General features: G+C 45.0%; 2 long non-coding RNA genes across 10 annotated transcripts; one reads left to right on the forward strand and one right to left on the reverse strand.

Moving 5' to 3' along the window:
• Positions 1–13210: 13210 nt before the first annotated feature.
• On the reverse strand, positions 13211–39605 carry LOC128344800 (uncharacterized). 6 transcript variants are annotated; one of them, XR_008316059.1, is made up of 3 exons: positions 39375–39605; positions 28744–28880; positions 13211–13555 (listed from the first exon to the last, which is right to left on the reverse strand). It is a non-coding gene; the product is annotated as an uncharacterized LOC128344800 (long non-coding RNA). The 6 variants fall into 6 exon arrangements; XR_008316057.1 differs by lacking the exon at positions 39375–39605 and adding an exon at positions 38275–38478; XR_008316058.1 differs by lacking the exon at positions 39375–39605 and adding an exon at positions 37282–37898.
• LOC128344799 (uncharacterized) lies at positions 36943–51917 on the forward strand. 4 transcript variants are annotated; one of them, XR_008316053.1, is made up of 5 exons: positions 36943–37141; positions 38017–38222; positions 50302–50403; positions 50594–50736; positions 50939–51917. It is a non-coding gene; the product is annotated as an uncharacterized LOC128344799 (long non-coding RNA). The 4 variants fall into 4 exon arrangements; XR_008316055.1 differs by lacking the exons at positions 36943–37141; positions 38017–38222 and adding an exon at positions 39016–39775; XR_008316054.1 differs by lacking the exons at positions 36943–37141; positions 38017–38222 and adding an exon at positions 43756–44172.
• Positions 51918–56247: the final 4330 nt, after the last annotated feature.

The raw sequence follows: 56247 nt of genomic DNA on the forward strand, positions 1-56247 counted from the left end.
CAGATGGATAAAGAAAAGAAGATTCTGGATGGAATCCCTCAGATTGATATAGAAAGCACTTCACCACAATGAGTCTCTGTCATCCATCGACCTCAAAGAGGCATACCTGCATATTCCAATCCACCCCAACAGCCGATGCCTCCTCCGTTTCAAGCACACATTACCAGTATAAGGCCCTACCTTTCAGTCTCTCATCTGCACCTAGAATCTTCATGAAGATCCTGGCACCATTGGTGGCACACCTCCACCAATGCCCTTCAGGTCATTCACATTTTTGCTTACTGGACGAGATCCTGATCCAGTCTCTGTCCCTCAAGGGGGTGCGCACAGATCTACAAACAACCCTAACAGTACTGCAGGGACACAGCTTCCTTATAAATGAACAAAAGAGCCATCTAGTACCATCTCATCAGCTCCAGAACCTAGGAGTTCTAATAGACACCCACACAGACATTTCTATTTCTTCCACCAGATCGCCTCAAGTCACTGAGAGAAACAGCCCTGATGGTCCTGACTCACAAAAAAGTACCTCTACTGTACCTGGCTCTTCTCCTAGACCTCATGGTGGCATCTCTGGATTCTGTGCCATGGGCCAGATTTCACTTCCGGACATGTCAATGGTTCCTCCTGTGACACTACCTAGCAATTGCCCAACAAGTGGGTACAGCTTGCATTTCCAGTCCGCCTATCACTCACATGGTGGACGAGATCCAACAATCTAACAAGAGGAAAGCAATTTCTAGATCCCCCAAGGATCATTCTCACAACAGATGCAAGCGACCATGGATGGGGAGCCCACTACCAGTCTTCTACTGGCCCACGGCATATGGTCGCAGGAAGAGAAAAAACATAGTATAAATTGGTGAGAGCTGAGAGCCATAAGATTAGCTCTACTAGCTTTTCAACACATATAGGTTCACCAACACGTCCTAGTCATAGGAACATAGGAAGCTGCCATATACTGAGTCAGACCATTGGTTTATCAAGCTCAGTATTGTCTTCACAGACTGGCAGTGGCTTCTCCAAGGTTGCAGGCAGGAATCTCTCTCAGCCCTATTTTGGAGAAGCCAGGGAGGGAACTTGAAACCTTCTGCTCTTCCCAGAGCGGCTCCATCCTGTTGGAAGGAAAGGACTTTGCGCTGTCTCTTTGCCTCAGACAGTGGAGGACAGACTAGTAAGTCAGAGGGCTAGAAGGTCAAAGACATTTGGTCATCACTTCCTGCTGCTCTGATGCTATCCCTTTGAAATGTAGATTGCTAATCTTAGGGGATTCAACTTCCTTCCTCCTTCTCTCCTTCCTACCTGGCTGTTGACCTTGCAACATGGCAAGTCTCTTGCCCTGCACCATATGTGCAGAGAAGATGGTGAATCCATCTGCATCCATTTAGATAGATAGATTAGAGATCCTAAATCCTCACTTTCCTATCTAGAATGGAGTTCCTTAATAAATACCTTTTATATTGATTTGAAACTAGCAATTGGCTCCAAGTTACTTTACTCTTAGCACACATGCATGCATAACTAAATCCGCTGTGTTTGTGCCTCTGTGCACTCTGCTATATTGAAAAAGGGATTCTCTCACCACAGAGAATTTCCAACAGGTTATGGGCTCCAGCCAGTTATGGGAGCAGTATTTTGAGCTGCGTGTGCTGCAACTAGATAGTTAGGTTTGTTCCAGGAGATCCATTGAGATCTAGCGTGGACACTTTGAATTGCTAATCTACAGCAACTGCCTTTTGGAGCCGGTGAGCATGGCTGCATACCTGGAGGGAAAACTCAGGCTTACCATCCTGGAAGCGGATAATTACTTGGAATGGAAGACTCGACTGAGGATTGCACTGAAAGCAGAGGGACTCCACCAAGTTACTGAGGAAGACCCGCCGCCAGATGGAACCTCGGACGCTGAGAAAAAGGAGAAGGAACTCTGGCTAATTAAGGACCGAAAATCACAAGCGATGATTGCAGCTTCCGTGAGTAAAACTTTCCTTTATGCTATTTGTGATCTTGGAACCTCAAAGGAGATGCTAAACAAGCTAGATTCTATGCATATGAGGAAAGGATGGGCATACACGTTTAATTTACGCCGAAAAATGCAAGATCTCCAATATAAAGATGGGGACTGTTTCTCTACTTTTATTGGGACTTTGGAAGATTTCTTTTTTCAATTTAGACAAGCAGGAGAGGAATTTACAGAGAGTCAAAAGCTGGAGACTCTGTTCTTGAGCTTGCCTGCTTCCTATAGCACTATAATTGGGCAATTGGAAACCCACACCAATCTAAACTTTGAAAAGGCTGTAGAAACATTGTCTTCGGAGGCTAACCGAAGAAACCTTTTAAACTCACGCTATGAAAGTGAACTGGCTAGCAACTTTGCTCTTAAAGCAACAATTGATCATTCCAGACGTAACCCGAGATGGGGAGGGAATGCTGGAGGAAATGCTGCAAGAGGGAACCGCATGGGCACCTCACATTTGCGTACAAAGAGAGCCGATTACACCAGAGAAACTCAGCCCAGAGAGAGAGGTCACATGACCGCCAGTGCTGAAATGAGGTCAGCTGGAAACAAAGCCTTCAGGTGTTTCCTGTGTAACGAATTTGGCCACCGGGTGGCGCATTGTCCCAAGAATCAGACCAGGAGGTCTGGGAATATCAGTCAAACAAAGGAGAATGAAAATAGAGATTCCAAGTATACAGACAGACATTTCAACAAGAACTATAGTGTTAATTTAATGAAAAATAATGAAAAGCTGATTTTAGATTCTGGGTCATCTGTCCATATTTCTAAAAATCTAAGTTTCTATACTGAACTGTTTGATATTCCTGAAGAGACTGTTTATTTGGGCAATAATACTACAATTAAAGCAAAGAAAAAGGGCGAAGGAATTTTATATTGCAAATTGCCGGATGGATCTGTTAAACCATTTTTTCTGAGAGATGTTTTGTATATCCCTGAATTCTCAAGCTCCTTGATTTCAATATCCAAGCTAGAGCAACAAGGCTGTGAATTGTATATTAAAAATGGACAATGTGTTGTTACCCAGAATGGAGAAGTTTGCCTTGTGGGCTCGGAATTTCAAGGTCTTTATCATGTGGAAGAGCAATTTACAGACAGAGAAAGACCAGCCCAGTCCAGACCTGAGGCATACCAGCCTAATGTAATGAACCTAGCCAAGTTGTGTCAGCATGGAAACTGCTTACAATTATGGCACAGAAGACTAGGACACAGAAGTTTTGAATCAATTCAAAACATGAAGGAACAGGGATTAGCTAATGGCATTGATTTTGTACCATGTGACACTGTAACTAACTGTGTTTCTTGTCTCGAGTTCAAAGCAGTAAACAAGCCATTCCCAAAGCAGAGTGAAAGGAAGACGAAAGGACCCTTGGATCTGATCCACAGTGACATATCTGGACCACTACCAGCAACCATAGGTAATCATAAATATTTTCTAACTATAACAGATGATTTCTCAAGATACACGTGTGTTTATTTACTGAAGGAAAAATCAGAGATGCTGGAGAAATTAAAACAATATGTGGCGATGGCAAGCAACAAATTTGGCTCGAAGCCAAAGATCCTGCGCACAGACAATGGAGGAGAATACATGTCCAATGCTACACAGCAGTTCTTAAGAGAACATGGAATTGTGCATCAAACTACGGTGCCTTACTGCCCGCCCCAAAATGGAATCGCAGAAAGAATGAACAGAACTCTACTGGACATGGTAAGATGCATGCTTGCTGACGCACACCTCCCACAGAAATTCTGGGGAGAAGGCATCATGACTGCTACATACATACACAACAGAATGAACACAAAACCTATTGAAACAACACCTTATGAACTTTGGCATGGTCATAAGCCGTCCATGACGCATCTGCGTGTCTTTGGAAGCACGGCTTACTCATACATCCCAAAGGAAAAAAGGACTAAGTTAGGGCCTAGGGCCACAAAAGGGATTTTTGTAGGCTACGCAGCACAATCCAAAGCCTACAGAATTCTGGATCCTGACACCAACAGGATAACCATAAGCAGAGCAGTGTGTTTTGAAGAGGATGAAAGAGCTACACCTTCAGAGGGGGCCTACACTGAAGCAAGCAACCAGACCAAGCACCCTGATGACTGGATTATGCTTCCTGATCTCAGAGGAACTGAGGAGGAGGAGGAGACAGCAGATCCAGATCCAACCACACTTGACACAGAGACCCCCAGCGATCCACCAGACGCACCTGAGGTGATAGAAGAGACCACAGAGGGTGAGGTGAGGCGATCAACGCGCTCAAACAGAGGTGTTCCAGCTCCGAGGCTGTCCTACCTCGCAAGAACAGCGGAACAACCAGAACCTTCATCATGGGAGGAAATATCCCAGCTACCACAACCAGAAGCCCAGAAGTGGAAACAGGCTGCAATTGAAGAGCTTGAGGCTCTACAGAAAAACAAAACCTGGACTCTTACTAAGTTACCACAAGGAAGAAAAGTTATTGGCTGCAAATGGGTTTTCAAACTCAAACATGATGCTGATGGTGAGATTCAGCGCTACAAAGCCAGATTAGTAGCAAAAGGATATTCACAAAAATATGGAGAAGATTATGATGAAACCTTTGCACCAGTGGTTAAACATACCACAGTAAGGACTCTGTTAAGTATTGCTGCTAGCAAAGGAATGCATGTTGAGCACCTAGACGTGAAAACTGCATTCTTGCATGGTGAACTAGAAGAGGACATTTACATGCAACAACCACCAGGTTTCTTACAGGAAGGCAAAGAGGACTATGTATGCAAACTGCAAAAGAGCATTTATGGTTTAAAACAAGCTGCCAGAGCATGGAATATAAAACTGAATGATATGCTGCTTCAAGCAAACTTCAAAAGAAGTGAAGCTGATCCCTGCCTGTACACGAGATGCAGAGATGGGAAATGGACTTACATTTTGGCGTATGTTGATGATTTGATTTTTGCCTATGAAAACCCAGATGACAGCAAGGAAATAATGGATCATCTGAACAAAGAAGTGGAAGTCAAGCAACTTGGCAACATTGCACACTACTTGGGCATTCAAGTACAAAGAGAGAAAGATGGAAGTTTCCTGATCAACCAAGAACAGAAAATTAAAGACTTGATAAACTTGCTCAGACTGGAAAATGCAAATCCTACACCAACTCCAATGGAAGTGAACTACATAAAGCAAGAAGATCAAACTGAGCCACTATCTGACAACCATAGATATCGTGAAGCATTGGGTAAGCTTTTATACATTAGTACACTCACTAGGCCAGATATTAGTACAGCAGTTGGTTTACTTTGTAGAAAGACTGCATCACCAACAGTCAAGGACTGGAATGCAATGAAAAGACTTGTTAGGTACCTAAAGGGTACTGCACACTTTAAGCTCAAGCTGCCAGCTAATAGTGAACCAAAACTAGAAGCATACGTAGATGCAGACTGGGGTGGAGATATAACAGACAGGAAATCCACCAGTGGTCACATAATTTTCTATGGAGATGGAGCGATAAGCTGGTCAAGCAGAAAACAAGACATAGTAGCATCATCAACCACTGAAGCGGAATATGTATCAGCTGCACAGGGCTGTCACGAGATACAATGGCTGTGTCAACTACTGAAGGACCTAGGTACAGATGTACCACAGCCCATACCAGTGTATGAAGACAACCAAAGCTGCATTCAACTCTCCAAACAAGAAGATGTAAAGAGGAGTACCAGACATATTGATGTGAAGTACCATGTAGTGAGAAGTCTGCAGAAAGATGGACTAATCAAGTTGCTCTACTGCCCGACAAATGAAATGCTCGCAGACTTACTCACTAAGCCACTACCAAGACCCTGCTTTGAAAAGCTGAGAGAGAAAATGAATATTGTGAACTGAGTCACGAGACAACGAGAGGGGGTGTTGGAAGGAAAGGACTTTGCGCTGTCTCTTTGCCTCAGACAGTGGAGGACAGACTAGTAAGTCAGAGGGCTAGAAGGTCAAAGACATTTGGTCATCACTTCCTGCTGCTCTGATGCTATCCCTTTGAAATGTAGATTGCTAATCTTAGGGGATTCAACTTCCTTCCTCCTTCTCTCCTTCCTACCTGGCTGTTGACCTTGCAACATGGCAAGTCTCTTGCCCTGCACCATATGTGCAGAGAAGATGGTGAATCCATCTGCATCCATTTAGATAGATAGATTAGAGATCCTAAATCCTCACTTTCCTATCTAGAATGGAGTTCCTTAATAAATACCTTTTATATTGATTTGAAACTAGCAATTGGCTCCAAGTTACTTTACTCTTAGCACACATGCATGCATAACTAAATCCGCTGTGTTTGTGCCTCTGTGCACTCTGCTATATTGAAAAAGGGATTCTCTCACCACAGAGAATTTCCAACACATCCCCTGAGGGGAATATCTTACAGTGCTCACACATCAAGTCTCGCATTCAAATGCAACCACGGCAGACCCTGCTTAGCTAAGGGGACAAATCATGCTTGCTACCACAAGACCAGCTCTCCTTCTGTTGTCAAAACAGACAACACAACAGCAATGTTCTCTCTAATTTTTTCATCTGTGTGTGGAATGAATTTTGTTCTGGGCGGCAGTATCAAGGCAGTGTGTGAGCACCAGAGTGGGGCTTTCCTGATTCAACCTTAGCGGGATCTAAAATTAACTAAGCAGACATCAAAAAACCTATGAGCATGCACACATGTGCATGCCTTAGAGGGAACACTGCACGACAGCCAAGGCCCACATGAACAAACAAGGAGGGACCAAATCCATACAGGTGGAGGAAACACCACTCCTCTGTTGGACTGAGAACAACCTGAGTTCTATCACAACACATCACATCCAAGGGGATTTGAACATGATAGCCGATTGGCTCAGCCGGAAAGACTGGCTACCCAGGGAGTGGGAACTCAAACAGGCCGGCTTCCAGAACATCAAGAAGCGGTTTGGGATTCCACTGGTGGATCTGTTCACTACACCACACAATACAAAGACAACCAGATTCTTCTCCAGGTTCCCCTGCAATCAGGCGGAGAGAGTGGACGTACTCTTGAGCCCTTGGCCCCAAGGACTCCTGTATGCTGTTTCCACTTCTCACACGTGTTTTCCAGAAAATACGCTTTTACAGGGCGCAGGTGATTCTCATTGCTCCATTCTGGCCCAGGAGGCCATGGATCACCAAATTCCTCAATCGAGCAATAAAAAAAAACGTCGATGCTTCCAGTCTCCAAGAACCTTTTGTCTCAGAGCCCAGTACTGCATCATGACCCTGCCTGGTTAAATCTAGCCACATGGCTACTGAATGGGCCATGTTGAAGCAATATGGCTACTCCAGGGTCGTCCTCAATACCATGATACCAGTCGAGAATCAATGAACAGAATTTGCCAATATACATGCAGGGCATTTCTTCGCTGGTCCGCCAGGCACACAGTGCCTAGGGGGAAGGCGACCATGAAACACCTGTTACAGTTCCTCCAGGATGGCCTAGATAAAGGACTAAATAAATAGACAGACCAATGGTCTGACTCAGTATATGGCAGCTTCCTATGTTCCTATGATGCCCGGGAGCACCATGCAAAGTTAGGGATCAGGGGAGACAACAGTTGTCAGGTGCCTAATGACAAGAAGATGGATAGAGAGTAGCACACAAACCAGTGGCTGCTAGAAGCAACCAACCCCAGTCATGCTCAAATACATCTCTGTGTATTTCTATCTCTATCTCTGTGTAAGCTGCCATATATGCCCCCAAGACAGGAATTTGTACCCCCCTGCCTTTCACTCAGTTTTTCACCTGAATGATAGGTGTCACCTTACTAATTCAGGGGGAACTTCCAGATGGCGATTTGAGCACAAATTCCAAAGGGAGATTTAGTCAGAGGGATCCAATTCAATTTAATAAATTGTTTCTAAGGTTAAGGTGCAAAATGGTCACATATTACAGATAGAGGTGACACAATTAAACATATGTCACCTTTATTTCCCATTCAGATCTACCACCCTAGATCAAACTACCACCCTAGATCATACATAGAAGACACTTTAATAGTTCCCTGGTGCCTTTAATATTTATTTTAAGGGAAAGCAGTGCCAGAGGTTGGAAGCAGAAGAACAGGAGTGGTGGGACAAGAAACCACGTAATACTTTTACTGCCCACCATATTTCATCTCATCCCCATATCTTTTGCCCTGAGAGGAGAAAGAAGCTTGCAGACGGCCATTTTGAGTGAAATAATAGCAAGAGGGGAAGGGGTTAATCAGCTCTTCCCATGCTGTTTGACTGGCTCCCATGACTGCTTTTAACTAAAAAGTGAAAACATAACTATTGAGAGAGCCAACTGCCTTTTTAAAGAAAGCCTCCCTTGCTTTCTAAAGAGATTCTACCCATTCTCCCTTTCTGTCCCTGTGCCTGGAATTCCCCCTCCAAACTCTGTGCTGTCAAGTTGGTGTCAATACTCACCTTTTAATGGGGTTTTTGGCTCCATCCTTTTGCTTTCACCCCAAAATGAATTAAAGCATGTGTACTTGCATTTGCACAGATCTCTTTGCCTATTACCTGGCTCTCTCCCTTTTCTTCTTTTCCTTCTTTGCCTTTATTGCCCCCACACTATCAAAAACTAGTTGATAAGCTTCTTTCTTAGTGCAGTGATCTTCCCCCCCCCCTTATATTTTCCTGTAAAGCATCACTTTCCTTTATGGTACTATATTAATGAATCCAGACCTTGATTTTAATGTTGGTATTGAGTTCAATATTTCAAGATTCATGTTGAGCTGGCTTTTTAAAAAAAAAAGATTTTGTAATGTTTTATTATGATAATGTTGGAAGCTTCCTTGTGAATTTTTGGTAAAATAACATAAATATTGATCCTTAGTAATAATGGATAAGGTAATTACTGTTTGAAATCTCAAGGCATTTATTAGTTTTCTTTCACCACCCTTACATATTTGAAGAATACAGGTTTAAAGTTTGTAACCAACTCCTGTCTACACCAGCCAGTCGTCTGTTCAAGTGATCATCCCTTTTCTCCTTCTTTTGGTGTTCCTGGAATAGCAGGCCGTCTTGCCACAACCACATCTGGTCCTGCGTTTGGAGGTAAATTGAAGCCAGTGGAGCTGCAGTCTTACAAAATCAAATGTAAAATGGATATAGCAGCATGTATGTTTCTGTAGGAATCGGCAGCAGCGGGGGGGGGGGAGGCAAAGGGGCAGTGCTGCTGTGGAATAGTGGTGGTTCACCAATGGGGGTAACCTCTTAGGGTTCTTATTCCAACTTCAGTTTCAATGGGAGATATAAAAAGTGCCCAGATGATGTTAAAAGGTGTTGTGCAAGCTTTTAGTGCCACCTGCTGACAATGTCAAATATTGACATTGAAAATAGATAGGCTAACATCCTGCCAAATGGTGGAAAGGTGCAGCATGAGGGCTGCATGACCCTCAGACCCTACTTCTGGTCACAGACAGCACTTCCAGGAAGGGTCAGCTAAAATTGGCCCCTTATGTATAGTGTGATTCTGCATTAGTAAATGCTGTGGAAGCAGTTTGCACACTATGCCTCTGCACCAGGAGGTAGGATGCCAGCTAAAGTTTTTCTTCTTCACAGATTGTCAGCAGGTGGCATTAAAAACTTGTGCAACATCCTTTAATACTAATTCTAACTTTTACAGACTTCCAACTGTATCTGGTTGGGCAGATAATTCGATGCTACTCCTAGATCTTGACCCCTATTTTCAGTACTATTTTTTATGGTTTGTTACATTTTTATACTGCCTTTCTAGCACCCAAAGTGGTTTACAATATTAAAAGAAGCAAATTACAGAAGATTAATAAAACGTCTCAGGCTGTTGGTCTTTTCAGGAGTAGAGGACAAAATCTCCCTGGCCTGGGTGCCTCCTTTCTTGCCTTCCTCTCAGGGCACACTGGTCTTTCAGTACTCCTGGGAAGTAGGGGGTGGGGCTTCTTTATATTGAGAACACACAGCCAGGGATCTTGCATGTCTATCATTATATTCTCTTAAACAGAAGAAGGGACCTCTGGGGATAATTTCTCCCCATCTTTCTGCCTATTGACTTCCTTTTGCCTCAATAGTGTGTTTTTTTCTTTCTTAGATGTAACATCCAACATTTTAATTTCTGAAAATTCATTTTCTTATATTGCTGTAGCATTTTTTGATCTTTTTTTATATTCTTTAATCCCATTCTAATGTGCATGTGGCCTCTTTCCATCTCTCTTAACGTGTTTAATATTTCCACTCTGTTTTGGTTTGTTTCTCTTTCCCCCATAGGGATTTTTAATGCCTAAGGCATCCCTATAATCCCCATGTGGGGGATGGGGTTGATGCTAAGTAGAATCCTCATCCGTAGAACCTGGGCTCATGTGCTGGGCAGGTGTCATCCTTGTACTAAGGTGTCCACATTCCTCCCTCTCCTGTCTATAAAACTCAGCAACTGTTGTCAAAAGCTCATTACTTTCATGAGATCCAAATCCTGAGTGATAGTATTTACACACCATTCAATTTGATTGCTCACCTCCACCTACACTATTAACTCCTCATTCCTGGCTATTGATAAGCAGAGTGCTAGTTCATATACCTGTTTTTCCATTAGGTCATCTAACTCTATAAACATTTATATATCACTTTTCAACAAAAGTTCTCAAAGCAGTTTACATAGATATAAATAAATAAATGGCTCCCTATCTGCAAAGGGCTCACCATCTAGCATTTTTTTTGCTCCCCACCCTTTATTTAGCTCTTGCTGAAAATATGGGTTGGTTGCCTCAACTATTAGATCAATAAATGCCTCTGATTTGATTTCCTGCATAGCTCATCTCTCATCCAAAAACCAATCTAGAATTAGGCTTGGAAGGAATGGCTTTTCATCTCCATCCTCCTCCTCTTGTGAGGGAGGAAAAACTGGAGATTTTTGTCTGCCATTTCTTTTTCTTGGACATAACACTCATAGAGGGTGGGGAGATGACCACATTTCTATACCCATTTGGCAATAACTATTTCTCTTAATATAATCTAGAGCACTTATTTAGCTTAAGGTAAAGTCTGCCCTAGGGATGTGCAAATTGATTTGGGTACAAATTGATTTGGGTACAAATAGATTTGCACCCGAATCTGACAAAACAAATCACCCCTGTTATTTGGCTAGATTCGGGTACAAATTGAATCATGCCGGATTCAATTCGAATCAATTCGAGATTCAGATCCCTCTTATTAATTCCCCCAGGTCGCCAGCGTTCATTTTTATTTTTTTAAACTAAGCTCTAGCCCTTGTAGAAGTGGAGCAAAATGTGTGGTCACTATTTTTCAAGTGTTCAGATTCCTTGGTGTATAATAACTTTCCCTCAATGAATCCCTATGAGGATTCATTACACACCTTCATTTCTTCTATTCATTTTGACTGTCTTTTCGACAGTGCCAACTGTCAACTGCCATGTGCCAACTACACCCCACTCCTACTTGCAAGGCAGTGGGGTACTACTCAGTTTATGTTCTAGGATTTTTTTCAAGCCCTTTTGTGTCTAATAACCTTTTCTCATAATAAATCCTTATGAGGATTCATTACATAGCGAAGGGTCTAAACACCTCAAAAATTCCTAAAATATAAACTCAGTGGCTTGTGGGTTACGGTATAGTTGGAACATGGGATGCCACTAATTCCCACCACCACCTTCGAAGCAATGGGATCAACATGAACAGAAGAAATGAAGGTGTGTAATGAAGACACCAAAGAATCTAAACACTTCAAAAATACTTTAAAAATAAACTGAGTACCCCAGTGTGTGTGTGTGTGTGTGTGTGTGTGTGTGTGTGTGTGTGTGTGGGAGGGTGTAGTTGACACATGGCAGTTGACAGTTGGCACTATCCAATGATAGTCAAAATGAACAGAAGAAACAAAGGCGTATAATGAATCCTCATAGAGATTCATTATGAGGAAAAGTTATCTAAACTAAAAAGATTATCCAAATATCTAAACATTTCAGTGTTCCTAAAAATTAAAATAAGTAACCTACTGCCTTGCAGATGTGTGTGTGTGTGTGTGTGTGTGTGTGTGTGTGTGTGTGTGGTGTAGTTGGCACATGACAATTGACAGTTGGCACTGTCCAGTGACAGTCAAAATGAACAGAAGAAATGAAGATGTGCAATGAATCCTCATAGGGATTCATTATGAGGAAAACCTATTATAAACCAAAGAATACAAACATTTGAAAAATAATAATTGCACATTTTGCTCCATAACTCCACTTGTACAAGGGCTAGAGCTTAGCTTTTTTTTTTTTTTTAAGTGAAAGCTGGGGATCCTTTATAGGGTTAGATATGGCAACTTTGAATCCTCATTGTTTCCTATGGTGGAAATGTTCAAAATCAGTAAAAACTAAAAAAAAAATCATTAAAAATAAACCAAGGAGAGAGGAGAGCTGGTCTTGTGGTAGCTAAGCAGGGTCTGCCCTGGTTGCATCTGAATGGGAGACTTGATGTATGAGCACTGCAAGATATTCCCCTCAGGAGATGAAGCCGCTCTGGGAAGAGCAGAAGGTTTCAAGATCCATCCCTGGCGTCTCCAAGACAGGGCTGAGAGAGATTCCTGCCTGCAACCTTGGAGAAGCCGCTGCCAGTCTGTGAAGACAATACTGAGCTAGATAGACCAATGCTCTGACTCAGTATATGGCAGTTTCCTATGTTGCTATGTTCCAAGTGTCCTACTGCCTTGAAATTTGGGTGGTACGTGGCACCAATGGGGACTTACCCACAACCCTAATTTGGTACCCCTAGGACCTTGTTAAATGATCCAAATTGGTACAAATCCAAATCAAAGCAAAGCAAATACAAATCGAATCTGGGTGATTTGGAGGGGGCAGATTTGGATACAAAACAAATCGGGGTGAACTGTTTGGGGCACAAATCAAATCAAAAAATTGATTTGTGCACATCCCTAATCGGCCCCCCTCTTTCATAACAAACTTTCCCTGCAAATAATAGATTAAGCTAAGGACAGCAAAAAAGCTATAACTGCAATTAGCCAAGGGGATGGGAGCTGGCACTAATAAGGCAACCATCTTGGTTTACAACTTCCCTTTGACAGAGGGAGAGTTAAAGAGGTCAAGCATAGCAGCAGCTATGCGCAATTCATCACTCTTCACCCTTCAAGCAGAAGCTAACTCTAGCATCAAAAAGCAGCAAATAAACACTTGTTGGCAGATTCGAAAGAATAGCTGGCTAAAATTCTTGTTTTATTTGAGGCATAATTAAAATGTATCAATATTTCAGGAAAATGTTTATAAATCAGCAAAAAACCAGTTCTGTGATACGATGCCCTCAGTGGATCCTTGCTGTTCATTTCAGTCTTCTTGGCAGAGAAGCATTTGTTCCACCTTCCTCCAGGGCCCTCCAGAGACAAACTGGCTCTCAGTGTTGGTTGACTGTCTGCTTCAACAAGGTGCAGCTTGGACCTCCAGGCACTTCCATGTGCACCTCCAAGTGCACACTTAGTGACACATTTGGCACTACACCAAGGCACTGTCTTGGCTAGCCTCGCTCTTATATACCTGGAAGCAAAACAGAAGCAGGCTCAGGCTGGATGGAATAAGGGAGGAGAGGCAGAGAAAAGTACAGTTTTTAAAATTATTATTTATTAACATATTTTTATACTGCCCAAAACTTACGTCTCTGGGTGTTTCACAACAAAATAAAAACAGAAAGTAAATCATTAGTTAAAACAAAAATGAAAAGTTTATAACATTACAACAATTTAAAATTTTTAAAAGAATATTTTAAACAGCATTAAAACCATTAAAACAATGTTAATTAAAAGCCTGGGTGAACAGATGTGTCTTTAAAGACTTTTAAAAAGCTGTCAGAGATGGGGAGGCTCTCATTTCACTAGGGAGCACATTCCAAAACTTCAGGGCAGCAACGGAGAAGACCTGTCCCTGAGTAGCTGCCAGATAAGCCGGTGGCAACTGCAGGCGGACATCTCCAGATGATTTCAGTGGCCGGTGGGGTTCAGGACGAAGAAGACGTTCTCTTAAATACCCAGGGCCCAAGCTGTTTAGGGCATTATAGGCTATAAACAGTACCTTGTATTTTGCCCGGAAACATATTGGCAGCCAGTGTAGCTCCTTCAATACAGGAGTTATATGGTCCCTCCGAGATGACCCAGAGACCAGCCTGACTGCCGCATTCTGGACCAACTGTAGTTTCGGGCTACATACAAGGGCAGCCCCACATAGAGCGCATTGCAGTAATCCAGTCTGGAGGTTACCAGCAGATGTACCACTGTTTTGAGGTCGTTCACCTCAAGAAACGGACACAGCTGGCATATCAGCTGATAGAAGTTCCCTCCACACAAGTACAGCACCAGAAGCACTTCACCCCAGCCCCCCACTAACATCCTTTCATGCCACCTTGACATGGTTGCTGGCGTGATGTGCAGCATTATGGTTCCATAGCACTGCACTCTGGGGCTGTTGTGGCCTCGGAACACAAACTCAACACCATTAAAAGGGAGCATTTGTGCCAGCAGTCCTGACATGGTTTCCCCCATTTGCAACAATGGGGTGAACGGCGGAAGCACTGCTAGCACAACCATCTGTTCTTAACAGGGTCAGGGCTGTGTTCAGTCTGCAGCAGCCCTGGGGCACAGCATTACAGAGCCATAATGCTGGGCATTATGTGGCCACTGTTATACCTCTCCCCAAAATTTGCACCAAGTCTTTATTCTTTTTTAGATGCTGTAGCTGCTTCTCCTCCTTCTCCAGGAGAGGCATCACGAGATAAAGTTATGGTTGAGACTGTTCGGAAGTACTTCCCTGAAACCTGGCTTTGGAACATAGTATTCGTTGGGTGAGTTGCTGTTGACTGTGCCTCTTTTCTAGGAGTCTGTGGCCACAGATCCTGCAGAGAGCAATGAGTGCTTAACTGGTCAGCATGCCAATTTGTTGTATATATGTTCCCTTCTCTGCTGTTGGATGAGTAGATCTCATGTGAGGTGTGAGATGTCTTTCTCAGGTGCTCCACAGGCAGGGCTATGCTAATTAGCTAGTAGCTTTTAAGAGCCTGGAAAGGAAAAGCCCACCCAGTTCTTTCAATCCTTTGTCCGGCTCCAGAGACAACCTTTCTATTTGCCAATCGAAGGCCGTGGTTTTTTCTCAATTTTTCTTGCAGCCTTGCCAATCCTTATTTCGGCTTTTTTAGCCTTGCAGCCGTGGCAGTCCTTATTCTTGACTGCTTTCATTAATGCCCTTTTAAAAAATATCTCCTGATCCCTTTTTCTGCTCGCCCAGTATTTCTTTACTCTTTCCCTCCCTGCTTCCATCTACTACTCCATCTACTACTTAGTTTTTTTGTTAGTGATGCAATGTCTGGGGCCAGGAATGTTCTGGTCCCCAAGGGAAAGAAGTCCTTGGCTTTCCTGCCTCAAAAGCCACCTAGCATGCTGAGCATCATTAGGTCCTCATCATCACAAATCGGCTCTGATATGGGCAGTCCCAAACAGGGATTTTCAGGCCTCCCGCCTTTGGACCATGAGGACTGATGCAGAAATGAGTGTCTAGCTGCCTCCTTTGATGCCATTTCCGTCCCACCCTCCCCCCACAACCAGTTATTGCAAACTCCACACTCACGCTAGCATACCAGGCATTCAGGCCTACTGCTGGCAATTTTACCATCATCTAGTAAAATGTGGCACAGCAGAGCCAGTTCCTGTTCAATAACGGGGATGGGGATTTATTCTATTGTTTACTGTACCCAAAAAGATGGCTCCCTCAGAGCTGTACTTTACCTCAAATTTCTGAACAAATTTGTCAAACACAGAAAGTTCAGAATCGAGACTCTGCAGTCAATCTCAGCATCCCTTCATCATCTAGACTACATGGCATGAATAGACCTCACAGGGCCTATTTGCATGTCCCCATTCACTTAGACAGTCACCTTTTTCTCCATTTTACTTATGCTGACAATTATTATCAGTACAAAGCTCTACTATTTGGGCTATCAGCAGCCCCCAAAGTATTAACAAAAATCATGGCACCCTGATATCACATCTCAGGCTCCAGGGCATCAGAATATTTACATACCTGGACAATCTGCCAATCAGATCACCAAATCTAGCATATACCTGCAAATATGTAAAAATAACTGCAAGCACTAGCACATGGTTTTATAGTCAGTGAGCTACCTGGGTACCTTTTCCTCCTACCTTACTTCTACTTCCTCCTACCTAATTGTTTGCACCCACACAACTGACAATTGGGGGCACACACAACTCCCAAACATGGTAGAACATAGTTTTCACTTGTGTGAATGACTTCACAGTCAGAGGGAGGCTTATTATCCCTCAAGAACGTATTCAGAATATCGCAAACATCATTCCGTCGATCTTGGCAAAACAGCAAGGTGCTTCTTCTAATTTTAGCATGTCTTCTGGTGCTCCTGCCACACCAGAAAGTCCAGAAGTGCCAGATGAAATTTCAGGCTCCCCCAGAGGGCTTCTGCTCCTTCACATGGTGGACATTCCCAGGACAACTATCCCAAGGAAAACAATTTATAGATCCATCCAAAATAATTGTGACAATGAATGCCAGCCTTTTAGGGTGGGGAGCCCAATGTTTCCAATGTTCAACACAGAGGAAATGGAGCAGAAGCACAGTGTTAATTGGCTAGAACAGAGGGCTATCCCCCCTGACTCTGATAGCCTTCCAACATTTAATAATGCACAGACATGTCCTTGTCCATACTGACAACATCGCATGCACACACACATGCACACACACATCACATGCACACACACGCGCATGCACACACACACACACACACACACACACACAATGATGGACATACTGATCTGCTAAGCCTTCTTCCCTTTGGGAGGTAGGCTTAAAACATCCTAAAATAAAAATAACTTCATGGATGGCGTGGGAGTAGAATTACAGTATAGTAAAAGGGCAGTCATGAGTTGAACTGTCACTTTGCTACACTACCATAGCCCCAGATGGAGGCAAGGTGAATATGCCTGCCATTTGTCTGGGGCCTCCATACTTGATTTTTCAGATGTAAAGAACCACCTAATGGTGTGCGCGTGCACACGCACACACACACACACACACAGGTGGGGGCCTCCAAAAGAGCCTTTAGGTCCAGGCTCCAAAATTACCTAGGTGCTCCATAGGCGGGTTTGCTGCTGCCACCACGCCAAGATTGCACAGGCATCTGAATAGCTTCACTATTTGCAAGGCTGGCTGGTTCCTCCATTCCTCTCTCTAAAGCTTTAGCATGACTTGCAAGCATGTAGGGCCCTTAAGTCAAACCCCACAAGGCATTAGAAAAATCGGTACACCGAAGAAACTAGAAATCCTGCACCTGGCAGACAAAATGTTTATTTTAATTGGTCATTTAGTTTGTGGGGAAAGGGAGATGTAAGTAGTCCAAATACAAGCATCTTACTTTGCTGGGGACTGACAACAAAATGATCCCTGCTGCAGGAAGCACATAAGCTGTTTCATGTCTACACTGTCTCCACCTTGATAAGGGCAATAAAATAGGACCTTGACTCCTGTTTGTAGCAGATTGGAATTAAGATACAAACCACCACTGAACTCTAAGAGGATATAATTAATGGAAACATTAAAAAGAAAGGGCAGCATTAGGCAACTTTGCCTTACATCTCTGGTAGATGTTGCCCCTGTGGCTGTGGCCATAATGTTAAATAAAATGTGTCATCGAGTCGGTTTTGACTCTTGGCGACCATAGGGCCCTGTGGCTGTCTTTGGTCATATAGGAGGGGTTATATATTTGGTCATATAGGAGGAGTTTACCATTGCCATCTCCAGCACAGTAAGAGATGATGCCTTTCAGCATCTTAATATTATTATTATTATTATTATTAATTCAATTTCTATATCTTCCTATATCACTGCTGCCTAATATAGGTATACCAGCGGGGATTTGAACCGGCAACCTCTTGCTTGATAGTCAAGCATTTCCCCACTGAGCCATTAGGTGGATGGCCATAATGTACTTCAGTGTAAAGCAGTATACTTGTTAGCAGGCACAACACACTTTATTTTGTAACAATAGGGAATCTAGCAGGTGCAGAAGCAACACCAGGATGTTTTTTTTCAAAACTACCAAGGCTGATTCCTTCGTTTCATGTATTTGAAAATTGCATCGTTCCTGTGCTTTCTTGTTCACAGCTTCGTGACAGTAATGTTGTGATGAAGGTGGAAACCAAAGAAAACCATGTCCTCTGCTATCTGAATGATGTGAGTTCTGCTAGGATCTGTCTCTTCTTTCGTGTGATATACTGAGTTACAAGGCTCCTAATTCCTTTGGGCTTTTCATTTCTAGCTTTCGTACAAGGAAATCAGTTTCAGTTTCATAGCTGTGCAAGATCTTTCCATTTCAAACCTCAGACCAGCTTCCATACGTGTCTATGACTACTACGAAACAGGTAGGTCCTAGAGGCCTCACACACTGTGGAACTTTGTTCTTCATATGAAGTTCTTCATGCACTACATAACTAGCTGACCAAATTCACTGCCATGTCATGGTGATTGCCACTAGCTTAGATAACTTCTTTTAAAATGGTTAGATACATTCATGGAGGCTGGAACTATCGACAACGAGCTATTAGTCATGAAGTCAGCTAAATGGGAGGTCTGTGTTCAGAGACTGTGTGCCTATTGTGAGGACAAACAACATGGGATGCCTGTTGTGAGGCATTTTCCTCAAGGCCCTGGTTAGAAACAGAGTGCTGGCCCAGGTGGGCCTTTGGTCTGATCTAGCAGGGCTCATTGTATTATTCTCATTATTCCATGGAAATCTACTGGAGTTAATTAAAAGTCTGATAAGCTGGGGAATAAATATTCCAACTTGGCTGAAGTCACTTTCACACTAGCATTTTAGACTGGAATTCCCAACCCATTCACTTTTTAGACATAATCCATGTCAGGGGTTTCCACACTTGGGTCCCAAAATATTGACTACCACTCCTATCATCCACAAAGGCCATTGTGGCTGGGAATGATGGGAGCTGTAGTCCAACATCGCTTGGAAACACCTGATCCAGAGGATGTCATTGCCAGCCAGGGTTTTTTCCAACATTCCAACATTTTCAGTGTTGTCCTCCTGCCTTTTCAGACCAGATGTATGGCATTGTTTTTGCAATGAAATGCAATTTCAACACCATCCTGTCCTTTATGGACTGGCAAGATGCTATTGAGGCTTTTCAGGACTATTGTGCCTATAATTTATAGCAATAGCAATAGCACTTACATTTATATACCGCTTTATAGCCGGAGCTCTCTAAGCGGTTTACAATGATTTAGCATATTGCCCCCAACATTCTGGGTACTCATTTTACCGACCTCGGAAGGATGGAAGGCTGAGTCAAACTTGAGCCCCTGGTCAGGATCGAACTTGTAACCTTCTGGTTACAAGGCGGCAGTTTTTACCACTGCGCCACCAGGGGCTCATTGTATATATGTTATAGCTGCCTTCTGCAGCATCTGCCCCTTTCATTATTTCACAGCAGGTTTCTGATGAATAATCTACTCATTGCTTATTAGTCAGTTGCTATTCCTTGCTATGGCGGGGGTGGGGAGTGAGCTTTGATTGTTAATTACCTTTCTTTCTCATCTATTTATTACAAAATAGTTACAATAGAAGATTTAGGCCTATGTGAGATAGAATTCAGGCATATGTGGTGAATAACATTCATGGTGCTCTCTCTTCCCCAGATGAGAACAGTCTTGCTGAATATAAGTTCCCTTGCAATGCAGGTGGCCCCTGAGCCTTCTGGGTATTCTTGGAAAGGTAAGTTGGATGACAGAAATACCCTACTGGGAAATGAGGAGTCTGGCTAATATTTCCCCAGGTAGAAAGTGGGTGGGAAAACAGAGGGCAGCTGCATAAAGGGCTAAAGGGAACTGGCAGCATGAAAATCAGGTACTAGAGTTTTTACACAAGATTGATTTTATTCATCTAGCACTCAATCAAGAGCAGGGTTTTTTCTCCTACTACAGGAGCTTTTACACACATGGCTGTTAGTTTGCATCTCTTCCAGAACGGAGGGTGTGAGTCCACATATCAGCTGGATTTACCCTGAAGTCACTGCAGGCTATCAGGGACCAGTTCAGATACAACTCTGTTTCCCCCGCAATTATGGCTGTGCATTCTGGCTTAGCCTGAATTCTGTCCGGGTTTTTTAAAAAAACCTGTAATTATGGCATATTTTTGGGGGGGGGGATGAAGTTTCTGGTATGTCCTGATGCTTCTTTGTGATGTGTGGAGGGACCATTGCTAATAATTCAGCTTTTTTCAAAACTCACACTTTCATGATTTTTAAAAAAATCTTTGCTGAGTGGATTTCCAGAATGCCAAGTGTCAGCAGAGGGCACTGTTTGGCAATTTGTCTCACCGATCTTCTGCTACAAGAGTTTGACAGAATCTTTGCCCCCACAAACAGCCTGCTCTTTTCATGGCTCTGTCTCTGAAGCTGACTGGGACAACCAGCAGGCAGCGGAGACCAATCTCCTCACAGAGAAAAAGGCAGGAAAAGGGTTAGTGGGAGCTTGATTTTGGAGGTCTGGCAAGTGTGACAACACTGAGATGAATCACCTTAGCTAATGAATTATGTCCCGGATTGATGGAAAGAAGTCAGGCTGGAAGCACTTAAAAGGGATCAGGACAGGTCAGGTGAAATTCTTAATAGATTTAAATAGGTCATGTTTGAACAGATACCTGGGCTTTTCTGAGGCTGGGCCCAGCTACCGTTCCTTCTCAGGCCCAAGGCCCATCTAGTCCAGCATCCTGTTTCTCACAGTGGCCCACCAGATGCTGCTGGAAGCTACAGGCAGGAGTTGAGGGCATGCCCTCTCTCCTGCCATTACTCCCCTGCAACTGGTTCTCAGAGCCATCCTGCCTTTGAGACTGAAGGTGGCCCACAGCCCTCCGACTAGTAGCCATTGATGGACCTCTCCTCCATGAAGTTATCCAAACCCCTCTTAGAGCCATTCAGGTTGTTGGCTGACACCACATCCTGTGCCAGAGACTTCCACAAGTGGATCACGCGTTATGTGAAAAAGTACTTCCATTTGTTGGTCCTAGACCTCCTGGCAATCAATTTCATGGAGTGACCCCTGCTTCTAGTGTCGTGTGAGAGGGAAAAGAATTTCTCTCTCTCCAATTTCTCCAAACCATGCATGATTTTATAGACCTCTATCAGGTCTCCCAGCAGTCGTCTTTTTTCTAAACTAAGGTGCTCTAGGCCCCTGATCATCTTGGTTGCCCTCTTCTGCACCTTTTCCAGTTCAACAATGTCCTTATTAAGATGTGGTGACCAGAATTGTACGCAGTAGTCCAAGTGTGGCCACACCATAGATTTGTATAAGGGCATTATAATATTAGCCGTTATATTTTCTAATGATCCTTTCTGATGATCCCTAGCATGGAATTTGCCTTTTTCACAGCTGCCGCACATTAAGTCGACACTTTCAACAAGCTGTCCACCACGACCCCAAGATCCCTCTCCTGGTCAGTCACTGACAGCTCGGATCCCATCAGCATATACTTGAATTTGGAGTTTTTTGTCCCAATGTGCATCACTTTATACTTGCTAACATTGAACTGCATTTGCCATTTTGTCGCCCACTCCCCCAGTTTGGAGAGATCCTTTTGGAGCTGCTCACAATCCGTTTTGGATTTCACTACCCAGAAGAGTTTGGTATCATCTGCAAATTTGGCCACCTCGCTACTTACCCCTGCTTCTAGATAATTTATGAATAAATTAAAAAGCACCGGTCCCAGTACAGATCCCTGGGGGACCCCACTTCTTCCTTCCCTCCATTGTGAAAACTCTCCATTTATACCTACCCTCTGTTTCCTGTGTTTCAGCCAGTTAGCAATCCACACATGTACTTGTCCCCTTATCCCATGACTGCTAAGTTTCCTCAGGAGTCTTTGATGAGAAACTTTGTCAAAAGCTTTTTGGAAGTCCAGGTATACAATGTCAACTGGATCACCTTGATCCACACACTCATTGACACCCTCAAAGAAGTCCAAAAGGTTGGTGAGGCAAGATTTACCTTTGCGGAAGCCATGCTGGCTCAGTCCCAGCACGGCCTGTTCTTCTAGGTGCTTTGCAAGTTTATCCTTGAGGATGCTTTCCATCAATTTGCCTGGAACGGACGTTAGGCTAACTGGCCTGTAATTTCCCGGATCGCCCCTGGGTCCCTTTTTGAAAATCGGTGTTACATTTGCTACTCTCCAGTCCTCTGGTACAGAGCCCGATTTCAGGGATAAGTTGAAAATTTTAGCAAGGAGGTCAGCAATTTCACGTTTGAGTTCTTTGAGGACTCTTGGATGGATACCATCCGGCCCTGGTGATTTGTTAGTTTTCAGTTTTTCCAGACAGTTTAGCACATCATCTCTTGTCACTTCTATCTGATTCAGCTCTCTAGCCTCCATCCCTAAAAAGCCTGGTTCAGGAACAGGTATATGCTCAGTATCCTCTGCCGTGAAGATGGACGCAAAGAACTCATTTAGCTTCTCTGCAACCTCCATATCCTCCTTAATAATCCCTTTCACTCCCTCATTGTCTAATGGCCCAACCGCCTCCCTGGCAGGTTTCCTGCTTCTGATGTACTTAAAGAAGTTTTTGTTATTCCCTTTGATACTTTTGGCTAAATGTTCCTCAAACTCTCTTTTTGCCTCCCTTATTGTCACCTTGCATTTCTTTTGCCAGAGTTTGTGTTCCTTTCTGTTCTCTTCATTTGGACAGGCCTTCCAATTTTGGAAGGAAGTCTTCTTCCCTTTTATGGCTTCTTTGATGGTACCCGTGAGCCATGCTGGCATCCTCCTGGACTTAGTGGTATCTTTCCTCCTTTTGGGTATACAATCTAACTGGGCTTCTACTATTGTGGTTTTGAGTAAACTCCATGTACTCTGGAGCGAAGTGACTCTCCTGGTTTTCCCTTTCAGCTTTCTTTTCACCATACTCCTCATTTTGGAGAAGCTTCCTCTTCTGAAATTCAAAATGTCCGTGTTAGACATCCTTGGTGATTCTCTCCCCGCATGTATGCTGAATTTGATGGCACTATGGTCACTGTTCCCTAAAGGGTCGATGACACTGATGTCACGCACCAGGTCCTGGGTGTCACTCAGAATTAGGTCCAAGGTCGCCTTCTCTCTGGTTGGTTTCATGACTAACTGTTCTAGGGCACAGTCATTTAGTGTATCTAGAAATTTGACCTCTTTGTCCTGATCTGACTGTGAATTGACCCAGTCTATGTGTGGGTAATTGAAGTCACCCATAATTACAGCCCTGCCTCTCCTTGATGCCTCCCTGATTTCCTCCTGCAACTCCCAGTCACTGTCGGCGTTTTGATCTGGAGGGCGATAGCACATCCCCAGTAGCATGTTCCCTTTCCGGCCTTGTATAGTCACCCACGGGGTTTCTGTGGAGGACTCCAGTCCACCTAGGATTTCAAGCTTGTTAGATTCGATCCCTTCTTTAACATACAGTGCTACCCCTCCTGCAAAGCGCCCCTCCCTGTCCTTTCTGTAGAGTTTATACCCAGGGATAACTGTGTCCCACTGGTTCTCACTGTTCCACCATGTTTCTGTTATGCCCACTATATCTATTTCTGCATTAGCAACCAAGCACTCCAGCTCACCCATCTTGGCTCGGAGGCTTCTGGAATTGGCATATAAGCACCTATACGCTGAATCTCTCCCCTGAATTATGCTATTGTTATGACTCTTTGACCTGCTGGCACATGCTCCCATCTGCTCTTTATGCGGTTCTGCACTGTCCCCTTCTGTTTTATCTGAATTCTTTGCACCCTCGCACTTTAAAGGATGGCTTTGCCAAATGGGATACTGCCCTGCTCCCATTGGCTGTTCCCCAGGTGTCATTTTAAAAACTGCTCTGCAATTTTTTTGATTTTAAGCGCCATTTGGCTTTTGATTTTGATTTTAAGAGCCTCCCTCCCTTTCCCCACCCCCCCTCCCTCTCTCACCTGCCTTCCTGCACCCTTTGAAGAATGCAAAATGTGGGCTTCTTGTGATGTTCCTTCATGCTTTCCACACCTCTGATTCCACTTTCCTCATGAGCGGAAAGTTCTCCAGCGCAAATGTCCCAGGCACAGGATTCGGGCATTCCATTGAGACTTGTGCATAAGAACCTTTGACTGGATTGAACCTTTGAAATGGTATCCTGCACTCCAGGCCTCTACTACTTGGGAGCAGATCCCACTGCCTGCAATCCCAAGAAAGATGCAGTCGATTGGAGTGCTCTTGTGATGCTCCCATTTGGTTTAATGGAGCTTGAGGTGGAGAACTTCTCAGGAGATTGCACCCGAGGTCTAATATCTCTCTTTTTCCAAGAGGAAAGGAGGGAGGAAAATTGGTATTCCTTGCAAAGAGAATAGAAATCCTTCTCTGGGAGCCTGCTGCAATCAAGCCCTGTTGCACAGAGGTCTTACACTATATTGGAGTAACTTCCCCTAGACATGCTATGCTGAGAGCATCTCAGCCCTGAATCTGTGTCTTAGATGCCTAAATATTATTAGAGAAGGAAGATTGTCTGCTAGCACAAGAATTGTGTGAGAGAGGAAAATATAAAAAGTTATTACTTCAAGCACAGGGCATGATTCAACAAAATCTGGGCACTTTTCAACTGGAGACATTTCAGCCTTAGTCCTCCCCTAGAAACTAATGCATCTTATGAATGCTGGATCATGCCCCCGCAGGGCTGGGGCGGGTTGTGTACTTTCCCATTCCTAACGTTGGGGGTGTTGGGAATTGTAGTTCAGCAACATCACAGGCCAAAGTGGGAGGGGAGTCCACATTCAAAAGAGAGAATTAAGCAATAGTATCACAAAGGCTAATGGAGCCACGGGCAGAAACCCAGAGAGTACAGAAATCAACAGAATGAATGGGTGAAAAATGGGGATCAAGGGAATCACACCCCCTTGCCCAGAGTAGTCGTTCTTGCATCACAGAACACAACTAAATCAGCAGCATGTCAATTTCAGTTTCAAAACAGCAGGCACTCCAGCAGTACTCAGTAAAGCCATAATGTGATCTAGTGAACAAGCCAGGGCTCATGAATGCTTAGCTGAGAGGTTCAATCTTGGTTAAGCAAGGGACAAGCAAAATTCCCAGTATTGGACTTTACCCCAGTAGTTTCCCTCTAGCTCACAACCTAGTGAGGAGAGCTGGTCTTGTGGTAGCAAGCATGAGTTGTCCCCTTAGCTAAGCAGGGTTAGTACCATTTGCTGCAAAAAGGACAGCTTGTAATTCAAGTTTGGAATCAGTGTTTTGAACCAGCATGTAAATGGCTTCAGTTCTAGGAAACAGAACATTAAACCACAAGACATTCTTGCCATTTCCCAGGAAGCAGAGAGAATTCCTACAGTTCTTAGAGTCAAGAAAACTCTTGGAGCAAATGACTTCTTGTTCGCATTTATAAGGGCTTATTATGTTGTCAAGTAGGCAAAAGAGGAATGTTCTGATGTGCAACAGAGAAGAGAAAATGAGGCAGGATAGCGAGAAATGCCTGAGCTGGAAGCATTTCCTGGGCAAAGCCTACCCGATCAAAGCTAAGCACATCTCAGACCTTTGCCCCAATATAGTCTCCTCCAATCCAAGGGCATAACTATAATTTAACAAGGGGGGACAAGTGTCCCTGGGCCCCTGAAGGAGGGGGGGGGGTCTTCCAGCTGAATGACTTCTTGCTCTATGCTTTCCCTTTCCTGCTTCTCTGAAAAAAAAGGCAGGGAAGATGAGCAGGATGGGGGGCACCTTCACTCTTTGTCCCAGGGGCTCTCCAACCTTGCTACTCCTCTGCCTCCAGTAGGACTACTTTGTATAAGTTGTTTGGTACTCAGATATAAATCCCAGAGTATAAAATAAATACTCATCATTACATCAGGCATAACGAGTGTGCATGTAAAAAATAAATAAAAATGGCAGCTTTCCCCTGTACAATAATGGACCCAGGAGAGGATTGCACACTGTGTTCAGAGTTATTCAGACAAGTACCCAGTTGGGAATAGAGCAAGATAGAGAAATCACAATGGGCATAAGCCCCATTATTAAGAGAGACATGTGCCCTTCAGAACTGAACCAGGACATACTTCATACTCCGATATTGGCTTTCACTTTAATATCTATAGCTAAAACATCTATATATGGTACTTTGAATGAAGAAAGTCCAATAAGGGGCTCAATATCAGTTTATTCTAAATGAATTGCTTCATAATAAAATAATAATTGATTTTGCTTGTTTCCCTAGGTCAAAGTTATATGCTGACAAGATATTCTCCAAGTTACTGCTGCAACAAATCCAAAAAGCATTGTGGAGGATGGGAGCAGGTGGCGAAAGAAGCCTGTTAATTAAACACTTCATGTCTTTGGAAAACATCCCTGGAAAACCACCATGCACTTATGTGCTATTTGTCCATATCTGTTGACATCACTGAGAGTTTTCCTACTTCGTGCAATAAGTTATGGTGGCACATGCTGTGACAGTTCTTTGCAATAAAATCTTGTCCTTCTTAGAGTTGTTGCCTTGTCCGTTTAACACAAGCTCTGCTACTGTTGGCCCAGTGAGCAAGAATCCAGACTTGGTTTACATTGTCTGAATGATGTACCCTAACAAACCTAAGAGCTGGTGTAGCATCATGGCTAAGAAATTGAGCTGTGACTCAGTCCCCAGTTTGAATCTTGTCTTCGTCATGAACTCTTTGGATGGCCTTAGGCAAGCCTCAGTCTCTCAGCTACAGTCCACCACAAGCAATATGGAGATAATGATACTGACCTATCTCACAGGATTGTTGTAAGGATTATAAAATAGTAACTGTGGAACATTTTGAACACTCAATGTTAGTAATATTTAGCCATATTGATTTGTATGCTCCAGTGGATTAATTCAAAAAGTAGACCTGTAAAAGAATATTCTCTGATACATTTGGGTAGAATAATTATCTGAAATATTCTCTCCTACACTAAATAATGCAGGGCAGGAGAATAGTATTTTACAAGTCTATCCAAAAACCACCCTCTGCATGCAAAATGTTACAGCAGAACTAACCCTATGCATAATTACATTTATTTTCCATCTTTTAATCCATACTCCCCACCCCCACCAGAAATTATGGATTTTGCTTTATATTCCTGGAAAGTTCAGGATTATTTATTACTAGGCCAGAGTGAATAGACAGCAAAGAGGAGAAGTTCTGCTAAGAACTAATCTGCCTACTTTCCTTTCACTGTAATCCTTAATGGATAAATACCATCTTCACATGTTAGCCCACTTCTGCCTGAAACATTCGCCCATCCTCCATCTAGAATTGGGGTGGATGACATCATCACAAATTATACCATTGAGATGTCCCTTTGTGTCCATACAACTGTACCGAATTTGGTGCAAATCGGTCCAAGTACTGTGGTATTGACAGGGGGACACACACACACAGACAGCTGGGTAATCTCAAACGTGGTGTAGTGGTTAGAGTGCTGGACTAGGACCAGGGAGACCCGAGTTCAAATCCCCATTCAGCCATAAAACTAGCTGAGTGACTCTGAGCCAGTCACTTCTCTCTCAGCCTAACCTACTTCACAGGGTTATTGTGAAAGAGAAACTCAAGTATGTAGTACACCGCTCTGGGATCCTTGGAGGAAGAGCGGGATATAAATGTAATAATAATAATATTTTTTCCCTTAAGGAAAGTAGGCTAAAAATGCAGAATTCTTGGATTCTGGTGTGGAGACAATTTAGGGTTTTGTTGCTGGGTTTTTTTGCTTAGGAACAAATGCCTGGCTAGGAAACTAACTTTCTCTGCTGCTGGAGTCCAAGGGCGTCTCACGTGTGAGTTATGTGATCTCATGTGACTCCAAAGGCAGGACTAAGCCAATTAGGAAAGCTTTTAAAACTGGGAGGAGCAAACCCTCCTTTTGAGTCCTGTAAGGCTCCAGGCAGCCTCTTTTCAACTCTCTTTGTTTCCTCTAGCTTGCCTCTCCATATCTCATTCTTCTCTCCCTCCCCGCCTCCCTTTCCCTTCTGCTTCACCTCTTTCCTCCTGCTGCATGGAAAGGGCTGGCAGGGTACTCCATGTCCAGGTATCGAGGGGGAGGCTTCGCTCTGGCTGCTCCATGGCCTGTGGAACAGCCACGAGCCTGCCCAGCAGGCAGAGCTCATCAGCATGCTCCCTGACCGGTCACAGCTCTCCGGAATGTGCTGCCACCGCCAATCAGCTGTTTGGCAGCATTCCAGAGCTTCAACTGCAGCAAGCGGCCATTTCCAAGGGCAGGGAAGCGGGCCAAGCATCAACTCTGTCGCCACTTCCCACCAGCTCTCCCTGCCCGTCACTAGCCCCAGCAGTGTCCCCGCTACCCCTGTACTCCCATTGAGGCCTCAAGGGGCGCGCGGAGGCCAAGCAGGCCAGAAGGCCCAAAAGCAGTCTACGCTGCCCAGGACCAGGGCATCCTCAGAAGAAGCAGGGGCGGGACTGGCCCTCCCATAGCAGATGGCACCACCACCACCACCCCCGCATTATGATGACAAGGAACTCAGCTGAAGCACCATCTTAGGACTTGGTGAGCTCAGCCCAAGCTGGGTCTCTTGCTTCTATTGCCCCTCCTGCCCTGGACCCCTCAGGGCAGGACCAAGTCTGACCGAGACTGCATCCACGGACCACAACCTGATGCAACTGCCAGGAGATATGCCACCTACCTGGGGGTCATGGTTTGAGGGCTTGTTAGCTAAATCCTTTGAGAGATATGATTATTTGAAATCCAAAAGGCAAAAATGGTCCAGGCGGGTCTCCCCATCCTCCAGCCCAGTTTCCTCTGCTTCTGAGGCACCAGCCCCTAAAAAAAAACAAAGAAAAAGAAAAAGCATGTTAAAAGGTCCAGAAAGGGCAGTTCTAAATCTAAACAGAGGGAATGCAATATTCACTCATCATTACTCTCTGCGTATGACTTCCCCAGTCCTAGAGCGCTAACTCCTAACTGAACTGGAGATTTGCACACTGCTTTTTCACAGGAGCACCAGGGTGATGCTTTACCTACCATTCCCCTAGACAAGGACCCTTCTTCACCAGTCAACACTCTGGGTGGTGGGGACCCAGAACTACCAAGATCTGAAGGTGAATGGTCTGAAGGATAGGAACCTGAGACTTCAGAGGCACCCCTCAGACTTTTTCAGGCAATAGATTTGGCACCCCTCATGTCCAGAACGGTGCACACCCTAGGGATTAACCCACCTACCTCCCAGTAGACCCAGCCCACCAACAAAAGTGCTCTGGTGTTACCAGGGTCAAAGCCTTCTAACGTGTCTCTTCGACTCCCGAAACAATTGGTGGAAGCAGTAAAATGGTCCTTTATCTACCTTATCTAAGAGGGCCATTGCGGTGGCTAACAAACTCTATTCCTTCCAGCAAGAAGAGAGTGCGATCTTCAATATGCCCCCTACAGACACACTGGCTGTACAACTAGTTTCCGGCTCAATCCTGACCAGGGACGGGAAATCTGCCCTGAAGGACCCCACTGATAAATGCATTGAGGGGGCCTTCAAACGTGCTCACGAGTCAATGGCCTTATCCATGACAGCCTCGGCGGCTGCTTCCATGATGTCAAGAGCATCTCTAATCTGGCTGGATGATTTAATTCAGATCCACCTACAGATCTGGCCAGATTGTGCCAAATGCTCTTAAAGTTGCATAAGCCGCAAACCTTTATTTCGAACACTACTCTGGAAGGCCTACGTTTTGTGCCTCGGGCAGCTACTTCCTCAGTGGTGGGCCGCCACAATTTGTGGCTGAAGTACTGGCAGGTGACGGACTCTGGGGAAAATGGTATCGCGACCAGTAGTTCGGGCGGATTTCTCTGCCAAGAACTGCACTAACTCTTTGGAGTAATAGGCTTGTTATCAATCAGGAAGATTGATCAAAGAGGAAAAATGGAGCTGTCACCTGAGAGCAGACTGGTGTAAACATACAAGGAAATCGAAACAGAAATAAATCATGAAATGCCTGACGAACTCAGGAGAGACTTTCCATGAGTTTCCCACCCGAAGAGAAGAGAGCAATAACATCTGCTTTATTAGCAACTGCCTTCCCCAATTTTAATTTCTGTAATTTTCTTTTGCTGTTTTCTCTCTGTTCTCACCCTCCAAACTTCAAGATCATCAAGGTACTCTTCTTCTTCTTCTTCTTCTTTTGAGCTGAGGATTCATGCTACGTCTATCAAAGAAATCACCGACCAGAACAGCATAGAAGACTCAGCTTCCAGTTAACTATAGCACTTGCTATTAAAGATTTACAACTCTTAAGGATTTACAACTTAGGCAACCTTTGAGTTATCTAACACTTTGAAATGGGATGGATTTTCTACCGTAGTTAAACAAGAGGACGAATAATCAAAACACAGGCTCAAGGTTTGTTCATAACTAATCTGTTAATCTTTAATTTTGCTAGACACTTCTGAAAGGATCTACGTATCTCAAAAAGAAGTTTAACGATGCTTTTCTTCTTCTCCCTTTTTTCCCTTTTGATACCACCCTTTACATATTCTTTTTAAAATATTTATATATGAATTGGCAATGGAGTAATGAGACAATGCTTAATATTTTAATACGTTTTTCTGGTTTGGCAATGTTTTGTTTCCCCCCCTCTTTTTTTGGATGACTATCATTTACGGATTTCTTATGGATTATTCAAGCCTTTAATTGTTATTTTCAAACTATCTGAGGATTGCAATGTCAAATTCCAATTGAAACTGGACTTTGGCAATTTGGTGATGATCAACACTTTATTACATTTTACCAGATTAATAATGATTAACATTTTATTACAATCTAAGGATGCTTTTTTGGATGACTATCATTAATGGAATATTGAAACCTTTAACTGTCTTACCAGGCTATTTGAGGATTCTGATGTTAAACTTTATTAAAGTTATTAACCGAATGGAACAAGACTGCGGTCTCAGGTTTCAGTCATTGACTTTACGTTGCTTAAGGATTTACAGCTTAAATAATTTTGGAGTAATGAACACCATCTAATACTATATGACCGGTATAGAAGGCTATTATTGAAGTCAGACTGGGTTTATTTTCTTTCCCTTTTTGCATTGCATGGGTAAAGAAGACTCTTTCTTGGCTGTGAGAGTTTTGGCTTCCTATCTCTCATGCAGAACATCTGCAGGTTACCCTCATCCCCATCTTGTCATCCCCCTGTCTTGGAGTTCAAACTATCCATTATTTGCCTCTGGGAAGAAGAGGAACCTTTAATATGTTAATCATCAGATATTAATGGATTTTTGGTCTTTAGACCTGCTTATTAATTTAGAACTATAGTTTTAGAAATTTAAAGCATTTTTCATTATCTTGGGATTGAAGACTTGTGTATGGTTAAATCTTTATAAAATGTGTTAACCTCCTAGAAAGGTCATGAAGACTCTGCCTGGATAATTGACAATATTTACAGCTTTCAAGTACGATTGTGGATTTATAACCCAAGCAATCTTCGAGTAAGGACCATTGTAATCAGTCTCAGGACAGCATGATTTAAAGCTTTGAACTGGTTCACGAGACTGTGTTGAACAATTAGTGAAGAGCGTCACCTATCCATGAGAACTTTTTCTCTTATCTTGAAACAGAACACCTGGTTCCAGTTTGTTTTTGTAAAGGACTTGAGAAAGCTGAAAAGTTCCCAACGCAGCATATTCTAATTTGCCAGAGGACAGTGGGGGTTATTTTAACTGTTTCTTCTCTCCCCAGGAAAAACAGTTTGTGTTATTTTAACTGTCAGATAATAACGGACATGCGTTAATCTGGACTTTAGTGCCTGATATTAGATGAGGAACTATACTGTTAGGTAAATTCCTGTATTAACTCTTGCATTCCCTGTAAACATTACTTGGTAACTCATTATTCGGGAATTCTACATTACCAAAGTATAGTCAAGCTCAAGTATTCCCTTGTCTATTCTGCTTGGTACTACTGCTAAGAGGGAATTCAGTTTGGGCCTACTTTTAACTTGAAGGAAACTCCTTTGTGAAATTGTTTTTTGAAGATCACACATACTGAACATTATTATTCCCTGTGATATTGTTTGGTGGTAAACAAAGTAGGGAATTTAGCAAGCTTGTTTTAAAAAGTAGGGATTAACATGTCTGTCAAAATGATGTCCTATAACCAATTTTTTCTTTCAGTTATGGGAGAGCTTAATAAGATCTCCTCACAAATAGATAGTATGACTGCGAAGTTATCTTTTCAACAGGAGGGATTTCAGACCAATTCAGAGGCTAGATCTCAGATGACAATGCAATCTGAACAATATAAGGCTTCCCAGGATAGTTGCATTGATAAACAAACGCCAAGTGTTACTCTATCAGATCTTGGAAATGACTATATGATGGGACTTAGGGGAAAGATTACATATTCAGTCTTCGATACAGCTAAATGTTTCACAATCTCATTCAAGTACAGATGGGTTTTACTTGCCTGGCATTATCCTTTCTCTGAAGTTAAAAAGATTTGGATACATATGTTCTTAGATTCAAAATAAGTCTTAACTGCATTATTTTCTCTCTTTTCAGTTTTTACTGGATTATTAACTGGACTGGTTTATTGACAAGTCTTTGATAACTTTATGTTATGGCTTCTTCTTGTTCCTGCATTTTACTATTTTCATTTTAGTTTAATAGCATTACCAATTGGCCTGGGTCACTGATGATAAGAGGCTTCCTCCCACTCCCTAGTCCAGTATAGATTATTACAATGTTTTAGTTTACTAGTTTTCCTTTGTCTAGTAGGAAATAAGTTTCTATTTACTAATTTGAACATCTTTGTTATTTTTCCGCTTTGGTATTATCTATTTCCAATTAACCTGATAGCCTTCCAAACAAAGCTTTTGCCATATTTTTGGTAGTCCTTTAATTCCTTTCCTTTCCTTTTAAAATCAAATTGTTTAGAGAAAAATTGTATTTAATTACAGATTACTTCACTCTGCCATTTTCTTTCATTATTATTATTACTATCATTATTTTCCTTTTCCTTTTCTTAGTTTGCCTTGATGTAATTATTCAATATTTTGTGAGAGATAATACGCTAAATACCTGAATGATATAAAAACCAATGAGATTCAGGTTTAATTTGAAGCTCATAACTGATAGAGTTGCCACTTTTTTGTCACTATACTTTTTTCCTTGGAATTTGGATGCATGGCCAGACTAGACAACTTTGATGATAAGAATGAACTTTACTTGTGGATAATAAGTTTGCTAAACAAGTATGCAAAACTGTTTTTATTAGTGGCTATTGTAAGTTTGGAGATGTATCTTACTCTTCTGATCTTATATTAATTTCATTTTCCCCCCTCACTTTTGTATCTTTATATCTTTAAAACCAATAAAATTTATTTTTTTAAAAAATGAAGTACTGGCAGGTGGATAGCGCCTCCAAGTCCAACCTGGCCACCGTTCCTTATGATGGCGGAAAAATGTTTGGCAACGAGGCATTGAATGACATCTTATCTTAGTAGAATCAAAAGATAAAAAGAAATCCATGCCTTCCTCCTCAAAGAAACAGGGCCGTCCTCTAGGAAGATGAGTCTTTCACTTCCTTCACCCCTTTTGCTCATCCTTTGGAGGCTGAGACAGGGGCTTCAAGTCTTAGTGCCCCATCTGGGGTAGGCCAAGGGCAACCAGACAGGGTTTTGGGAGCAGAACTTCCTTCAACGTTCAAGCCAAGCAGTCCAAGCAACAGGCATGACAGGACATGAGAGGTGCCCCTCGGTGGTTGTCTCTCCTCGCACTGGCACGTCTGGGAGACCACCACCTCAGTTCAGTGGGTGCTCTCCAGCATAAGGGAGGGCTACTCCATGGAGTTAACCAGCTGTCTGCCTCACAGATTCCTCCCCACCCCAACCTTTTGCTGTCCACACAAGCATCAAGGCCTGCAGGAGGCAATTCAACATCTTCTGGCAATAGGGGCCATAGAATCCATCCCATCCCAACAGCGTGGCAAGGGGTTTACTCTATAATATTCACTGTACCAAAAAAGGATGGCTCTCTACGAGCAGTGTTGGACCTGAAGCAAGTGGTTTGGTACAGTGAATATTATATTCACTGTACCAAAAAAAGATGGCTCTCTACAAGCAGTGTTGGACCTGAAACATCTAAACTGGTTTATACGGAAGCGCACGTTCCGTATGGAATCCCTGAGATCCATTGCAAAGGCACTCCCTCACCTCGATCTCCTCGTGTCCATCGACCTCAAGGAGGCCTACTTGCACATGCCTATTCACCAAGTCAGTCACCATCTTCTCCGCTTCCTCTACTCGGGACGCCATTACCAATACAAAGCACTCCCCTTTGGCCTCTCATCAGATCCATGCATATTTACGAAGATCCTGGCGCCCATGATTGCACACCTATGACTCCAGGGCATGATAATTTCTAGGTACTTGGACAATCTTCTGGTCCGGTCTACGACATCTCAGATGGCCCAGAGGGACCTACGGCTCACCCTCAATGACCATGGGTTCCTGATCAACACAGCAAAAAGCCAGTTACAGCCAGCCTATCAAATCCTGCATCTCGGAGTTCTCAAAGACACTCAACGTGACAAACTTTTCCTTCCTCTGGAACGCAGGCACACCCTGGAGGTAGAGGTCCACAAGATCCTGAGTTCAAGATTCCCCAACTTGCTGTCCCTATCCAGACTACTGGGTCTGATGGTGGCATGTCTAGAGTCAGTCCCATGGCACATTTTCACCTGAGGCCCCTACAGTGGTTCCTTCTCCCGTTCCATGCAGACATTTCAGTGAAATCCAACAGGCAGGTTCACCTGACACAGCAGGAAAAACAAAAAAGGAACCGTGCATGATGGTGGGAAGATGCTGTATTAATAATCATAGAGTAAATAAGTAACAGTAACCATTGTCTTGCAAGTTGTATCTACACATACATATGTCAAAGATATTACATATCAGTAAATTGAACAAAAATCATTGTTAAAGATGAATACAAATTCAATTCACAGACATTCATGTATTTGAAAAAAACAGCATAAGTATGTGAAAAAAGTGTTTTTCTTTTCTGTATTGAGAATAGTCTTGCAATGGTGGTAAAAGTCCTTGAATAAGAAACAGTAACAATTGTCTTGCAAGTTGTATCTGCACATGCATATGTAAAAAATATTGCATCTCAGTAAATTCAAGAACAAAAAATTTCTTTTCTGTATTGAGAATAAAGTCTTGCAATGGTGAAAAAAGTCCTTATAGGCTACACAGCATCAACTGGTTGGAACTCATAGCCATCCACTTGGCCCCACTGGACTTCCACGCCATCATCCATCACCACCATGTGCTCATCTGCATCGAAAATACCACAGCAAAGGTGCACATAAATTGCCAGAGCAGGACCAGATCCAGATCCCTGCAAGGAGAAACAGTCCTGCACATCACATACAGGGTGATCTGAACACAGTGGTGGACTGGCGGAGTCACTTGGCTCTGCTCCCAAGGGAGTGACGTCTAAAATGGGAAACCTCCCAGCAGCTCATGCAACGCTTCAGACTTCCGGTGGTGGACCTCTTTGCAACCCCGAGCAATGCCCAGGTCCCTCACTTCTTCACGAGGTTCCCCTGCCACTAGGCAGAATCGGTGGACGCACTCTCATTCCCGTGACAGGAAGGCCTTCTTTATGCATTTCCTCCAACTCCGCTCCTAGCAAGGGTACTCTGCAGGGTCAAGATCCTGAGAGTGCAAATGCTTCTGGTAGCTCCGTTCTGCCTGAGGAGACCGTGGTTTGCAGAACTCGCCAACCTGGCCTCAGAACCGCCCCTCATCCTGCCTGTCACACCAGACTTTCTTCAACAAGGCCCGGTCTGGCACCCGGATCCAGGCTGGTTAAGGCTAACCACCTGGAAACTGAAAGGCGCATCAGATGACCATCCACCAACAGGATTTACCAACATACCTGGAGGGCTTTCCTGAGATGGTTAGCGTGTCACAAGGTGCCCTGGGGATCCACTACCATGACACACCTGTTGCAGTTTTTGCAAGATGGGATAGACTATTGGTGAATACCTTAAAACTGACTTCCCTCCCCCTGTGTGGTGGACGGCACACTGTAACGGCACACTGACCTGCCAACTTTATTTCCTCTATTCCCCACCACCAATAGCCACTCCACAGTCAGTGGACACACAACCCTCTCCCATCCCTAGACAAACCAAGTCACATCTGAAACACCTAGGATACAAAAACATCAGAAGCCAAAGAATATCACCAGGCCCTTGCCCTCGTTGCCCCCCAAAGTGACTCCCCCAAAAGGGTGACTCCCTTTGGTGTTGCTCCTTCGGTGGTGACCCTGCCGCCACAGGGCAGCAGCCCTTTTATATGCCCAGAAAGATGGCTAATCTGGGCAGCTGACCTTCAGGAACTGCTGACTCACCCCCTCTGGCCCCAGTCCCACACAGACTCACCTGCAGGGCAACTGCCACAGCCCCACACGTTAGGGGGCACTAGGGCTGGCAAGCTGACAACAGCTTGTCCTTCAAGCTGGCCTTCCTCGTGGCCATTACATCAGTCCGCAGTGTCCAAACTTAGGACCCTCTCCATACAGAAGAACCTTTGCGTTTTTTCAGAGGACTCTGTTAAACCCATTCCAGACCCCATTTTTGCCCTAAGGTAGCCTCTCCTTTCCATGTATCTCAGGACGTTATCTTACTTTCTTTTTGCCCAAAACTGGTTCACCCAGCGGAGAAGGCCTGGCATAAGCTTGATGTCCTCAGGTGCCTTAAAGTATATATCAAGCGGACTAAACACATTAAGACTTTGGACTCTCTTTTGTGTCTTTTTTGCCCCAATCCATTGGGCAACCTGTCACGCCTGCCACCATAGCTAGGTGGTTAAAGGTGTATATAACCTTGGAGTATGAAGCACAAGATTTCAGGGCACCCACTAAAATATTGGCCAATTCCACAAGAACTGCAGTGGCCTCAGCAGAACGAACGCTCCTGTCCAGGACATTTGTAGAGCAGCCACCAGGCTGGCGCCTTCCACTTTTACTAAGCATTATAGACTTGACGCCTTTGCCTCTGCCCAGGTGGTGTTTGGAAGGTGAGTCCTTCAACAGATTCTCCCTGCAGAGTAGGCGCAAGGTACCCCCCCCCCCCGGTTGGTTCTAAGGCTGTGGTATGTCCCCACACGTGAGACCACCTTGGACTCCAGCAGCAGAGAACGGAACATTGGTTACTCACCATGAAGGCTCTTTCTTGCTGCGGAGTCCAAGGACGTCTCGACCCACCCTTCTACCTGCACCTACTGTCCAGGGACCTGGGGGTTCTAGGCATGTTTTTTTCCCCTTGGGGGGCTCTCTGCATATTTTTCTTTTAAGGACTACAGTCCGCAGTGTACTACTGGGAGAGGTATCCTGTAGTCACTTCCTTCTCCTGTTAGCTGGAGGATCATGGTAGTATGTTGATTAGGTTGTTTAACTCTTTTTTTTTTTTTGTCCTAGTTATTTACCAGTACCTAAGAAGGTACGTATTGCTTCTTGGCCTAAAAGAACTAAGGAGGGTTTGCTCCTCCCAGTTTTAAAAGCTTTCCTAATTGGCTTAGTCCTGCCTTTGGAGTCACGTGGGATCACATAACCCACACGTGAGACTCCCTTGGACTCCACAGCAAGAAGGAGCTTTCACAGTAAGTAAGCAATGCTCCACTCTCTTTCACCATTGCAAGAACATGACAGAGAAGATGGGAAGATATTAAACTGGTATATTTTGTTGTTTCTAAGTGGTAGCTGATTTATTGCTCTTCTGTGAGGTCTATTTGAACTAACCAATATTTCAAAATTAGTTATTTGAGGCTTGGTGCAGCACTGCCAAGTTCACAATCCAGTTCTTGGAAAGAAGGGACGTTTGGGTCCTTCTGCCTTGCCTTATATTTAGTGCTGATCTGAAATTTACACTAATGATGGCCATTTTCCCCACCAGAAGCTGCTTAATAGGTCCTTTTGTGGACCACTGAATCAGTTCAAAAGTCCGGCGGTTTGGCACACGTGTGTCGGGCACTTCCAGTTTGATGCTGACCAGGGCAGCAAGGAGGACCGCTGCCACCCTGCACCAGCTATTTTAAAGACAGCACCGGCAGGAAAAACACGGTGGTGGGGAGGGGGAAGCACCCTCCCCGATCCTTAAAGGTAACACACACACACGCCATACTGGCCATCTACCAGTTCGTGAACATCCCACCTGCTTATCATGGCATAGCATAATTCCTGGAGCATTCTGGAGGAACATCATTATGGAGGCTGGTTTGAGCTAGCCACTGAGGAGAGCACCACCACCACTGCTGCTGTTGGTGCTTCCTGCAAAGAGAGGCAGTGGGGTGGAAAGGATGTTGCCACCAACCAACATTAAGATAGCTCTGAAATGTGCAAAGAATTTCACACACATGGTCACACATTTGCCCAAAACACACCCTCATTTCCACCACCTGGGAATGGGGTAAAGGAAATGAGGGTCTGTTCAGATTATCCCTAATAAAGAAGCATTTCAAAAGAATCAACAAGCCTGCACTAGAAGGTCAGCTGATCTGCAGAGCATTCTTGCTGCTGAAAGCAATTGCCACTAGCTAGTCTGTCAAATAGCATTTCCCACTTGAATCCAGAGGTCTCCCTGCATCAGTAGAAAGTACTTCCACTCGCAATGATGTGTGTGCTTAATTTGAGAATCACTTCTCTGGATAGTCTCCTGATCCTCTAGAGGTCATTTACAGGAAGTACAGGGGCCTAACAAGTTGGGGCAGGAAAGTAACATTTCTTCCCCAAGGTTAGCAGCAGTGCCTTCTGCGGGCATGGGAGAGTCTTGGGATCCAAAGACTTGTCCAAGGACATCCAGAGAACATCCAGACCAAGTACATCTTCAATGCCCAAACATATCCTACTCTCAACTGCCTTCACATTTACATTCCACATGCATTTTATCAGGGTCTGTACCACACATATTTCTGAAAGTTTACATACACTGAGAAGTTATTTTCCTTGGAAGTTCCAGACCTTCAATACAAAAAATAGGGTAAACACCACTGTGTTGAGCCTAGTGGGAGCACAAATGCATCACAAGCGGCACCATCTTAGCAGAGGCATTCCCTCTGGTGTGGGCGAGTGAAGCAGAACACATAATCTAAGATGGCACCTACCACTCTCAATTTTTCTTGTATTAAAAAGTTGGTTGAAAAAAACATTCTGCTGCCAAGCGTATCAGAAAAAAATCTTTCAAATTGCTTAATCTATCCTGTTAATTGTCAACACACAGCAGACCTAAAGAACACACACAAGGTAATATGTCACCTTAATATTTTCCATTGTGCATAAGCTGGAGAGCTTTCCTCACAAAACACCTTAATTTAAGCAGCACCCTCACAGTATGCCCATTACAAAATAATGAGCAAGGAAAAGCAAGGCCTTAGATCAAGCCACGTTTCAGGAATTTATCTTTTTAATTATTATTCAAAGGAAGGTTGTGATGGTTAGTGGCAGCACCAGAGCTGTCAATCATCTTCTGAAGCCCAAGGAGCCCCTTTCCAGGTGGGATTCCAGAGGGAGGGGCTTTAGAATGGAGCAGAGTGGCAGTTAAACTGTCTAAGTAGTAGCTCAGAGGGTTAGAAAGGGCTTGAAAGCGCCAGAGTTAGAGAGGGCTTAGAGAAGCCAGGAGATAGGGACGGACAGAGCTAGATCTCTAGAGAGACAGGGTCTGTTCTGGGACTGGTGGGTTCCAGGGAGGACCGAACTGGGTAGGACAGGATCGGTGTCTTGAAGAAATAGACAATCCAAATGTGGCTACCTCAGTCAAACCGTTTAAACCAGGGTTTCTTAACCTTGGGCCCCCAGATTTTGTTGTACTACAACTCCCATCTTCCTCAGCCACAAAGGCCATGTCTGGGGATGATGGGAGTTGTGGGGGCCCAAGGGTAAGAAATCCTGGTTTAAACTCTATACCCATATGTATAGAGTGCCTACTAGTGGGTGAAGTCTGTGTTGTCATTAAACTTTACATCAAATACAAATCATTATATACACTGTAGCCAAATCTTGATCTTGTTATAGAAACCACTAAAGCCCTGTTTGACAGAGAGAAACCTTTAAGCCGCTTGTACATAAATAAACTTGACTTTGTTTTATTTTCAAGTCCACTCAGTGTCCAGTGAGTTATACTTTCTGCCCAGGCAGCCCTCAGCTATACAGGTGACATGCTTACCACACGTTTCTGCTGAAAAGGTGGACAAAATGAATAGCCCCAGCAATGCATGTTTGTTCTGTTAAGTTCTGCTGGGTGTGCTCTTTCACTACAATAGGTGATTAGGTCTGAAATACCTGTGTGGGGCAAAATGTGATGGGCACATCCAAGCTTAACTCGTGTTTTTATGAAACCTTGGGAGTGACTAGGAATTAACAAGCTAGCTTCCTGTGCCCTAGTCAGCCATTTGTTACCACAGGTTTGTTAGCAGAGGAGATGAGCTGTCACCCCTTAGCACTCCTTCCTGTTGGGGCGATAGTATTTGGCTAGTTCTTGAGAAGAATAGCTCTTAGTTAACTCATGTCTACTGCGACTTCCCCACCTGAAAGCAATCAAGGGGGCGAGCACAGGGACAGTCCTCCTGCAGTCTCAGGCTAACCTTGATCTAGAGCCACCTTTTCCCAGGCCATGTGCCAAGTGACATACCCCATGATTTAGCTCATGTGAACTGAATGGTGAACTCACGATCCCATGAGGTCTGAAAGGCAACAATGGAAACACAAGCCTGCAGCTCCAAACCAGGTGTAGGGGTGCTCCTGGCTCTCTCCTTAACACTACTAATGGGTTGTCAGACGCAAATCTAAGCAAGAAGAGCTTGGTGATGGCAGAAGCAGCTTGATAAAGGGAAGAAGAGAGAAGAACAGCAGCCTCAGTCAGATTGGTCCACAAAGTTATAAAATTATTAACCTCTCTAGTTTGGGGAACAGACCCTCTCACTAGCAGTGCCCAGAGTGACAGGCAGGGGACAGCTCCACACAAAGGGATGTTCTCATGAAGCTCAGGAAAATTGTGTCCACAATGGGGGTGGGTGCAATGGAAGAAAAGAGCATATCTCTCTCTCTCTCTGCAGCTATTGTTATCAAAGAAGTAGATTTTGCTTCCTCTCCACCCCCACCCCTCCAAATATAGGCTTTAGATGAAACCTCTTGACTATAATTGTGGGCTATTAATTGAAAGACGATTAAGGGATATTAATTATTGTACACAACAAATTCCACGCAATGAAGCCAAAAATCAAGCAAGATCAAAAGCGTGTCAATACAATAATATCGAACTTCTTCTGGAATGTTTCGAATCTTACAACCCTGAACTTAACCATGCTTACTCAACGTAAGCCCTATTGATTTCAAAGGGATTTACTTCAAGCAGCTATGTTTAGGATTGCTGCTTTAATCTTACTTCTGCCATCCAGTGGCAGCTGGTGGCTCCTGCAACTGGGTGGGCGACAGGCAGGGCAGATGGTGGCCAGAGCTAGCGTGGGTGGTGCAGGGAAGGAGCCAGCATGAGAGGTGCAGAAGCTGAGCCAATTTACCCTTGCCCAGCACCACATAATAAAAGCATGAAATTTTAAAACATTAAAGGTGCCTTTTTTGCTTATTTTATCCCTCCTTCTAGCAATCCTGCCATCCAAATACAAAGCAAGGAGGATCCTGTTTAGGAAAGGGGACTATTTATGCTAGCTACCACAAGTCCAGCTCTCCTCCCTTAACAACAAACATAGAACCATTCGCCCCACCATTCTCCCCACCATTCGCCCCAAAAACAGCATGCACCACATCAGTATTGCATTATCAAGTAATCTATATGCAATCCTTCCCATTCAAGTACTACTGTGCCAGGACTGTTCAACTCAAATGTCCTAGTGGGCCGGAACCATCCACAACTTGGTGTGCAGGGCCCAAGGTCAATTTTTAGCACATTATATTAGGAGACCTTTATATTATGGACCAGGAGGAGGACGACTAGCTGCTCTACCAAGCTAGCATCTAGGTGTGAAGGATGGGTGTCACCACATCCCTGGCCATGGAGAATACCCTGGTATGGCTTCAAACCAGTGTACAGTGAGGGAAATAAGTATTTGATCCCCTGCTGATTTTGTCCGTTTGCCCTCTGACACAGAAATGACCAGGCTATAATTGGAATGGTAGGTTTATTGTAGCTGTGAGAGACAGAATAACAACAAACCAACCCTCAAAAGCCCAGTGCCCAAAAGTCAGCGATGGATTTGCATTGTAGTGAGGGAAATAAGTATTCGATGCCTTCACAAAAGATGTCTTAGTACTTGGTGGCAAAACCCTTGTTGGCAATCACAGAGGTCAGACGTTTCTTGTAGTTGGCCACCAGGTTTGCACACAACCCAGGAGGGATGTTGTCCCACTCCTCTTTGCAGATCCTCTCCAAGTCAGAAAGGTTTCAAGGCTGATGTTTGGCAACCCGAACCTTCAGCTCCCTCCACAGATTTTCTATGGGATTAAGGTCTGGAGACTGGCTGGGCCACTCCAGGACCTTCATGTGCTTCTTCTTGAGCCACTCCTTTGTTGCCTTGGCTGTGTGTTTTGGGTCATTGTCATACTGGAATACCCATCCACGACCCATTCTCAATGCCCTGGCTGAGGGAAGGAGGTGCTCACCCAAGATCTGACGGTACATGGTCCCGTCCATCGTCCCTTCGATGCGGTGAAGGTGTCCTGTCCCCTTAGCAGAAAAACACCCCCAAAGCATAATGTGTCCACCTCCATGTTTGATGGTGGGGAAGGTGTTCTTGGGCTCATAGGCAGCATTCCTCCTCCTCCACACACGGCGAGTTGAGTTGATGCCAAAGAGCTCGATTTTGGTCTCATCTGACCACAACACTTTCACCCAGTTCTCCTCTGGATCATTCAGATGTGCATTGGCAAACTGCAGACGGGCCTGTACATGTGCTGCCTTGAGCAGGGGGACCTTGCGGGCACTGCAAGATTTCAGTCCTTCACGGCGTAGTGTGTTACCAATTGTTTTCTTGGTGACTATGGTTCCACCTGCCCTGAGATCATTGACAAGTTCCCCCCGTGTAGTTCTAGGCTGATTTGTCACTGTTCTCATGATCATTGCAACTCCACAAGGTGAGATCTTGCATGGAGCCCCAGACCGAGGGAGATTGACAGTTATTTTGTGTTTCTTCCATTTGCGAGTTATCGTGCCAACTGTAGTCACCTTCTCACCAAGCTGCTTGGCGATAGTCTTGTAGCCCAGTCCAGCCTTGTGCAGGTCTACAACCTTGTCCCTGACATCCTTCGACAGCTCTTTGGTCTTGGGCATGGTGGTGAGTTTGGAAGCTGAGTGATTGCTTGCTTCTATGGACAGGTGTCTTTTATACAGGTACTGTAACAAGCTGGGATTAGGAGCACTCCCTTACAGAGGGTGTTCCTCATCTCAGCTCGTTACCTGCATATAGTGAAAAGACACCTGGGAGCCTGAAATTTTGCTGATTGATAGGGGATCGAATACTTATTTCCCTCACTACAATGCAAATCCATCGCTGACTTTTGGGCACTGGGCTTTTGAGGGTTTGTTTGTTGTTATTCTGTCTCTCACAGCTACAATAAACCTACCATTCCAATTATAGCCTGGTCATTTCTGTGTCAGAGGGCAAACGGACAAAATCAGCAGGGGATCAAATACTTATTTCCCTCACTGTACAAACCTGTATAGTATACTTGGACTTCTAAAAAGCTTTCAACCAAGTTCTCCACCAAAGGTTCTTGAGTAAACTTTGCGGTAGTGGGATAAGGGGACAGGTTCAATTGTGGATTGTTAACTGGTTGAAGGACAGAAAACAGAGGGTAGGAATAAATGGACAGTTTTCACAATGGAGGGAAGTAAGAAGTGGTGTGCTTCAGGGTTCTGTACTGGGGCCACTGCTCTTTAACTTGTTCATAAATGATCTAGAGTTGGGGTAAGCAGCAAAGTGGCCAAATTGGCAGATGATATATTTGCAAGTATCATCTGCAAAATATCACTTGCAGATGATATTTAGAGTTCTGAAAAATGAAACAGATTGTGAGGAACTCCAAAAAGATCTCTCCAAACTAGGTTAGTGCACAACAAAATGGCAAATGTGGTTCAATGTAAGTGATACATATTGGGGCAAAAAAAATCCAACTTTACATATACTCTGATGGGGTTTGAGCTGTCAGTGATTGATAAGGAGAGATCTTGGGGTCGTGGTGGACAGCTCATTGAAGGTCTTGACTTAGTCCATGGCAGCTGTGAAAAGGGCAAATTCCATGACAGGGATCATTAGGAAGGGGATTTAAAATAAAAATGCTAATATTTATTAGCTGTGAGCTAATAATCTATTAGCATTTATAAAAGCTAATATTTATTAGCGCACACCACCCAGAGACACAGGTTTGGGGTGGTATATAAATATGTTAAATTAATAAATAAATATTGCCCTTTTACAAATCTATGGTGCGGTCTCATTTGGAGTCCTGCATACAGTTCTGGTCATCAGATCTTAAGGAGGACATTGTAGAATTGGGGAAAGATGCAGAAGAGGGCAACCAAGATAACCAGGGGCCTGGAGCACCTTCCTTATGAGTCAAGGCTACAGCATCTGGGGCTTTTTAAACTGGAAAAGAGGCGACTATGGGGAGACATGATAGAGGTGTATAAAATTATGCAAGGAGTAGAGAGAGTGGACAGAGATAATTCTTTCTCCCTCTCTCACAACCCTAAAACCAGACCTTCCAATTGCCCCTTTTTACCTGGGACTGCCATGGATCCCTCCCCCAAGTCCCAGTGTCAAGAGTGGAATCTGACTTTTGCCCCTTGCCACCGCCTCCTTCCCTCTCACCTGTTCCCCTCCCCCTCCCCACCAGCTGGGCCACCGCCTCTTATTCCTCTGGCTGAGCTTTGCACGAGATCCGGATCTTATTGGAAGTCTCACTAGAGTCTGAAGTACCATCTTGCACGATTTCCAATGAGATTGGGATCTTGCACAGAGCTCAACTGGAGGAGGAGGAGGTTCCCAGCAGCCCAGAGCCTTCTCCCAAAGAGCGGTAGCCAGATACTCTATAAAAGCCCTGGAAAGAGAGGTGTGCAGCGACTGAGCATGTGAAGACTCAGTGAGGGAGAAGGAGAGACTGCTGCCATTTTTATACTGGTTTTGGTTTGGTTTGGTTTTGGTTTTGGTGAGAGTGCGCTGACCCTGCTTTTCAGGACTATATTTCTCCAGAACAGGGGTCTGACTGAGAGCTCTTTTGCTTTTCAGAGCTATTTCTTCTCCAGTTCAGTCCCTATAGGGTCTGATCATTTCACAGACCGTTCACGGCAATGAATACATGACAACAGTTACCTAAGTAATGCAGCTGAATAATTTATCAGGTGGTTGCATATTTATAAATAATTATTGTTGCTATTGCTATAATAAATTAATAATAATAATAATAGCAACATCAATAATAAGAACAATGATAAGAACAATAAAGCTTATCTATCAATATTTATAAAATAATGAGAAGGTCTGGAGAGGAAAAACAAAAACCCAACACAGCAATTATAAAGTAATTTATTTACTCAGTAAATTCCCTGCAGCAGAGAGTGGGACCTTCTCTCTTGATTCGAAGCAAAAGGTAATGTTGTGGTTGTCAACATTCCCTCTGGCTGTCATTCCTTCTCTCTGAGCTTTCACCTGGGAGGGAAGGCAAGAGGGAGGGCATTTCAGTGGCATGGCAAAGTGCAGCCAGTATTTTAGACACCAGATCTCAGCAAACAACAGTTCCTCTGTGACCTGCTGGAGAGGGAGGAAGCAGGGACCCAGCAGGCAGAGGGGGAGCACAGAGGCAGCAGCCAAGGGGCCAGCTGGATCTCTGGAAGGAGAGCCCTGCTCAGAGGTGTAACTAGGGAAAACGGCGCCCGGGGCAAGCACTGAAATGGCGCCCCCTCCAACGCGCCCCCCCGTCACCCCCCCCCAAAATACTACATTATACTTAGGTTTTTCCTCACAAGCGCCCACCACCACCGCCAAGCCAGGCCACCGACTGGCCGCCAGGCGCCAGCAAAGCAATGGGGGGGTGCAGGCGGCGTGGAAGGGACCACTCATGGGGAAGGGGGCACCGACGCGCTCCCTTGACTGCTGCAGCGCTGCTGCACTGGGCAGGAAACATTTGTATTAACAAAAAATTAAAAAAAATTTTTTTAATTGTCATGGCGGCGCCCCCCACGTGACCAGAAAAGATGGTGCCCGGGGCACGTGCCCCCCCCGCCCCCCTATAGTTACGCCTCTGGCCCTGCTTCTTACCCAGCTCAGCTGCTGAAGAGCGCAAAGGGTTGTGGCTGGCTTTGGACTGTGCTTGGCTCTCCCGCAGTGATCTGCTCAGCAATGGAAGTGGATTTCCCACAGGGGTGGTGTCCACAGAAGATCTTTGCTCAGCGATCAGACTAGCTGCTGATGGGCCATCTCCACATCCTAAAAAGCAGCAAGTAAGGAGGGAGGACCTATGAGCATCTGGGGCTGTAGAGGCAAGCCTGTGCTTCCTGCTGGGTTCAGCTGCTGCAATGGCTTCTCTACAGCTACAAATATTTAGAGACTAGACATTAAGCCCGTTACATTAACGGGCGCTAGAAGAGTTGTGTAGAAATGTTTGCAGGTTTAACTGGTTGCTACGCGGACCTACAACGCAGAGACGGTAACTACACGCACACGCAGTTGTGTGCGTAGTTTCCATTGCTGCGTCCCCGCGCGCCACGCATGCGCAGAAGACCTGCAAGAGGCACGCAGTTGTGTGTGTAGTTTCCGTTGCTGCGTCCGCGCGCGCCACGCATGCGCAGAACACCTGCCAGAGACACGGTCGCAGGTACCTTAGGGTTTTATTATATAGGATGTTCAGCCAAGTTCTTAAATAGAAAAGCAATAAATTGGTTTCCTGTCCCAAAAGGGCTTGCAGTCTAAAAAGAAGCAAAAGTTAGACTCCAGCAACAGCCACTGGAGGGCAGAAGTGTACTAAGGTAATTTTGGAGCCTGGACCTAAAGGCCTTTGGAGCCCCCACCCCCGCTGCAAGTTAGGCATCATTTTTTTAACACATAGGTTCTTGAGGGCACAAACTGCATCACTCAGGACAGACTAAAGAAGATTTGGAGGCCCTTGGGGGGATAGAGGCCCTGGACTTCGGTCCCAAAGTCCAGGGGTAAGAGTCCCTCTGCTGGAGGGACGTTCTGCTGGGGCTGGACGGGGACAGAGGAAGATCAGAGAATCACCACTTCACAAAGGTGCCTCTTTGCTCAGGTAGCGGAGGAAATAGGGCACCCCTCTCTTCTTCAGTGAATTCACCACATGATCATGGGATGTTTTAAGATCTGACAAATGCAGCAGGGGAGAACGACACTGGCCCAGGAAGACTTCTTTGCCCAGCCAAAGAGGCAAGGTCTAACAGTGTCTCTGTCACAGGACTTGAGAGGGACCCCTGAATAAAGACAGCAGAACACATGCTAGCTCTTTTAAGTGGGGAAGAGTGGGTGGCCAAAAGACTAGCATTTCTGCAACTGCCTTTTGCTGTGTGCCCTTGGCTTCCTTCAGTCTCTTTATTTTCCAACCTTGTGCAAGAGAGAAGGATAATGCACAAACACTTAGGAGCCGCAGCTTTCATACCAGTGCCATGGGTCTAGTGGCAGGGTGTGTGTGTGTGTGTTTCTGTATTAAGCTGCCAGACTCCGTGCTCCTGGAATGCTAAGATGTTAGGTAGCATGTGGGGGCAAGTTAGTCTTCTGCCTGTGACATATATTTCTTTTTCCACTTCAGAAGTTAATAGAGAGCTTTTATATACAATATATACACAGATGGAATCCCTGCCTGGATTCTATGAAATATAGTGTGCCAGCACCACATTCTTTCCCCGCATGCGTAGATCGGTTCTGAGAGCGTGAAGTGCACAAGAACTGAAATCTATTCACAACATCTAAGTAGGTACATCATACTTGAATCAGACAAACTCTTCTCTTGTAGTGCCATGTAAGCACCCCAGAGATAGTGAGGATAAGATTGCCGCTGAAATACAATAAATAAATAAATCCTAGAAAGAATCATGAGCTCAACAGCAACCACTCATTAACACACCATACTCCACACCTTTCAGAGGAAACAAATTGTGCTTGTTGTGGGAGGGGGGCACTGACACAAAATGTGACAAATGTTCAAGTGGGTGAACACTTTCTATTGGCACTGTACACTTAATAGATAGATGCATAGGCATGTAGCCATCGGTTGACTAGGTGGGCTTAAGCAAGCACTTCTCCTCAGCCTCAACCCCCCAGCTGCAATATGGAGATAATAATCCTTGGATTATTATCCCTTGGAGCAGGGCTCCTCAAACCAGGGTCCCCAGATGTTGCTGGACTACAGATCCCAACATCCCCAGTCGCAATTTATTTAAATTAATTTTATCTATATATTTATTTAAAGATTTAATATACCGCCCAGTCCACAGACACAGGACTGTGTACAGGGCAAGAACGGCATCTGAGATTTTAAAAACAACAATTTAAATTAAAGGGCAAACGCTTGGGAGGGGGGAAATGTCTTCAATAAGGATTTAAAGGCTGAAAGTGAGGAGGCAGACCAAATCTGGGGCGGGGGGGGGGAGAGAAAGTTCCAGTGTAGAGGGGCCGCATCAGAGAAAGCCCTTTCACAGGCCCTAATACCATGGACCTCTCTAAGACCAGGGACCGAAGGAGGGGCAACCTGGGAAGATCTTACAGGGTGGGACAGGACTGGCCAGGAGAGGCAGTCCTGAAGGTAAATGGGTGCCAAGCCCTGAAAGATTTTTAAGGTGAGAGCCAGCACTTTGAATTGGACCCAGAAGCAACTAAGTAACCAGAGCAGCAACTGCAAGAGGTGTCACACTATCATATCTTCTAGTGTCCATAAGAGGCAGGACACCATATTCTGGACCAACTGAAGCTTCTGGGTCATCTTCAAAGGCAACCCCAGGTAGAGTGCATTACAGTAATCCAAACAAGAGATGACAAGGGCATGAGTTACCGTTGCCAGGGCCTGCCGGTGGAGATAGGGCTGCAACTGGCAGACCAGCCAAAGCTGCACAAAGGCACCTCTGGCCATGGGCCTCCACGTGCTGCTTGAGCAGGAGCCGTGAGTCCAAGAGGACCCCCAAGTCCTGGACCACCTCCTTCAGGGGCAGCATGATCCCATCCTTTGAGAAACTCAAACTTGGCAATTGGCCAGGTCGAGAAGTAAGCAAAAGCAACTCAGTCTGGGTGGGATTAAGTCTGAGCTTGTTTTGGCCCATCCAGACCCTAGCAGCCTCCAGACACTTGGCAAGCACAGAAACAGCATCTCCAGAGTGGCCTGGGGTGGCTATATACAACTGGGTATCATCGGCACATTGATGGAAGCTCACCCCCAAATGGCAGATGTCCTGTCCCAGCAGTTTCATGCAGATGTTAAAAAGAATGAGACACCATAAAGGCCCCATAAAGCCACCCCATAAAGCCACCCCATAAAGGAGTGGCCACAGGGCAGAGCACTCGCCACCAATGCACGATGACTGAAAGTGCCCACTAAGGAAGGAACTGAACCACTGCAAAACAGTGCCCCCAGTACACAACCCACACAGGCACTCCAGAAGGATGCCATGGTCGATGGTATCGAAAGTCGATGGTATTGATAACCATGGCTATGAAAGGGCTGTACAAGTGTGATGTATTATAAAATCAGACAAAACAATAAACCAGGGGCTCCCAGCCCGTTAGTCACCATTATCTGCTGTTCTTCAGCTACTATGGTTGAACATCTAAGGGTCAAGGGCTAGGAACCCTGCAATGATTTATAAACTAGAGATTAGTAACAGTAGTGGCAAAAATGATGGAACTGAATAAAACAGCAGAACATCTGCTGCTAGTCATTACAAGTTTTGGTGGGTTAGGGTTAGGGTTAACACTTTTAATGTGGTGGCTTCAGAAAGATGCTGATATAGGGGACCACAAGCATAGGGTTTCCCCCCTGCCCTGGGAGGTTGGAAACCATCCCCTCTGGCTGTTGGGGTGGCCATGGCCATGGGGGCTGTAATGGAGAGCACATGCAACTACCTCACTGGCTGATGCTCACTTTGGTGCCAATATCTCCTTTTGCCGGGCTTTGCCCTATGTCTGATTTCTTGCCCTCACTGATTCTCTTCCTGCTCTCTTTCCTCAACACCTTCCAGAGGCCTCAATCCTATCCAAACTCACCAGACACAGGACCACTCCTGGAGGTCAGGCCTCTGAGCAGGAACTAATATTGGGGGCTCACACAGGGAGGAATGAAGGTAAGCTGTGTCTCAAAATTCAGCACAGGTCCAGTGAAGGGGCTCCAAAGGCAAGACTTGCTGTAGCCCAGAGTAGCACACTATCTGGGCTGAATGCAGACCTATGACTGAGATGAAAAGTTGTTCAAAGTGAAAACGCCCTGCATTGCTGGTCCCAACACACATCTCCTCCTGCTTCTCTCCTCTGCAGGGCCTACATGCCCATCAACTTTGACCAGCCTGCATATCACCCCCACACGGCTTGCATGCCTATCTACCTCAACCGGCCTTCGTAGCAGCCCCGCATGGCCACGTGGACCTGGAAGGAATCCTCTGTAACAGAAAGACTCTCAAGTAAAACACCTAACTTTGAGCCCTCCAGGTCCCGCTGCCCCACAATCCCAGCCTAGCATTGCCTGGCACTTCCCCTTCTCTCAAGCAGAGAAGCTGCCCCCACCCCAACCTGGCATTGCCTTCCTCCTGTGCTTGCAGCCATGGGATTGGATTGCCAAGACCATGATAGGAAGACTAACATGCCCCCTCTCGACACTTCCAGGTTCCCAGCCAGCACTATCGCCAACAACACGCCTCAACCTTATGAGGTGCAAGAGATGCTGCGCAGACAGATTGGAGGACTTGGTGCACACCTGGATCGAGAACCAGGCCGAGGAGAGCACCAGACAGCAGGAGCAGTCTGCCAGATCCCTGAAGCAGACAAATGTTTTATTGGGGTAGATGTTGATACAGGCAGAGGAAGACAGCACTCATGTCTGCTAGGCAATGGATAGGAATGGGCAGGTATTTGAGGGGCTCCTGGCTGGCTGGAGAACTTCCAGGCAGCTGCAACAGGCAATGGACATGCCAGCGGGCATGCACAATCCTACAACCTGCAGTCCCCCATTAACTCTGGCCCCAGCATTGTGTGCTATAATTTTTTCTGAGGCCAGTTCAACCAACAGCACACCTGCCCAGCAATGTCCAGAGAGTTCTTCAAGGTGATCATCTGTCCACCCATGGAAAGGGCTGCAGGAGCTCCTCAGTTCTCCTTTGGCGGAGGCACTTACTGTCTTTGCTGTGGACACAGTCCAACCATATGCCAGCCCCAGGCGTAACACCTCCCACACTGAGGATTCCTCAGACCTTAAGGAAGTTCAGGAAGCACCAAGCACATCAGGAAACAGGGTAGACATCAGGAAACAGAGCATTGGAGCAATGCTCCCAGGAGCTCTGCCCTCTGGGCACTGCTTGCCCAAAGGAGCAGGAGACAAATTCGCAGGAAGCTCCTCTACTCCCAACAGAAGCTCCCCCTGCCTGCCGGAATGTTAGTATCACAATGCAGCCAGAACTGGCCGCTGATATTTGAATGTGTAAACTGTCCTCCAGTTGTCTACCTTGTTTGTACCAAGCTGTGACGAGAAAAGCCACTTCAATGGTCAGTCTCTTTTAGAAGAAACCTTATTTTTTTCCTTATCGTCATTATCTGTTTCTATAGATATTCTTTCCACAGCATAGTGAATAAAGTTTAACACAGTGCAGTGATGCATTCCAAATTATTGCTCGTTACAGTAGCGATGTCGTGTCAGTCACAGTGTTATCATGGCTCTGCCGAACCAATCTATTGCAGCAAAGCAGAGGGGTGGCATCTCAATGAAAAGCTGCCCTGTGTGCAGTTTGGTCAAGCTAAGAAAACAGCACATCGAAATCTGTCGCCAGTTCATCGGAGGAGGAGGAGGAGAGCTGGTCAGAGAAAGAAGAGCTGGGCTTGTGGTAACAAGCATGACTTGCCCCCTTAGCTAAGCAACGTTCATGCTGGTTGCATATGAATGGGAGACTAGAAGTGTGAGCACTGTAAGATATTCCCCTCAGGGGATGGAGCTGCTCTGGGAAGAGCAGAAGGTTCCGAGTTCCCTCCCTGACAGCATCTCCAAGATAGGGCTGACAGAGACTCCTGCCTGCAACCTTGGAGAAGCCGCTGCCAGTCTGTGAAGACAAAACTGAGCTAGATAGACCAATGGCCTGACTCAGTATATGGCAGCTTTCTATGTCTCTATGTCTGCGTCACCATCACCATCATCAGCCTTTCATCTCCTAAAGCATATTGGCGATAGATTTTGATGTGTTGAGATCAGTGCTTGTGCAAGAAGTTTCTGAATTTGCGCTGTAGCACGTGTACCTCGGCATCTGCATATATGCTTGGAATTGAAGGGGTGAGCAGGGGAACAGCTGGGTGGTGCATGGAGGGATCTGGGATGGGGGACATGGGGGGTCTTGGGTGTGGGGGACATGGGGAATCCAGGGCGGGGCATCTATGTGCTCCCCATGCTCTTGTCTAAGAGGCAGGGGCTTCCCATCAGTCTCTGTCCAGCATGTGATCCCCAAAGCCCAACACCTGATCCCCAGGGTAATCTTTGTGTAATCTTGTGCACTTCTGCAATACTACAGATACAGGATTTGTTCCTCTCCTTCTGAGGTGCTGAATAGGGTGGGAGTCTTGTTCAGGTTTCCGTATGTATCCGCTGAGGAATTTTATTAGGAGAGAAAGAAGGATGCCCCTCCAATTGTTTTTTTGTATTGCTGAGGAGTGGATAGCATTTCAATGCAATCAGCACAAGGAGGAGGTTTGGACGATCATTTTCAGCTTACCCACTCAACAAACTAGTAGGAAAGCAAATTTTGCACAAGGCTGCCCTGCGCAGAAGCACAAGCATCTTCTGTCATTTGTGGGCAAGACATATTCTCCTGTTGAAGAGGCTCAGGCCGAGGCTTCCCAACGCCCTCTCCTCCCCTTCTGAGGTGCTGACTGGGGTGCAGGAGCCTCGTTCAGATTACCTTATCAACTGAGGAGCTTTATTAGGAGAGAGAGAAGGAAGCCCCCCAAGTTTGGTTTTTTGTGTTGTGTTGTTTCTGTTTGTTGCATATGACTTGAAGAATCATCTTTTTAGAGAAGCATTTCAGTTTTTATTGTCTGTTTCCAGGAGGTTTTTAATGTGCAAATCTGGTTTTGTATCTTGTTTTTGACCAAGTTGTATGCATATAAGAGTGAGTGAGTGAGTGAGTGAGTGAGTGAGTGAGTGAGTGTGTGTGTGTGTGTGTGTGTGTGTGTGTGTGTAGCAGAGATATGCTGCTATATATGTATATGCCTGCATGAGTTTGGGGGTTTTTGGGGGGTGGGGTGGGGTGATTTAACTTGTTATATTATTTTTGATTGTTACTGGGTGTCTCCCCCCCCCCAACTTTTGAGTTCTTAACTGCCTGCCGACTTTGGAAGTGTGAGGGTTTCCCAATTTTTTAGACAGAATAAAAGATAAATGAAATGGATGTGTGTGTCCCTGCCCCTCCACGCTATTTTAATAAAACTGCTTCTGGATTACTGCACTCATCTGGAATTGAGAAAGACCACGCAATGGCCAGTCACTTACACACCCTAGAAATTGCATGGTGAGACAAAGTGAGGGACACCATGAGATGCTACTTCCCACTGACATCCCCCTACAGTATATGCAGGAACGTTTTGATAAGAAGCCTTTTTTCCTCTCCTCTGCTCGCAGCATTGTGGGCGTGTGGGTGGTCCTCACATTCTTGCTCCTCCTATCTATGTGAGATCAGTTAGCAATTGCAGGGAGAGGGGGGTGGCGGGGTGGGGGGCAGTGCTGACCAGTGGCTAAAGCTAAGTTGCAGACTGCTGGGTGGCCATCCCTGATCATGTCAGATCTGATGAGCCTTTTAATGAAGCTTCATACTGAGGGTATTAGGCAGGCTGTAGTGAACACAGAAGTGGTCTCGTGCTTGTCTAGCCAGTTTACAGTCCTGAGTTCCTTCTGATCATTTGACAGGTCCCAATGCAGCATGACCCTCAAAACAAGCAAATGCTCCTTTTGTTTTGAATTGAGATTGATGTAATCCCAGACCGAGCTCTCAAATTCTCCTTTGCTCACACCTGTGTTATGGAAATTCACCCAGCAAACAGAGAAAAAAGAATGAAGTGTGAGTTTTGAAAGAAGCTGAATTATCGGCAATGGCCCCTCCACACATCACAGAGAAACTTCAGGGCATAACAGAAGCCCCAGGGTATTTTATTTTTTTTAAAAAAAGAAGCTGAAAATAGAGGATTTTTAAAAAGCCAGACATAATTCGGACTAAGCCAGAATGCGCAGCCATGATTTTGGGGAAAACAGAGTTGTTCCCAGATCCAGGCCCAAGAAGACACAGAGACAAAGTTTGGGTATAAGGGCCACGCTTTATTTAACATAAAAACATGCATGACGGACTGAGAACCAGGTGATTAATCACCGTAACAAAACAGTGCGGGCTCCTAGGCGTGGGCTAGGATTCTACCGTCCTACCCAACACCTGAAAGGGTGACACACCCTGGCTCAGGAAAGAGGCAGGTAAATCCCGTCCAATTCCTTCAAAGCCAATCTCCCCTTTGAGAGGGGAGACCTGGACAGCTCCTGGTCTTAACCACCCCGGACCGTGCAGCCCAAAGGTTGGTGAAGTCCTGAAGCAGGTTTCATGGCAATCAATATCTCCCTGTGCCGCACAGGCAACAAAGGAGCGATTGACCAATCCACCTTTAAATGTCCAAGGGTGCACACCGATAATCTAAACCTCCCTTACCCATCAGCCTGCACTGTTCCTGCCAACGTGGCCAACCTAATTCCTAACTAACCACTGAGTACAGAACGGAGTAGGCGAAAAAACCCTCAACAATAGCCAATGCGTTGAGAGCAAAAAATTCCTACTCGGCCCCAAAGGCGACCAGCCTCTAGACCCGCTCTGCATCAGGGAGGGAGGGCGGGGACGCTGCTCAGTGAACTGATTGTTCCAGCGTGGCTCCAGCGTTTGCAGCCAAAGCCACGCCCCTACCCAGCCAATCCACCAATCAGGCCACTTCTTAGGCCTTGTGAGATCGGGCTGGGACAAACTCCCTCCCCCAGCACGAGGCGAAGGGGAGGGGGATTCTGCCTGTACTGGTCCCTGACAGCCCGCAGCGACTTCAGGGTAAATGCAGCTAATATGTGGACTGGCATACTCTAGTCTGGAGGAGATTCGAATTAAAAGCCATGTGTGTAAAATCTCCTGGAGAAGTGTGACGCCATCCAGAACGGGCAGATCAAAATCATCTCTCAAGTTCCAACCTTGCACAATAAGTACCTCCATCTTATCTGGAGTAAGCCTCAATTTGTTGTCCCTCATTCCGCCCATTACTATCTCCAGGCAGGCATTTAGGCTGGTTATGCCTTCTCCAGTTGACATGAAGAAATGGATTTGGGTGTCATCAGCATACTGATAACACCCTGCACCAAATCCTCTGATGATGTCTCCCAGCGGTTTCACGTAGAAGTTAAACATCAGAGAAAATACCGAGCCTGGAGGGACACCATATGAAAGGTCAGATTTTGAAGAACTGTCTCCAAGGGACACCATCTGGAACCTGCCTGAGAAGTAGGAGTGGAACCACTGCAAAGCAGTACCTTCCACCTCCAACCCCCTCAGATGTTCCAGAACGATACTATGGTTGATAGTATCGGAAGCTGCCAAGAGATCCAAAAGGATCAACAGAGTCACACTACCTCTGTCTATTCCCAACTGGAGATCATCCATCAGGCCAATCAAAGCAGTCTCCACCCCATAGCCTGTCCAAAAGCCAGTATGAAATGTGACTAGATAATCAGTTTCTTCCAACACTGCCTGGAGCTGAGAGGCCACCACTGTCTCAATCACCTTGCCCAACCAAGGAAGGTTGGAGACAGGTCTATAGTTGTTTAACTGTGAGGGATCTAAGGGAGGCTTCTTTAGAAGAGGTCTAATAACTGCCTCCTTAAGTTCTTGCTTATCCCCACCTAGCATGGCTGCATACGTTAT

This window comes from Hemicordylus capensis, chromosome 2, assembly GCF_027244095.1.
Source record: "Hemicordylus capensis ecotype Gifberg chromosome 2, rHemCap1.1.pri, whole genome shotgun sequence".
NCBI lineage: Eukaryota > Metazoa > Chordata > Lepidosauria > Squamata > Cordylidae > Hemicordylus > Hemicordylus capensis.